Source organism: Mus musculus, chromosome 3 (assembly GCF_000001635.26).
Source record: "Mus musculus strain C57BL/6J chromosome 3, GRCm38.p6 C57BL/6J".
Classification (NCBI taxonomy): domain Eukaryota; kingdom Metazoa; phylum Chordata; class Mammalia; order Rodentia; family Muridae; genus Mus; species Mus musculus.
In genome coordinates, this window is record NC_000069.6 from 32,334,521 (window position 1) to 32,387,064 (window position 52,544).

Genomic DNA, 52,544 nt, shown 5'->3' on the forward strand with positions numbered 1-52,544 from the left:
TCAGAATTTGAAGAGAACATAAATATCAGAAGGTATCACAAAACAGAATACACCCCGGTCCCAGGTTAGCTGGGAAGGAAGAGTCGGAGGTGGATGGGTAGCTAGGCCAACTCCACAGCAAGTCCTCAAATTCAGTATTCTAAGCCTTGGAAAGCACACAGTAGACCACATACCGCTGTGAACTGGGAGCGCACATCCCACCTGAAGTATGGGGATGACAGCTGGGTGCTAATCACTGATGCTAACTTCCTCCCGACTCAGAACCGAACGCTTTTGAGACAAGACTCAGAAACTGTTTTATTGAACTGAACACAAAAAGCCCGTTACAATGTCATCAAGCCTTTATCAGAAATCAGTACATACATGAGAATACACAGCCAAGATGAGCCAACGTAAGTGGTCTAAGCTTAAATAACATTCAGACTTCTGTATTTATTAGGCTGAAGGAAATAAAAACCAAAAGAGCAATTTCAATTTCACAATTCACAGTTGATTGGTTTGAATCCTGTGACGTCAGTCAGCTCTGTAGCCCCAGAACATAGACTGGCCCACTGCCCGGTGGCCTGCTCAGACACTCAACGGCCAAGTGACAAGTGGGGAGCGTGATATGACACAGCCCCACTTTCCGGTTTGGACTGGCATTTCTTAGCTGCGTTCTTTCTAGTGAAACAGCAAAAGCACATTTTCGGTTTGCCACACTGATCACGTGAAAGGTTCACATTCTCTCGGCTTCCTGCTTCACTTCTAACTTAAGACAATAACTGAATTAAAACGCACCCTTGACACTGAAAGCAAGATCAGCTTTGCTTCTGGATCAAGAGCACATACCCCAGAGAGGACATGTATGTCTCAGCAGACAGCTGGGATGCTTGACAGAGTAGCCTGGCATACCCAATAAGGCATTTCGAAGGCAACACACAAAACCCATGCCAGGTCACTACAGTTGACTGGGGGTGGGGGGTGGGGGGCCACAGGTGAGCAGAGTCAACGTGAGACTTACAAAGTGACACACTGGCTTACAGAACCTTTGGTGGGTGATCAGATACTGAAAGAAGGCAGAACAACGACCAGCCACGTCCAGGAGGGTTTGCTCCCGAGAGGGCTTTGCCCTGCCTAAGACAGTATCGCTCACCCTGACTTATGGAGTCATTTCTTAAAACCAACAAAAAAAGCATCAGGTAGAGAGTGCATGAGAGGGGTCAGTGATGGAGAACACCATTTTCACGAAGGGGTGGGGGGAGGGGGGGTCACGTGACCACTTACGTAGCCAGAGTGGTCATAAAAGCCATTTAAAGACAAAAACAATCAGACAGACCCTGCATGAGTTGGTGCTCAACAGTGCAGTGAGATTTTAGCAATTGCTTTGGACTCAATTAGAACTACAATTTATATAGCTTGGCATGGTGGTACATGCCTGTAATCCCAGCACCAGGAGGTGGAGGCAGGAGGATCGGGGGAGTTCAAGGTCAGCCTTGGCTACATAGTAGAAGTGACTCACCTGAGCTACATGGAACATCACAAAAACAACAAATACCCACAGGAATATCTCTGTGTTAAGAGAACTGTGAAATGTCTAAAACTAAAATTCTAGTTGGTAAAAAATAAACACAGTCCTTCTAAGGGCACAAAAGGAAGTGTTCGGTTACACTGGAAGCCTAAGATTACAACTTAAATGCACTCAGGTTGGATTGTGATTTGGTTCTCCCCATCCAACCTATCCAACCTGAGCAAACCCCTTCAGCTCTGCAGCGCTGGCCACAGGAGGCGGGCAGAGGATGGAGGCAGACCGCAGTTCTCTCCGACATGACTGGAGGGAGGCTGTAGACTGCCTAAGGCTTGCCCAGCCCTCAGTAGACAGTACTGTTGTCTCAGAGTTTAATCCTGCTATGTACAGGCATAGGAGGCGAGTGGTTACAGCGCCTGGGAGTTCACAGCAAGTCCTGTCGGGAACGTAACGTTTGTGGGCCACGTAACCTGGTACGGACTTGTTGGAAACCCTAAGCACACTCAAGAACAGAAACAAGGAAGACTGCTATCCACAGGAGAGTACAGAGACTGCTTACTGCCTCAGGTTATGACCTACACATGCTGTCTTCCTAAGACATTAACATGTGAATATTAAATCCTAGTGTATGACACCCATGGTAGGGACGCTGTCTGAAATGTATAGAGCCATCTGTCCTGATGGGCAGACAGAAGAACACAGCGATGGGCTCATGGGAGTCGTGAGGAAACCCGAGTAGGGAAATGTCAACAGTAGGAGATAGAGTTAGGTGTGCTCCAAAATGTTTTCCACTTTGACAAATGTCCAAAATTCTTCATAATGAAATTCTGAGGCAAATGTTACTATTTCTACATGAAAATTGGTTTAATCGTATGTTCAGAAGGTTGTAGAGACCGCAGGAAATTTAATATTTTCAGCTAATCGAAGGAAGGAAACTGTCATTTTCAAAGGCCTCCAACTTGCTTAAAAAGGTCCCTCTATCCACGCAGAGACGAAGTACAACACCACCCAGAGCTACAGTCTGTTTGTATACATAATTCTCTCCACTCTACAGAAGAACCAAGCCGGAGCGCGGTCACTGTAGGACGTTTGCTTCCACATCAGCATCTCAAGCTCTGAGTCCTCAGTGGCATCAAACACAGGCACAGAGATGACTACTGCCAGCCTCAGCAGCCAGGCTCCCACCCAGAGTGCACACTTCACCCAAAAGCAAATTGAGATTGCACTAGGAAATGGAGAGAGGGAGGCAGACACAGAGCAGAATTCACAAGGACCGTTGATATTTCAAGCTATTTAATGAACAGTGGTTAATGGCAGTAAATCCTGTCTTCTCTACCCTCTGTGAAATGCTAACACTTGCTAAAGGCACTCATATTCTGGGTTTAACGGACACAAGGTCACATGGGACCATAAGCCAGGACTTTTTTTTTTTGGTAGCTACAGAGAAAGGGCGTTCACAAAGAGTCCCTATTGATAATGGAAGGAAACACCACACAGCTATCCATATAAATGTCTCATGAGAAGCTATTTACACAGCTAGTGTTCACTCAGCTACACTGACACGGCAGCTCACAGGAGACTCGCCCAAACAGAACCCAAAAGCAACAAAGCATTTTTTTCCCTAATCAAATATAAAACTCCTAACAAAGGTTTAAGGGGTAGGGAGCAAGGTAGAATTTTTTTTCAAACACCTGTTCAAATATCTACATTAAACTTCTGCATCCAACAAAAATGTTTCCCCATTTCTAAAGACACTCCACCACTTGGGTACACAGTCCACCAATTTCTCTGGTAAATTCCTTCGGCCCAAGTTCTGCCATTTACACAACATTCCAAACCTGCTATTCTTGAGCCTCTCTGCAAAGAAAGCACTACGAGGAAGTCACTTGTCTGCCCTTGGGCTGCCATTGCTCACACTCCCTGGAAACACAGGCTGGGACAGTTCCAAGTCCCGCTGTTAACTCTTAGATCCTGTCTACACAGGAAGACGTAATCAGGTACATGTATGTACGTTTAATGGTTTTCTCCTATTGGGATTGCAAGGTTGTAGACCGAGGGCTACACAAAGCTCTGTAGGCAGCTCTGTGGGGTAAGGTGGGAGAGTCACCTCAGCAGATCACAGGCTCTCAGCCACCACGGTCCTTCATCCATTTCCAGGGCTTCAAACCTCCTCACTAATTCTTTAAGCCCATGGCAAACTAAAAAGGAATATGAGGGGGAGCTTTTTATCAAGGCAAATAGTGTGGAAAAACTGTGGAAAATGCAGAATTCAGTTGGTAAGAGGCAAGCAGACAGGCGTAAGACAATAGGCATGCATTTACAAGCGGCAGGACACAGATCAACTCAGACCAGCAAAGTCTCGTCTCAATGTAAAGTCTAAAAGGTCAAAGCACACAGGGATTTAGCTGAACTTCAAAAGCTAATGCCCTCTGAAGGCATGTGGGATGCAGACCATCTGACTGAAACCAGACTCTTCCTGAAGCCTGGGCTCTGGGTGTTCTGACTGGCTTCATCATGAAGCAGAGAGCCACCGGGCGGTGGTGGCACACGCCTTTAATCCCAGCACTTGGGAAGCAGAGGCAGGCGGATTTCTGAGTTGGAGGCCAGCCTGGTCTACAAAGTGAGTTCCAGGACAGCCAAAGCTATACAGAGAAACCCTGTCTCAAACAAACAAAAAAACAAAACAAACAAACAAAAAAAAACCCAAAAAACAAACAAAAAAAGAAGCAGCAGCAGAGAGCCACAAGAACAGACTTCAATGCTACAAATAATTGATGACACTGAAATCTCCTTAATTTTGGACTAAGGTCTCCATTTGTCTACACTCTGTCCATCCATGACTGTAACACACCATAATATACAGGCTTCCTGGGGGACGGGGGTCCAATCCTACAGCAAAATGAAGCCAACAGGTAGCTCGCCTGACTGACTCTGATGCCGCCATAGCTTGATCGGACAAGGAAGGGACACTGTCCAGACAGCATTCGCTTAGTGAGAAACTGCACCGTGCAGTTCTGATGGCCTCTGCCCTACCCACCGAATACAAGTAAAGACAACAGAGCCTCAGCCAGGGAACTTCCAAGTGCTTCGGAAACCCACAGCACCTCTATCAATGACCATAGCAGCTACTTAAAGACTTGCAGAGTTCAGAAACAAACCGAGTTCTCACAGGTAGCCTGGCACTGGAGTGTCATAAAACCAACGCATCACTCTCTCTAGTGCAAAGAAATACAGAAGTGACACTATAAATCTAACGTTTCACTCTAAAAGAAACCACGCCTACACGTCCCTAACATCCATTAAGGGCACTGGGAGACTAGAAACCTGAATTCACAAGGCTTGAGAACACACCAAGCCCTTAAGTCCACTGTTTTCTGTATATACAGGAGGGGGGTATTTGGGGGCCGGGGAGAAACATCCTTTGACTTGATTCCCAGAGGGAAAAAACTCAAAGCACATGAATATCACTTTTATAAAATGTAACTCCATACCCAGAATCTTTCAATGGTATCTGAGATAAAAATGAGGTGAAATTCTCTCTGGGCTATCATGTAAAAGGGGGGGGGTTTGGGGGGGGAGGGTATGTATCTTCAGACACATACAGAGAGACACACAGACGCATACCCTGCAGAGAACAGATGAGACAGTTAAACAATCACAGAACCAAGTGGCCAGCAGTATATTTAAGTCTAACGAAGAATTATATTTTGCAGCAAAATGAGCAACCAAATGGCTAACAAGATACACCCTAAGTCGCCTTAAACTGACCAGCTCTGTAGATGGCCGCAGGAGGGGTTCCTGGTGTGAGGAGTTGCGAATGGAGATCAAGTCTGAGGCTAACACTGCTCTGTCTTCTGTTTCTGAAGGGGAAATACTTAGCCACATAGCTCTACCGTTCCAGAAGCCAGCAATCACAAAATTAACCTTTAATTATGGGTCTCGACTACTCTAAAGCAGCAATGGAGAGAGAAGAGGCAGCTGAGCATTTCCTCCCTCTCCATCTGCCCGGAGAATTCTCAGGTGACTGAGTAATGAAATATGTATTTGTTATAGTGCAAAATCCTGCTTGCCCTAAGCCTTCTGCAGACGCACGCTTGCTTCCCTAAGGAGCACGGGCATGCTGGTCTTACACATGTGAAGGAAAAAGGACAAAGGACACACAGTGAACACAAGTTCACATATAACACTCCATCAGTCTGTCTAGACATACACTATGGCTTTTTATTTAAAAAATAAGAATCCCATTATAATCATTAGACACCAAAGTCATCTGTGTTTTCAAAGTCTCTTCAAGGAGGCCAAGGAGAAGATGCAATGGTGGCGTTTTGCTATTAGAAATGACACTGAGACTTGATCAGCTTTTAAAAGAAGGAAGGGAGGGAGGGAGGGAGGGAGGGGCAGAGAGAGAGAGAGAGAGAGAGAGAGAGAGAGAGAGAGAGAAAGAAAGAAAGAAAGAAAGAAAGAAAGAAAGAAAGAAAGAAAGAAAGAGAGAGAGAGAGAGAAAGAAAGAAAGAAAGAAAGAAAAAGGCAGGGGTATTTTCCAGGCATGCCCATTACCTGTCAGGGCATTGTCAGGATACAATCGTCAAAAGCCACAAAATGACTATCCCATGAGGTCACATAATCATCAGTGAAAATAGAATTCCAAATTGAAATCTCAAACACATCCTCGAATCATCTGAAAATATATTTTCTAAAAGAATATCCATCTTCAACTCATTAGACAGTCAAATCTGGGTCTCCAAAACTGCCAGCAAGCGAGGCCATGAGGATGGGGTGAGCGAGTGGAGAAGCTGATCCAAGCAGGGAAAGAGACGGACGAGAATTACATGTGTATGGTTCACAACTGGAGATGAAGTCACATGTTCAGAAGAACACAGTATTCTGGACGTATATGAATTCAAGGAAACCTATGTGTTAATTACGGAGGGGGGGGCGGGAGGAGGGATATGCCACAGGGAACCAGGAGCTGCTGGGAGACCCAGGCACACACCCTAACAGCACATCTTGTAGACACCACACTGTGGTGGTAATGGTTCCCAGGAGCATCAGAAAACGGGAATCTCTGTTTACCTGTTTTCTCTATAATTGGAAGTAAGAACTCAAGTCAATTCCTCTAATGTGCGTAAACCTAAAACCGCAAAAGTAGATGCCATTTTTAAATAATCGTAGCTCTAGTCAGGCTACTGCTGCTTAACCAGAACTTGGCCAAGATAAGAAGTTACACCCGATGGGGCAGAAAGCTCACTGTGAGTTGTTTGACACAGTTGGCCCAAAAGAGCATCCTGGTGACCAAAGAAACGCACCTCCCTCCCCGACCCCGACCTGACGGCTCTGGCACCGCTGCAGGTTACTCGCACTAAGCAGAGAAATGAGGAATGTACGCATGGAGGACCACAAAGCAAGGCAGGTCGACAGAAGGCAAACAGGCAGGACAGGCTTCTCTGTGAGGACGGCCATCACTGAACGTAGCCCAGGTTCTCCATCTCGCTCCTGTACCGCTGCTCGGACACCTTGCTTTTGTGCTGCTTGCTCTCTAGATGCTGCCGGAACTCCACCTCTTCGCCAGCCCCAACGTTACACATGGAGCAGTAAAACTGGCCACTTGGAGTCACGCACATGGCGAGATCTCGCGGGATCCTCTGCCGGGAGCGGGCATTGAAGTAAGGGCCTGCTGACGCAAGAGACAGAAGTGAGGTAGTCAAGGTAGAAGGCGGCTTCTCCGGCACCCACAAAAAAGCGTTGTGGCTTGGCATTGAAACCACAGTGCAGAAGGCAGAGACAGGAGGGTCCTGGGGACAGAGTAGCCAGCTAGCCTAGTCAATGCGTGAGCTGTAGGTTCAGTGAGAGACACTGTCTTGAAATATAAGGTGAGGAGCAAGAGAAAGCTACCCCAAAATTAAACCTCTAGTCTTTACACGCTCAACACACACACACACACACACATACACACGCAGATCCTTAGAATGTCCATTTAGAAAAAAACACTCCACCAGTCCTCACGTAATTGATAATTCTAAATTCTAAATCAGACTCTAACTGAAGAGTTTAAATGAAGGAGAGGTGAATGGATTTTCTTTTAAATTACATGTACATAGAAGTTCAACCTACACACATAAAATGATTTCCCAACAAGTGCCAGGGCAGACTACAGAGCTAAGCCTGTACTCAAGTTCTAAATGCTCGTGACTCTTAAAAATAAATGTTTAAAGACTGTAGCCAAGCATGGTGGCTTGTGCCTATAATTCAGCACTTGGGAGCCTAAGGCAAAGGATTGTGACAAATTTGAAGCCGGTGTGAGGGACAGAATAAAGCCCATGGCTCCAGCCCAGTCTCTGTATTTGGATTACTCAGAGAGCCTAATCTGTGCCATCCCCATCCTAAATGTATTTATTTTCCTTGACATTAACACAGCTAGGGGGACGTTCCTTCATCTCAGCTGGCTTTTTAAATCCAGCCTGACCATCTTTGTCCTTTGGTTAACTTTGGTCATAACTAATAATACACTGAGATAATATTCATCAGACAAAAGGTTTCTCTGACTTTCTGTATTTTGTTATTTAGCTGTCTCTTGTTATTCGGCGAACTCTGTTTTTGCTTTCCTGCTCATATAAACAGCCTCTGCGGGCACACATAGCATTGGAGGCTGTGGTAGCCAGGACTAGAGTAAGCAGAGAACACTTCCATAAACACACGGCTCTCTGCTGAATGCACACATCACAAGAATTCCCTAGATAACTCTCACTCATTACCTGTATAAAGACCACACTGAACATGGTGTGACTTAAAATCAGGAAGCATGAGTGGGCATGCGTGCTTGAACGTGTCCAGTTTCTTCCTTAAAAACTCTCTACTTTATATTTTGAGACTCTCAAGAGCCTGAGGCTTGATGATTCAGCTAGGCTGTTAGGCCAGTGAGCTCCAAGGACCTCCCATCTCCACCTGAGATAAGCGGTGTGAATTGCTGTGCCTGGCTTTTTCCACTTGACATTGGAATCAAACTCAGGTCTTCAGGCTTGTATACCTGCACCATCTTCCCAGCCCCTGAGAGGCCCATTTTCTAATGGGCTTTACATATTTCATCTGATAACTATTTTTTTAAAAAGGACTTATAAGAGACTCTAAAACACTAAAACCAAAATAGTATACTGAATAGGATATAAAGAATACCAGAAATAAACAGCAGCCTGAACAGCTAGAAGAGCAACTCAGGAAAGCACCCACTACCTAATTCCCGGGGCCACCTACTGCTATCTTTTACAGACGCCAGACTCGTGTATGCTTTGTACACCCAGGAAACACAGGCTACCTGAATTGCTCTGGACTGGATACATATTCCTCCTGGTGGCCACCATCTTAAATTCACTCCCTTCTTTCCGAGTCCGCCGTTGCCCTGCCTCTGCGGAGTCCCTGGTGAAAGGAATTTGAAATGAGTGAGCCAGTCGAACAAGGCTCCCTTTCAGCTTCTCCTCTGCCACAGTCTCTCTCACATAACAGTCTGTCCTCAGAGGCAATGGCAATACCTACGAGAATGAGTGACTCTGAGCTTCGGCCAGACGGAGTCTCTTGGCATGGTTCTTCCCCTGGTAGTGCGCCTGTGCCACGGCAGGGGAGCTGAAGGAGGCATCGCACAGCTTACAGTAGTCATTCTCTGTAGCCAGGATCACCCTGCCCCCTGGCTTGCAGGAGCCCACCTGCCAGCAAAGACACAGAAGAACAGTTACACCTCCCCTCTCCTCCACGATCCTTCAGAGCCTTGAGACCTAACCATAGCCTAGGGCATGGCCACAGACACTGAATTTTATTAGAAAGTAAATCCCCGCAAAGAGAGACTGGGAGACCCTTTGTCCCACTTTGGATTACAATTTCCTATGAACCAAAGCACTAACTAGTATCCGTTGAGAAAATGGGTTTAAAGTGTGGACATTTAGGGTAGGAAACAAGTGAATAGGTAAAGCTAAAATCTTCTTGCCAAGGAAGGCTACTCAAAATCCACCAATAAGCAATGAGCACCTACTGTGTATTGAGCAACCTACCTTACTGAGCACCACTGTGTACTGAGCAGCCCACCTAGCCTCAAAGCCACTAAGTTTTGAAAGTTCCAGTCCCACAACCTCTCCAAACCACCTGTGCATACATAACCAGGGACTACACCTCACTAAACCAGGAAAACAATCACAAGATACTAAACTGCACTGGACTAGCAAAAGCTACAAAGTAAACTCTGGATAGAAGAAAGGTTAAGATTTGTGGAAACCATACCTTATCTAGAACAAATGGGGGGGGGTGGGGGACTAGCATTTCCTGACCTAGAAGAGAAGATTCTCCAGAGACAGCATGGTATCTTCATATTTCAGAGTTTGTGCTAAACAAAATAGTCTGTGCTATTGTCCCAAGAGGAAAGGGATGGCCACCCGACTCTCTACAGCATCCCTAAGAAACTCGTAATGTAAAAACCACTCGGCTGGAAGACTTCTGCTGCCACTTCTAATATATCTCTTTCTCCCATAAATCTGTGGAGACTCAGCAGGGGTACCTATTTGAAGGAGGAAAACACTCCAGAAGGTAACGTTATACCTTGGTGGTTGGGAACATCAGGCAGGCATGAAACAAAATTTTGCTTTGCAACATTTTTAAAGATGCAACCCAGAGAAAGTTACTTAGCTTTCCCAGGCTTCTAATAAAGACCCCACAAGGCTCATGCTGCCAGTCCGTGGACAAAGCTTTGAATAATAAGGCCAACACTTCCAAGTAATAGCAAATACTAAATGAGGCCAGGGTCCAAGACTAGGATGAGGCCAATTATAAAATCTATTAAATCTAGTGTGTGGGGTTTAAGACAGTATCAAAGCAATCAAGATAAATAATATTTTAATGGAATTTTTTCGATTTATTTTACTTTATACATGTCTACATGTACGTATGTATGCACGACATGTGGACCTGGGACCCTCAGGAATCAGAACTAAGTCCCCTAGAACTGGAGGTACAGATGATTGTGAGCCACCTTGTGGCTGCTGGGAAAAAAGCCCAGGTCTCACGAGAGCAGTAATTGAGCTTAACCACTGAGCCATTTCTCCAGTCCTTAAATGTTTTGTTGTTGCTGTTATTGCTGTTGTTGTTATTGCTGTTGTTGTTGTTGTTGTCGTTGTTGTTTTTCAGAGCAAAATGTAGACATTACATAGCCATTTAACCTAAATCTGGAGGCACAGAACAATGGACCTAACAATACTGTTCCATCATCCCACACATCACTGCCAAGTCCAATGGGAGATCCCAAGGCTCAAAACTTTTGGCAGACACAGCTACAGTCGTTAGGAAGACCAAGAAGCTTTCAGGGTGTGGCCCAGCCTGACCCTGACAGACGTGGGCACAGGCCACTGTACTCATGACCACGTGTATATGACAGCCTCTTGGTACTGCACTGCCTCACCTGCGGAGGGACAGGAACGAGGGGTGTGGCTACAGGCTCTGCCACCACGCTGCTCACCCTGGCTGGAGGAGGACAGCTGTTAGCTGCGTAATAATTTCGTAGTTTCTTGCCATGGTTTTTACCCTAGAGGTAAACACAAAGCAGACAATCACAAAGAGGACACTTTGTCAGATGGTGATCGTCGACGCACCCACCCAGCAGCACACAGGACAACAGACCACTGGCCAGTTCTGGCGCCATCTGAAAGAACAGGAGTCCGTGCTTGCTCTGTGTCTTGTTGCTGTGGTCAACGGCATGACCAAAAGCAACTTGGTAGGGGGAAAGGTTTAGTTTAGCTTACACTTCCAGGTCACTAAGTCGGAGCACAAACTTATGCAGGGCCAGACAGAACTCAAGCAGGGGCAGTGGATGAGCACTGCGTCCCAGCTCACCCACTGGCTCACACTCAGCTGGCTTTCTTCAACAGCCCAGACCCACCCTAGGTAAAGATGGTGATGCCCGCTGTGGCCCAGACCCTCTGACATCAACTATTAATCAAGACAACCTCTCACACACATGGCCAAGACCAACTCGATTGAAGAGATCATTCAAATGAGGTTCCCTCTTCTTGAGGGGTTGTGTCAAACTGACAGTAAGAAATTTACCATTTGGTTCTAAGAGAACCATTGCATTTATCTGGAGAAGGTCACAGAATGCAGCCAAAAGATATTAATTTCCTCTAAGTTTCTAGAGAAGGTTCGCACCTCCCAGTGCTGTGTCCTGCCTAAAGCTTAGCGCCATTCACACAACTGCTTCAGTAGGAATCTTGAGATGCTCTGATCTAACTGGCTTCTGAATCGAGCAATGAGACAGCTAATCCAACCACTTTTACAAAAGCAGCCCTCACACAGGGACACTTCATACCGAGGTCAATGTGCACGAGCCTCGGTTCACTCACTGCTCACAAATCCTGTAACAAGCTGCTGATATCGCCCACGCCTCACAGCGGAGGAACTGCTGTGGGAGTGGGCACACACCTTCAGAAGGGAACATTAGCAGAGCCATGACTTTAAACCTTCAGCGCAGCCCTTACCACACTATGAACTTCTTCCAAGTCGGAGTGGCCTTTCTCACCAAGTTTTAAGTTATAAATCACAGAAGTATATTCCCTAAGCTAATAAATAAATGCAAACTGGTGGGAAGAATCAGAGGCATTCTGACGGGACTGCAGAGATGACCCAGAAATTAAAAGAGCTTCCCACTGCTATAGAGGACCTGGGTTCAGTTCCCAGCACCCACATTAGGCAGCTCATAGGCACCTGTAATTGCAATCCTAGATCGATGCCTTCTTTCAGCCTCCGTACACTCCAAAATAAAATTACTCTGAATGTGGGTAAAACAGTTCATTGCTTTTAAACCATGTTGTAAAAGTTAAGCCTTCATACCAACACTACCAGCTAACTCCTAGGAATGAACTAAGGACCAACAGACGGCCGAAAGACAGCTAAGTTCCATCCCCTGCCATCCAAATGTTCCAGCCACACCATTTCCATGGGGTTACCAGAGAGTCAAGCTTCTGGTTCCCTCTATGATCTTACGCGAACTCTAAGCAATACAACACCATGGACCCTCCCTCAGTCCTTCTCAGCATGTTCTGCCTTCCATGGCTCCCTCTTATCTCCTCCCACCTCTCTTCTTCTGTCAGACCTTAAGCTCTACGGTGCCCACGGTCCACCCTTGGACTTCTCTATCTGTGCCACAACTCTAGTTCACTTTACTTGGCTTCTTATAGACAATGAATAAATGTGTGGCAGATGGTTGTGATTGTATATACCTTTTATCCCACCCAGCACTGAAGAGGTAAGAGTCAGGTGGATCTCTATGAGTTCAAGGCCAGCCTAGTCTCCAGAGTGAGTTCCAAGCCAGCAAGGCTATATAGTGAGGGTCTATACCAAATAAACAAACAAAGACATGGTAGTACACACCTATAGTTCCAGCTAGTTGAGAGGCTGGGGAAGGAGGGTCACACAAGTTCAAGACCTGCCTGGGTGACAAAGTCTCAGAACATAGTACAAGAATACAGTATATGAATGGAGTGCTGTGAGAATTCTGAATGCTTGTGAGAAAACTCAAAAAAAAAAAAAAAAAAGCCACAGTCTTGTCACCTCGGTGTCTTTGAAACACACAACTATTCTTACAATGTGCTTCCACACTCCTCCCAGGTGCATGTACCAGACAGGAGTGGGTTTACTTCAGCTGCTGTTATTCGTATGCCTCAGCCAAAAAACACGCTTCACCACGCTGGGCTTGTCCCTGTGCTTGTACACTTTGCTCCGGTGACTCTTAACCCTCAGAGCATAAAGTGTCTGATACTCTGAATAAAGTTGGCTATTGCATGGGACTGCAGTCCACCTCATCCTCACGTCCCACTGTCCCAGGTTCACGACACCACCAAGAGCAGTAATAAACACAGGACTATCTCAAAATTAAGAACTGAGAAGGGGTGAGGGGCACAGCTCAGGGACTGAACACATGCCTTGCATGAGCGAAGCCCTGGTCCCGTGCCCAGAACCACCCCTTCCCACGCTCTTTGGCAAGCCCCACTGTAATTAATAGTCACTGCGGATGAGAAACATCACTAACTAAGCAAAAGTGCGATGAGAAATAAAAACACAATGTGGTCTCAAAATATCTGTCCATATGATCCTTACTCAACAGGGAAACAGTATCTTTTCCAAGGAGATCCTTGTAGACACCACCTTAACTGAGAGATAATTACGCCATGGAAGCACCCTGACTCATTCAGCACAAAGGACACAGCATCATGTCTGTGGTACTCTTGCCAAAACCCATATAGCCTAAACTCAATTAAGCCAGGCAAAATCTGCAACACTCAACAAAACCATTCTTCAAAAACCAGTAAGACCATTAAAGAAGACAAAAATGAAGATGAGGAGGAAGAGAAGGTGGTGGAGGAATGGCTTGCCTAAGTTAAAGAAAACATTAAAATTGTGTGTAGATTTTAGTTTTGGACTAGTCACCAGAGGCAAAAGGGGTAGACAGTGGTGAAATGACAACAGTTTCCAAAGGATAGAAAGTGCACAGCTTCCATCCGGTGCTTTGGTGTGCTTGGGGTGGGTTTATTGTTACATCTGTTTTTTTAAGCAGAGTCTAGGCAGCTCAGGCTGGCTTAGAACTCATGATAAAGGCAAGTGGAACACCTGACCATCCTACCATCCTCCCGCCACCTCCCAAGTCTTGTCTACGTGCCAAACACTCAGCACAGGATCTGGGTCTGAGGGCTGATAATTGTACTTCTACGTAGACCATCCATACTTGGGAAACTGGATGAAGCTCAAGTCTGTAAGTCTAAGACAAGAAGCAGTAATCAAGTTTTCCAAACCCTTAAGAAAGTGCCATAGGTTTGGAGAGATGGCTCAGTGGTTAAGAGCATCGACAGCTCTTCCGAAGGTCCTGAGTTCAAATCCCAGCAACCACATGGTGGCTCACAACCATTCGTAATGAGATCTGACACCCTCTTCTGGTGCATCTGAAGACAGCTACAGTGTACATAGATATAATAATAAATAAAAATAAGAAAGAAAGTGCCATAACAGGAAACAGTCATCCACTTGCAGAATTTGTTACACCTTGCCACCCCACTTTACCCAGGGGCCATTCTCAGTGGCCAAAGCAACATCAGGCACAAGGAACTGTTTGGACTACCTGATACGTGTTGACATGAAGGTTCTGTGTCAAAAATCACTGTTCTCAAAGGCAAAAACAGGTTGTATTTCTAATATTGCACATCAGGCAAGCATAAGACTACCAAGTAAATACTCAGGTTCATGACTTCATATTCTTAATTGACTTCCCATTTTAAATGGATGCTCTGAAAGGAGTAAGAAATCAAGAACCCTGCTGCTTAAAGAACAGCTATGGAATTAAAACAGAAAGAAAAAATAGCAGCCCGGTGTGGTGATACACAGTTTTAATCTCAGCACTCAGGAGGCAGAGGCAGACTGATCTCTAAGACAGAAGGCCAGGATGGTCTATAGAGTGAGTTCTAGGACAACTAAGGCTATTTAATGACTGAGACTGTGTCTCAAAAAACAAAAACAAATAAATAGTTAAATGAAATCCCATAGTATTTCAAATCAAAGCTACTTCTAAAATTAAAACTGAGTGAACTAATAATTAGAAGGGAGGAGACAGAAGCCCACCCTCCCCTCGCCCCTTGGAATGAGCAATGTGGAGGCCACTCTCGCCCCTCGGGACAGGCAGTGCAGAAGCCACTCTCGCCCCTTTGGGACAGGTAGGGCAGAAGCCACTCTAACCCCTTGGTTTCACTTCTGGAGCCACACTGTATAACACAGAAAACTCCAGAAATAAAGATTCACACATTTTGGCCAGGCATGTGGTGAATGCCTTTAATCCAGGCACTCAGGAGGCAGAGGCAGAAGCAGGTAGATCTCTGAGAGCTCAAGGCCAGCCAGGACTATAAATCAAGTTCCAGGACAGATAGGGTTGTTACAGGGAAACCCTGCCTTAAAAACAAACAAACAAACAAACAAGGCAAGAAAAGAAAAAAAGAATCATGATTCACACATTTTAAAAACACTTGTAATTCATCTGCCTGGATATGACCCATCCTTTCTTCTGGTATACCCATGCTCAACCTGCTCTCACCTCAGTCCTTAGTCACCACCAGGAGATGGATGCTGTTGTATGACAACACCTGTGTGCTAGGAACCACCATTTTCTGTAAAGATGGTGCCATGGTGTAAGTGCTACAATGCTGGCATTCATACATGACACAGAGAAAATGGTAAGCACTCCCTTGCAGTAAAAAGGTAAAAGTTCCCAGCTTAATAAAGAAAGGGAAAATAATACAGAGGTGACTCGTGTCTATGCTGAAGACAGATTTATCCATGAACTGTGAAGGATAGAAAGTCCATGCTGGGCCGTGGCCACCCTCAGAACACACACATTACAGCCATGTGCACACGTGCTTGGTTCAACTTGTGAATGCATTGGGTGGGAAAGCACAACACCTACAGGAGTGGTACCCTCCAGAGTGTCAGGCAACCTCCGGAGGAAGGTCACAAAATGGCAGGCAGTCCCGGGGATAAGACGAAATTACTATGTAAAAGTACCAGTCAAAGATCCAAAATCGTGTCTATCATTACATCACTCTATTTCAATAGATTGCGCAGGAGCAAAAAGAAAATTAGTCAAGGGTCAAGGGATAGGGATTGTAAGGTTTCCAGATATGGGAGTGGGGGAGGCACAGAGGATATTATTTAAAAAAAAAAAATTTTAACCGTCTCCAGAACTTAGATAATAGATGAAAACAGACAAAGTTTTCTACTATGTGCTGACCAGAACAAATTTTAAAGACCCAGAGCCAGACACATCCATCAGTATGAAATTTCAGACTCAAAGAATAAACGAGGAGCCTAAAACCTTACAGGGAAGGAAACAGAGGGAGAGACAATTAAAGCAGGTTGCCTACAAAGAAGAAAAAAAAAAAAAAAAAACCCAGAGGAAGGTTTCTCTTCCACATTAGGTGAGTCTAGACAATGGAGAACAGTAAATACTACCTAGAGCTACGCTTCTAGTACAGCACAATGCAGACACATTCTTGAAGTGTAAGAGACAAATGTTTACTTCCTGTTACTTCTTCATATTATTTAAAAGTGAGGTTTGCTGGTGTCTTAGTTAGGGTTCCTACTACTGTGATAAAACACCAAGAGCAAAACCAACTAAAGACGGGAGCATTTACTTCAACTCACAGCTTATAGTCCATGACTACAAAAGCCAGCAGAAGTGCAGCCAAGCTGTGGAGGGATGTAGTGTGTGTAGCTGAGCTGTGGAGGGATGCTGTGTGCTGGCTCAGCCCGCTTTCTTATACCATCCAAGACCAGCTGCCTAGTGGTGGCACTGTACACAGTGGGCTGAGTCCCTGCACATCAATCAATCAAGAAAATGCCCTCCTTCCATGAGTTCTCTGTTCCACAGACTTGCTCACAGGTATTTTCTCAATTGAGCCCCCTTTACCAAGTGAGTCTGGTTTGTGTTGAGACAAACACAAAGTAACCAACAGTTAGAATACACAATTACATTTGTTCTCTCTTCCTTGGAGTCCTGTGTCCAAGCTGCATTCTGAGGAAACATAAAAGGGGGTTAGAGGGAGGACAAGGAAAAAGATAACAATGTTTAGAAAATGGTCACCCAAGGAATAGTGAACAGAAGTACAAAGTTGCACATGTAAAACGAGCCAGAGGGCAAACAGGGGGAAATGGGGTAAGAAAGAGAGACCTAAGGTACAAAGGGGCATTTCATGTGATGATGTGGGTAGAAGTCTGTGGAGGAGGGTGGTGCTATAATAAAAATGATATAAGAGAAGATAAAGTACCCAAGGAGCTGAAGGGGTCTGAAACCCTATAGGTAGAACAACAATATGAACTAACCAGTACCCCTAGAGCTGGTATCTCCAGCTGCATATATAGCAGAAGATGGCCTAGTCAGCCATCATTGGGAAGAGAGGCCCCTTAGTATTGTAAACTTTATATGCCCCAATACAGGGGAATGCCAGGGCCAAGAAGTGGGAGTGCATAGGTAGGGGAGCAGGGCAGAGGGAGGGTATAGGGAACTTTCAGGATAGCATTTGAAATGTATATAAAGAAAATATCTAATAAAAAATGATTTTTTAAAAAAAAGAGAGAGAAAGGACAAGAAAAGCAACTGAAATTCCAGGAAGAAAAGGCTACACAAGGAGTCCTGGTCCAACATGAAAAACTAACACAGGAGTCAGTGGGCTTCATGCATGCAATGCATTATGAATGCATTATTCATAATGATTATGAATAACAAAGAGACAGACTGAAGAGGTAATGTGGGGAGGAAAGACGGTAATGGGTTTCTTTAGGGCATGTGAGTCTTCCTCCTGTTCTCAGAAACCCAGTAGAAAGTCAAGAAAAAGCAGCACAATTTCAAGTTTACAATCCACGTATGGATCACAATAAAGAAGACTTGATTCTGAGCAACTGTAATGTTCTCCGTGTAAACACCCATGTACCTGGGATCACAACCCCGGTGTACACAGAAGGAAACAACTGTTGCGCTGGACACTGTTTCTCTTCTCCTGAGGACCCGAAGGCCCAATGGCAGTCTTCAACAACTGGAAGCAACAGAGTGTGGAACTGTAAAACCATAGCAAATCCTAGCTGAGAGCCAGAAAGAAGACTGGAGAAGAAAAGACACAGCGCATGGGAATGCCAGCAAGCATCCGCTGTATCACCATGAGTTCTCTGTTCCACAGACATTACTTGGAGTGACAAGATACTTTCTTAAGTTGTTTAAGAGGGAAAATGTTACCAGTATCAAATGTCACCAAGATGGCAAGAGAGACACAGCTAGATTTGGCCTACCAGGTCAATGGTGACCCCAAGAGGACCAGAGAACATGGTGGAAAGGGGGACAGAAAGGACTTGACAGCACAGAATGGGAGGTGCTGGGCCTCGGAGGTCCCACCTCTAGCTGAGGAACTATTGGCAGCTGATAACTTCTGGGGGAGGGGAACTCACTTTTCCTCAAAGGTGTCAAGTGCCAGTGGATGCAATGGATGGCCCCATACTCATACATAGAATCAGACCCATTTTTAATGAGAGTAGTGACTCATAGAAAAAAAAAAGGGGGGGGGAGGAAGGAGGAGCTGGAAGAGAAAATGAGAGGTAAATATTTTCAAAATACACTGTATACAGTTGAGAAATTCTCAAAGAATAAAAGAAATAGTATGTCTTAAAAATAATGAGCAGGTCGTGGTGGTGTACACCTTCAATGTCATCACTTGAGAGGCAGAGGAAGGAGAACCTCTGTGAGTTTGAAGCCAGCCTGGTCTACATAGTGAGTTCCAAGAGAGCCAGAACTACAAAGTGGGACCCTGCCTCAAAATAAATAAACAAACAAACACAATGGTGAGAAAGAAAAAGAAAAAAGAAGACATGAAGGTGGGTGAGGAACATGTTGAGAAGGGGCCATGTGGGAGCTGAAGGAGAAATTTGGGGTCAATGCGATCAAGGTACATGGTAGATGTATGACATTTTTGAAGAATAATTTTTCTTTAAAGAAAAAAGTAAAGGGAAGATTACTGTTGGTATTTTAATATATTCAGAAGACACCTGAGCCTGAGATTTTCTTTGTTTGTGTTTGCTTTGGGGTTTTTTGGTTTTGTTTTTATTTTTCTATAATCTGAATATTAAACAACGGAGGCAATTGGTAAAACCCAGAGTAGAGGATGGGTAGTCCAACTGGTCCAGAGCAAGGATATCTGTCTGAAGGGGGCGATGAGAAGCAGGTGGACTCAGCTGGAGAGGCAGAAGGCTGCCAAGACCCAGCTAATGACTGGATAAGGTGAGGTGCTGTCCCATGCCGGGGTCAAAGCAAGGCTTGGATGTGCTTTCAGTCAACAGAATGAGAGAACCAGCAAGGGTTCCTCCTCAGGTAAATGGACCAAGCTCACAGACTTGTGGTTTAATAAAAATTACATTTATACCTGAGAATCATGCTCGAGGACCTCCATTGGTTGAATCAGGAAGTAGGACCTGTGGTACTCTTATCATTCAGCTGCTAGGGAGGCTGAGGCAGAACACCTGTGAGGTCAAGACCATGTGGGCAACTTGGTGAACCTTGTCTCAAAAATCAAAGGTTTAAAAGGCTGGGGATGTAGCTCAGTAGTAAAATACTTGTCCAGCATAGGGCACTAGGTCTAATCCCAGACTGCTCTAGAAAACAGATAAGCTGGTGTCTAGATGTTGGGTAGCACCTTTGGAGATGAAACGTCCTCACACAAGGTCCTAGGCACTATCACAGCAGCTATCACAGTGAGATGGCTGCATTCCTTCACTTAGTATAGCTTTCTAAAGCAACAAGATGATGTGGTTTTGTGTATTTGTACAGGTTGGGTTTTGTCAACTTGACACATCCTAGACATATCTGAGAAGAGAGAATCTTACTATAACAAAGCCTCTTTAAAATGGACCTTTAGGGCTAGTGAGATGACTCAGCAAGTAAGAACACTGACTGCTCTTCCGAAGGTCCTGAATTCAAATCCCAGCAACCACATGGTGGCTCACAACCACCAGTAATGAGATCTGACGCCCTCGTCTGGTTTGTCTGAAGCCAGCTATAGTGTACCAGAGCACAAATACACATACCATAATAAAATTACATTTTAATAAAAAAATAAGGTGAGATTAGAAATACTGACATCCATGCAAACCTGGACGGGTGATATTAAACTGTGTCTAAATCAGTGGAACACTGTAATGGATAACAAAGTTCAGCAGGCTGAGAAAGAATGGGAAATGAAGATCTTTTATGGTCCAGGCACAACTCTGAAAATAGCAGAGGGAAGAGAAAACGCTAAGTGAAGGGACTAAGCATAAAAGGAAAGTCACTGCTGTTTAATTTATATGGGAAGATGCAATCACAGTGTGTGTGCATTCCTGAGCATGCAGAAGCCAGCCGACACAGAGAATCTTCCTCCACTGTTCTCTACTGTATTTTTTGAGATACTGTCTCTTGAGTCTGAGTCTTATTTTTGGGAGCATGGGGCTGGGAGGAAGAAGCAGGCCAAACATCAACCTCTTAGAGAACCTGGAAGTTGCCCTTTTTGCTGGACTGGCAGGCCTTGGCATCCTCCTATCTCTGATTCCTCCACACCCCCTCTTTTGACCCCCAAGGGCTAGCTGGGATTATATCTGAGAATGACACCCAACTTTTCTGTGGGATAGGAGCTGTGAGCTAGCACAGTACTTTACCCGATGTACCACCTCCCCAGCCCACACTCTGTTCAGCATGTTAGTACATTTAGTAGGACTGGAGACCACTGCATTTAGCATCATAGAACAGCTTGGTTTCTCTCATCAACATGGCTAACGTGACACACATCTGGATACCAAGCACAATCTATGTCTACGATGAACTTTAGAAAAGTGCTTTGTGTAACTAGTTCTTTTTCACATGAATACTCAAATTAGCAGATAAATTTCTAATTTTCAAGGTGGACACCTAGTAAACTTTATTCATATAGTTTGCTTTGAAAAAAAAATGTGGCCTGCAAGAGAGCTCAGCAGATACAAGCACTTGCCAACAAGTCTGATAACCTGAGTTTGACCACATAGACATACATAAAGGTAAACAAATTTCCTGTTACTTTCCTTTCAAAGCCACTCTTCCTCTGGTTGTTTATGCTGATGAGATCCTATTATACTTCTTTATGCCAGGCTCGCACTACATAATCTAAGGATGGAGATAAATTTTAATAAAATGAAGACTCATTTCTCCTCCAAGATTTTGAATTTAAGTTATAAACAAAGCCATAGTTTTAAACCTGAAAAATTAGGTAGACTCATTAAAAACTAAATGACTCGGCTGAGGCTGCTTCACAGCTAAATGACTGGGCTAAAAAGCATGGGGCACAAACCATCTGCGATGGCCACCAATGGCTGAGGAAGACAGACCCCAGCGAGGAACATCAAGAAGTCAGAAGAAACGGAGGTGAGTGAGGCCGAGGGGAGTGGTTAAGGAGCAGACTCTACTGTATCCTGAGTACTGGAACGTGATATAGTCAGACTCCAGTTAACAATGGCTGCTTACGACACTGAGCAATATGAAACTCCGCAGTCAACAACAGGAGCTCACTAAAGAGGGTCAGGTAATACAGAGGGTGAACTGTGATCCACACAGGGCCTGTCCACTTCCAAGCACGTGACTGAGATAAGGGATGTTTGTCCGTGATCTCACCCTGCAATAACAATTGCAAAGCAGGTTTTGCATCTTGCAACAAAGCTTTACATGTAGCCCCCTTTCCTCACAAACCATTGGCTTTACCACTCTGCACTCACTGCCTTGGCATGTCCCTAGTGCTAGCGAGTCCTGGCTCCCTGTGTCACCCTGGCCCTAACAGCTTTCTTTTATTAGCACTCAGTTAGGCCTACTCACTCAGGCATCTTTCAGTCTGTCATTTTTCTGATTGATGTGAACAGGATCTCAAATACCCCAGGATGTTCAGGAGTTCCTAGATACAATGTAGTGAGGATGCCTTGAATCGTACACTCTACTGCCTCCACCTCCCAAGTACTAAAATCGCAGGGGTCACCATTCCTGGCTCTGGGCTAACATTGCTACAGTTTTCTTCCATGATGGGTCACCTGTTCTTCTTGGCTCCACATGATCATGCCCTGATTATTCTTCCATACACTCTCATGCTGACGATGTCTTATAGAGATCCAAATCTCAGACACTGGAGAGATGGTTCCCTCAGTAAAGCATCTGGCACATGAGCAGGGGGACCTGAGTGCAGAGCCCTAGGGTACACAGTTTCTCTCTCCTGGCTTTTGAGATGAGATCTCACAAAGTAGCACTTGCTGGTCTAGAACTCCCTGTATAGACCAGGTTAACACTGAGGAGGCAGAGATAGACAGACCCCTGGAGCTCTCACTGGCCCACCAGCCTAGCTAAATCAGTGGGCTCTGAGTGTGGCACAAGACCCTATAGCTGTCTCCTGCAAGGCTCGGCCAGAACATGACAAATACAGAGGTAGATGGTTCCACTGGAGTGAGCACAGGGTCCCCAGTGGAGGAGTTAGAGAGAGGACTGAAGGAGCTGAAGGGGTTTCCAATCCCATAGGAAGAACAACAAAATCAACCAACCAGACCCCCCAAAGCTCCCAGAGACTAAGCCACCAACCAAAAAGTACACATGGGGGGAACCCATGGCTCCAGCCGAATATGTACAGAGGACGGCATTGTCTGGCATCAATAGGAGGCCCTTGGTCCTGTGAAGGCTCAATTCCCCAGTATAGGCGAATGCCAGGGCAGGGAGGTAGGAGTGAGTGAGTAGGAGAGGGAACACCTCTTCTAAGAAGCAGGGGAAGGGAGAATGAGAGAAGGGGGTTCCAGAAGGGAAACCAGGAAAGGGGATAACATTTGAAATGTAAATACATAAAATATCCAATTAAAAAAAAAAAAAGGAAGAAAGTATGGTAAAGAATGGTTGAAGAAGACATCCAACACCGACCTCTATCCTCCAAATATAGTCACACACACACGTGCACCCGTACACAGGAATGTGTACAAATACATACACCATGCACACACAATCCAAAGTTCACTTCTTAGATCTGTTCTCTTCCACACTACTCCAACAAAGACACACAAACTCCTCTGCCTTGCTTTAAAGGCAGAAAGAAGGGGGGCGGGGAGAAATGGACCTCAGTGATTACCAGTACCACTGGCCTTATTCAAACCTTTGCTTCTAAGCTAAGTTAGAAGTGTGCACTGTCACATCCGATCCTACATTGGTTTTTAATTGGGCTCTGCTTTCTTTTGGGGGGCGGGGTGTATACAGGATCTCATGTAGTCCACGCTGACCTCAACCTCCATCAGCAGCAGGAGTTTTCCACGGCCTCCCACTCCCCTGCTCTCCAACCCCCAAGTGCCGGGCAGGGTCTGCATCCTTCATACCCAGCTGACTCTCATCGCCTCCATTTTTTATACTTATGCTTAGCTATTTGACTTCTGTTCTGCAACCAAAAGTCCTTCTCCCCTCAATTTTCCCATTTAAAATTTTTGTTACTGGGGAATTTTTCTCATTTTTTATTTCTGTTTTCTGTTTTATTTACCCACTGCATCATGAAGGAAACAGGAATAATTTACAGATTTACAAATCTTGTTAACTAAAAAGTTTAGAGCAAACACATAAAAATATACAATTTTTTAAAAGGTTGACTTCATTAGTAGTTTAAGCCTAAATCCAATGATTTTCCCATCAAACTAATTGTCTGTGCAGAGCCCAAAGTTTCTATCAATATGTAGACACAATATCAATATGAGTCACAAAACTGTATTGGGGGAAAGCAACCCAAGGTACAATATAACCCACACAAACACATTAAAATCAGGCATTGCTCCTGCGAGGTGATGGAAACAGAGGCAGGAGGATCTCTGTTAACACAAGGCCAGCCTGGTCTACGGAGAAAGTTTCAGAACAGCCAGGGCTACACAAAGAAACCCTGTCTCAAAAAAGAAAAAAAAAAGGAAAAATTTTCAAAAAATAAATAAAATAAAAACACACATTACCTGATTTTCCCTAAAAGTAGTAACTATGCAAAAGGCAAAAAGCAGGCTTTTGCCCAAGAATGATCGAAGAGGACTTCAAAGAGCTAAAGATCTGAGCTATCCAACTCATCCTTGATTTTTGCAAAGTGAGTCTTGCGCAAAGAATAATAAATACAAAAGCAAGCTACATTCATGTCTAAGATGGGTCATCCTAACAGATGCCACCGGAACAGGAAGAAGGGAGCCAGTGTCTGGCCTATGTCATGGGGGGGGGGGGGGGAGCACTCAGGGGAGAAATCCACGGAAACCTTATATGAACCCAGGCTGTGCTTAGAGCTGCTGCAATGAACTCCACTCTGCTGACGGGTACAAACAAACCTGAGCAAGGCAGAGCCACAGACCTTCCTTCCCAAGGAAATACTTCTAATGCAGGACAAACCATTCAATCATCCATCTTTAGGATCAAAGACAAAACTAAGTAAACAAAAACTTTAAAAAGGAGAAAAGTATGAGGAGCTGGCAAAGTCCTGAGTGAATGTGCATTTCTGACATGAGCATGGGGCTGCGTCAGGGACCCAGAGCCCAGGGACTCATGGGAATGGCATGGCCTTCCTAGTCCCCTGAACTTGAGCACTACTCTTAACAGGGTGTACAGAAAGAACCAAGAAATGATGCCTGCAGCCTAAAACTGCTCCCCTGTGGAGTCCCCCTCCAAAAGTAGCTAACCTGCCTCCTCTTGCTCCTCTACAGTGCAGAGTTCCCTAGCCACTGCATTCTAATGCATTTCCAGCGGAGATCCCTGCCTACCAGGTCCCCACTTTCCTAAATGCTGTCTGTCTTTTCTTCCTTTTCTGTCACCTCAGTCAGATCAATCTGAAACTAGTAAAGGTTATAACAGAAAAGTATAGTTCCAGGCAAGAAGAAATGCTTTATAACTAACAGCTTACTCAAATTGCCACAGTCTACTCCCTGGCCCCCATAGGCTTATTCAAACATGTGAGTCTATGGGGGCCATACCTAGCTATAATACAAAATATAATTAGTCCAACTTCAAAAGTCCCAGAGTCCTTCACAGTCTCAGCAATGTCATAAGTCCCAAGTTCAAATCTCTTCTGAGATTCATGCAAATTTTTAATTGTAATACCTTTTATAAAATCAAAATCAAAAAACAGATCACATACTTCCATCATGGTTTGAATATGCTTGGCCCATGGGAAGTGGCACTATTAGGAGCGATGGCCTTGTTATAGGAAGTGTGCCACTGTGGAGGCGGGGCTTTGAGGCCTCCTATATGCTCAAGTCTGGCCACTATGACACAGTCTCCCCCTGGCTGCCTTTAGACCAAGAATTTGGAATAGAATTCTCATCTCCTCCAGCATTATGTTTTTCTGGATGCTGCCATGCTTCCCGCAATTACAATAATGGTCTAAACCTCTGAAACTGTAAGTCAATTACATGTTGTTTCCTCAGTCATGGTGTCTCTCCACAGCAATGGAAACCCTAACTAAGACAGGATCCAGCATTCTCTTCTGGCTTCTGTGTCTGCCCACGTGCACATGTGCATACACACGTGTGTACACACAAAAACCCATAACTAAAAATAAGATAAAAATTTTAAAACAGACCCTTTCCTAGTTCCCCATTTATTCTTAGGCAATAATATCCTTTCCAATGATCTTTACCATGATCTATTCTATATAGAGATAAAAGGCTTTAAATCTTAGTATTCAGTAACAGTTCACTCCGAATACTAAAAGAAACTAAGGTATGTTTATGATGAAGGTAGGACTCAGTAATTCAATACCATATTATTCTCTTTATAAAACGTCACCTGTATTTGCCTCAGCTGTAAGAGGGCACTTAGGAAAAGTCTTAAGTAAAATAAAGTGTAAGACTCATGTGGTAGGTAGCATTGAACTGACGCAAGCTGTACAAACTTTAGAACAATTTTACACTGAATTAATGTAGCACATTACACATTCTCCTCAGAAGTACAAGCAGAACCCACTGTGTGAAACACGGTGCTCATTCTCTAGCTCGTCTGAGTTTCCAGCCACAGCTGGCCATAACTTGTGACCAGATGGTACCCAAAGTGCTCACCCCGCTGACACCATCTAACCAACCAGCACCCAAATGCTCACCCCGCTGACACCATCCAACCAACCAGCACCCAAATGCTCACCCTGCTGACACCATCCAACCAACCAGCACCCAAATGCTCACCCAGCTGACACCATCCAACCAACCGGCACCCAAAATGCTTAACCTGCTGACACCGGCACCCAAAATGCTCACCCCGCTGACACCTGCTGTCCTTTCCATCTCTTACCTGATAGTGTGCCTGGGCTTGCTGAGCGGAGTTCAAGGTGACATTGCAGAGTTTGCAGAAGAGGGGCTTACACAGCTCCTCCAGGGCAGAGTCTGGCTCCCCTCTCTTAGCTAAATCCTCTTCCCCTGCCAGAGGCAAGGATGCTTCCTGCCCAAAAGCCTTCTGTGGCGGGAGCTGCAAGGTCCTTGTGGACCTGGCAGCCACTGACATAGGAGGAGAGGTTGAAGGCCGATTAGGTAAAGGAAGCCAGACCTGCTGCAAAAGAATCATCAGGCAGGAAAGCCACAAGCATAATCCCGTGGGTGACAAGGGATGGAGTCTTCAAACCTAAAGCAGCCAGGGAAGAAAATTAAAATGAGAGCTCAGCAACACGGAAATGACACCAAAGCCACTTTTCTCTCCAAACCCTCCTTTGGGGCGTCTCTCCTTACTCATAGCCCAGCAGACGTCCCCTGCCTGGTTATCCCCACTAACATAAGGCTTTGCCCTGAGAACAGCTTCGAGATTTGCCTTTATTTTGCTTGGCTCAGTTCCAAACGTCATCCCTCTGGCCATGGGCATTAATTAGCAGCACTGCATCCATGAGCAATTAAGTTGAAAAGTCACATGGCTGGAACTGGACATTTAAGGTCATCCAGACCCCTTCCTCTGGAGTGCTGAAACACTCTTAACGGCAATATTCATAACCCAAACAACAAACAAGCAAGCAAACAAGGGGAAAGCCACCAGGTAAGAAACTCTTCCACCCAAAGGATGTCAACGAGTAGAAGATTATCACCTCTAAGAATTTCCTTTCCTCTTTTCTTTATTTTTTTTCCTTTTAGGTATTTTGTTTATTTTTATTGTGTTTGTGTGTGTGTGTATGTGTGTGTGTGTGTGTGTGTGTGTGTGTGTGTGTGTGTGAATGCACATGCTCGCACGCCACAGCTCTTCCCACCTTTACACACATGTGTGTACCTAAGAGGCAAAGCAGTATTTTACCCACCAGCAACCTTTTCTCTCGGTTTTTGTTTGTTTGTTTGTTTGTTTCGTTTTGGTTTGGTTCGGCTTTTGGTTTTTCAAGCCAGGGTTTCTCTGTGTAGCCCTGGCTATCCTGGAACTCACTCTGTAAACCAGGCTGGCCTCAGACTCCGAAATCTGCCTGCCTCTGCCTCCCAAGTGCTGAGATTAAAGGCATGCGCCACCACTGCCCGGCAGGTGTGTGTTTGTTTGTTTGTTTGTTTGTTTGCTTGTTTTTAAAGACAGGGTCTCACATAGCCAGGATGGCCTCAAATCTGCTATGTTGCTGAAAAAGGCTTTAACTTTTTTTTTTAAATGTACCAAAATACAAACTATTTTCTTATACCTTAAATTCTGTAAAATTGCTAAATAAATAATAAGCATAGGACCTGTGAGACTTATAACATGAAAAATATGTTTGACAACACATGAATTACCCACTTTTCCTCTTTATCTTCCTGCCTCAACCTACTAGCTGCTACAATCACAGTGCTGCACAGCCACACCCAGCCACTAGTCAGGTATTTAAGCATTTCTACCACTTGTTGAAAGGTGGGTGAAATCTAGAAACAGGGCATTAAAATGTAGCAGATGTAAATCAATTGATACTTCCAAGCAAGCAACAGTAGCTAAGTAACTGAGCCAGTGGTTCTGGAAGGCAGAGAAGACAGCAACAGCCTGTGGGCCTCAGATGGCATAAATGTGCTGTTTGGAAGACATAGTTTTGTTTTACTTTTGTTTTTAAGTTGAGTTAGTTATCAATATTTAGAAATCAAAAGTTTCACAGAATCTAGTAATGAAAGGACAATCTGACAACACCATACCCACCTCCTCCACCACACACAACCAGCTATTTGGTGTCAAGCATACTCCATACCCAGGCCAGCCTCCTCTTGGCCCCCTCAACCCTACTCAGGGCATTGACTTAGTGTGATGTCTCTATGTCATCCAGTCTTAGACTACAGCCCTTGCAAAATCAAAATGTAATCTCTATTAGGAGGTAAACTACCTATTCAATAAAGCATCCAGATTGAAAAATGTCCAACCAAGTAATGGACCACACTATCCTAAGCCCTACCTTCAGTGTCATTTCAGTTGTCAACTTGACAGGAGCTAGAAGTACCTAGAAAAGGAGTCTCAATGAGGAGTGATGCAGGTTAGGTTGGGTGTCGGCATGCCTATGAGGGATTTTCTTAAGTAGGTTGAGGTGGAAAGACCCACCCTAAATGTGGCTAGCACCCCTGTGTGGGTTCTGGACTGCATCAAAAGGAGACAGAACTGAACACCAGCACTGTTCTCTTCTGATTGTGGACCTGATATGACCAGTTGCTTCAGGCTCATGTTGCCTAGGCTGCCCCACCATGACAGGGGTACCTTGAACTCTAAGACAAACCCTTTCTCCCTTAAGTTGCTTTTGCCAGGATATTTTATCATACTAACAAAAAAGAAGCCAAGACTCTCTCTATTCTGTTTTCCTCAGAATAGATCCACTATGTTCCACTCCCTCTATATCTTTATCCCTGATTCCTTCTGCTCCCCAAACAGCATCTTTTAGTTCTCACTACTTAAAAAACACCCCACAGTAAATACCATTCAAGTTTCTCAGATTCTAATTATCCAAATTAAAATCCTATTTCAAAGTCTATACTTCCAGTCAGATGGTAGTGGCACACACCTTTAATCCCAGCACTTGGGAGACAGAGGCAGGCTGAACTCTGGCTTCAAGGCTAGCCTGGTCTACACAGTGAGTTCTAGGACAGCCAGGGCTATGTAGAGAGAATATGCCTCGAAAAAAAAAAAAAAAAAACAAAAACAACAACAACAACAACGAAGTCTAACGTCCATCCTATTAGGAGTATCGTTTAAGCTCTTTTTTTTTTTTGGTCAACAGAATTCGGTGTCTTCGGCTACTGAGCTTCCCTGTCTGTGATGAAGATGTGTAGGCTAGGACACTAACAGTCTTACTAAAATGACTCAAGGACGCTTTAAGAGGGAAAAAAACATTTGTAGACACACAGTGGAGAGGAGCCACTGACTGGGAAGTCATTCAGTTAAGAGTGGTTAGTCTTAATATTTAGCAACACTTTTCATTAATCATAATGGCTAGAAAAGGATAATAATCAACTACCCGTATCTCTGGAAACACAAAGGAAAGTGATACAGATCTGATACATTTAAACAGTAAGTTTCTCTGAAACAATATTATGTCTCCCAACTAAGACATTCAAAGAGCAAAGATGATTAGGGATATTGGAGGCAGGGTAATGAAATCATCTTTTTAAATAGATTAACTACTTAGATAGAACGGACCATGTCATTCTGACCCTAACTTGTCATCCAGATTCTCTGTTAGATCATAGAGAAAGGACAGGGCAGGATATCAAAACATCTGGATATAGAAAATCAGCAATATACATAGAGAACCGAATCAGCATGCTCCCAAGACATGCCTGGGCTTGTTTCTCACATGCTTACTCCCACCTGATGAAACCCCAGCATGCGTGGCCCCAGAATCATGCAGCAGTCCTGCAGAAACAAGGCCCTCCTCCCAGCAGAGGCACAAAAAGGCCTTATTTCAAAGCAAAACACTGGCCGGCCGGGTGGGGTGGGGGTGTTTACAGTGCAGGTTTACCTATTATTACATTTTATGTTCATAATGTTCAAAGAAAGAATAGAGACCTCAAAAATACTGTTAGATTTAATAATCAACATAAGGTTAAAAAAAAAAGCCCTCCCCCAAAAGTCTATAGGTGACAATCACAACAGGTATTACATTTGGGTAAAAATAAATAAATAAATAACTCTAAAAATAAATAAAACCAAAGCTAAGCTTCAGTGAATACACAAGCTGAAATACAGACTCAAAAACATGCTCGGATCCGTTCAAACTGCTGCATTAATTTAAGAGACTAATTTAGAAGCTGTTATAAAAATACTTCTCAGATCTCAAAATCCATCCGATTGGACGTGTGCGATGGCAGACACGAAGGATGCACAGCGCTTGATGTCCTAATTTGGAAGGGAGCTCAGAGACACTAAAGAAAATCACAGCTCCACCATGTACCGGTCTGAGGGAAATGAATGACCACAGCACACGTTTCCACGGTTGGGCTGGGGCCTACTCCTCACCGGCTGTACTGCAAACAACAGCCTCCCCTGAGCAGAAACAGACCCAGGGCAAAGAAGAGAATCCAGGAACAGGTTCCTGGCGTCCGGGTAAAGTAAGGAAGGCTACCCCTGGGTATTCCGGAGAAGAGAAGACAAGAGAAAACCTTACTCAGAGGTCACCAAAACGTGGCAGGCAGAAAAACAGCCCTGGCAGGCTGTTTTACATCACAGAAGAAAGCTTAGAAGGGGAGGAGGCCTTGGCGACCCAGGCTCAGCATCTAGGACTCAAAACTGCGCCCCTGCAGCATCGCCCCCGCGTGTGCCATTCCCGGGCTGGGCAAGCTCACACGCATTCGGGTCCTGCGAGGATGCCGGCCGGGAGCACCGAGTCGCCGAGGCGGCTGTGCGAATGGCTGCGGGATCGGGATCGGTGGCCCGCTGGACGCCGCGGGCGAGGCTGACACGCGCACACGGACGCAACCGAGCGGACTCGAGGACCGCACTCACCGGAACCGGCAGGCCGCAGCCGCCCCGCCACCCCGCGCGCCGCTGCCCGCTCCAAGACCACTTTCTGCGCTCGCCGCCGCCGACCGGCCGCTCCGCTGCTGGAGGCTGATTGTCAAAAGTCGGTCGGAGCGGAGCCACCGGGAAACAGCTGCAGGAAGTGACTGCGGAACCGGGAGGCGGCGGCGGCGGCGGCGGCGGAGGAGGAGGAGGAGGAGGAGGAGGAGGCAGGGCTCCCGGCAGCGCTACTGCGCATGTGCACGGACAAGCGGCTGCTCCCGCAGACCCGGGACGCCGAGCAGGTGCGGAACAGCGACTCGAAAGGGTACCCTACCCTGGCCCTGATGGCTCCTCGGAGCTGCCCCAGCCTACCCTGAAAGCGATGAGGGCAGAAGCTTGGCAGAGCCTGGTAGGAGGGCGGAGGTTCTCCTCTGAGACCTGGAAACTGCACTCCTTGCGCCTCCGCCCAAAGACATTGGAAAGGAGCCCGCTCACCGGCAGGACCCGAAGGACTGCAGAAGTCCCCGGGATACCTTCAAGAGAGGCGCTGGGATGGATTGCAGCCCTAGCTTGTTCTGCCGGCTTGTACCTTCTGCATGTGAATACTTGTATAGTGGCTAGGGGTTTCTCCTTGGATAACATGACACGAATTTTCCATATTACCGGCAGAGTATGGTTTCGCAGCATCAAGTACTTTCACATTGTGTGTGGTTATTGTGTAAACCATAAACTAAAATGCCAAGATCTAAATATGGTGAGCCTCAACTCAGCCTAATAGACTGCCTATTTACACGGGAATGCAAGGCTATGACTGGAGCATGCGCCAACAACCAGGTACGGGCGGGCTTCGCGAATTCGAGGACTGTTCAGCAGACTAGACCAGTGTGCACCCGCCATCGGGAAGAGTAATCCACCGCACAGATGAGTTCAGTGCACGTGCTGTATATGTGAAAATACCAAATGGCTTCATTGTTTTAAAAGCAGCGGGGTAGAAACGCATTTCTCAGCCCTTTGTCAGAACTTTGCCATTCACTCTTGTTAGCTGGGACCATGCTGGGCCCTGGCTGGCCTTTCCCATCTGACAACCCTCATCCTCGTTTTCACCCACATGTCCCGTCTTATAAAATGGCTGGCAAAGGCAACGGAAGAAAATTAATTTTGGCTCGCAGTTTGAGGGTACAGTCCATCACAGCAGGGAAGCCATGAGAGCAAAAGTGGGGCAGCTGGTCACAAATGTCCATAGTCAGGAAACCGGGAGGAGCTGCTCGATTGCTTTCCATCCACGAAGCCGCCCACACTCAGGGTGAGTCTTCCCTCCTCGGTTTCTAATCCAGAAACACTCCTATTGACAGTCTGTACTATCCATCACAGGCCCATAGTCTAGCGTTACCTCTGTGATCTTACACAGCCTGTCCTTGGTGTTAAATGCCTTTCTCCCTGTCCATCCTTGCCCCCTGCAGCCTCTCCTACAAGCAACTTCCATGGCCTCTCGGGCCACTGCATGATAACAATCTCCATTCCTCACATGGGACTTTATTACATATACTACTACCTTAAACTCCCTGAGTGCAGAAAGAGACAGGTCTTGGAGTCTTCCGTTTATATTTTATAGTTTTATGTGTATTTGCATGTTGGAATAAAATCTAAAAGCTGAAAGTAGGGGCCTTACCCGCTAGCTCATACACATACATACACTCGATGTTCCAAATTTGCTGCCCCTGATCCTACAACTTACTTCAAACAGCTCAGGCATTTCCTTCTCTGGCCCAGGAAAAAGCAAGTAATCCCAAGATACTTGTTTCATAGAAATGTAAATCTCATGACAGAGAAAATGGCCCCACAAATTAGAGCTTTTTTTGTGAATCACTGGGTCTTATGAGATTCAGTAGCCCCCCTCAAATAAATAAATAAATAAATTTTTAAAATAAAATAAATGAAAGAAAAAGAAACCGGTCATATTCACCACCTTTACTAAAGGACAAAAACAAATCTCACTGACTTGTGGCTGAAACCTACTTTTGTGATTGTGTGTTGCTGGTCTGTTGACAGAAGGCATACCTCTATGGGACTTGAAGCACATGAGAGGATCAAAATCGATAGTGGAATGTAACATTGTGGCACTGATGTGCTATGGCCCATTCACACAGATTCCAATGGCCAAAGCCACTTTTGTCACTAAACCTTAAGCCAGTGCAGCCATCTCTGCTTTAATAGGCATCTGGCACAATGAGTCATTCCAAAAAAGAATGCAATCTGGGGCCAGCAAGATGGCTGTAGATAAAGTACTTAGCCACTGAGCCTGGTAGCCCCAGTCCCTGCATAATATAATATAAACCAGGTGCAGTGACTTGCTTCAGTAATCCTAGCATCCCTGTGGTGAGATGCAGAGCAGAAACAGGAGAACCCCCCACAAATTCTCAGACCAGCTGGGCTGGGGTATGCACCACAGTAGGAGAAACAAGGGATGCTGCAAGGTGGAAGGTGAGAAGCGACTCCCCAAAACTGTCCTCTGACCTCCACAGCAGGCCTGCATCCTGCATAGAGGACTAGTAACCTTAATAAAATTTTAAGAGTATAACCTGACACAAATATGGGCAGTTAGTCTTGTCGCTTAGAGGTATTGTTATAAACCTCAAGAAAGACCTCATGTCTGCCCCCTCCCCCAAAAGAAGTTTCTGAGGTTACCTGGGAAGGAACGGTGGACACAGAAGCAGTGGAACTCCTGCACAGACCTTGAGATCTACATCTCAGACACCTGAGCCTACACAACAGGAAGATGCAAATGGCACCTAACCCCAGTGCTTGGGAGGCAGAGGCAGGCAGATTTCTGAGTTCAAGGCCAGCCTGGTCCACATAGTGAGTTCCAGGACAGCCAGGGCTACACAGAGAAACCCTGTCTCAGAGAAGGAGAAGGGACAGGGGAAGGAGGAGGAGGAGGAGGAGGAAGAGGAAGTCAAATTTATTTTTTTAGCACCTGCAGCCTTAAAACCCACTCATAGTAATTGCAAGAGGCAATAGATAGCCAATGACCTTACAGCTCAAAGCTGAAGGTACAGATCAGTCACCCCAAAGCAGTGGGCAAGATGTAAACTGTTGGGGCCAGAGCCAATGGGGTGCAAGATTGTACCTAAGAACCCATTACAATTCCTCTCCTTGCTGCCTGTTTTCCACCCTGCTCCTGCCCATCTCAAATGATTCCCAAGCCCCCCTCATGGGGCAAAGGAAGTAGATCATTTGGAAGGGATTACTGTTACCAAGGCCGTCTTGAGGGCAAAAGAGATTTTTAAGGAAGAGAAGCACACGGGGAGTGGCTACAGTGAGGTTTTCCCAGGGGAAGAAGAGACTCTCAGCATAAGACCCATTACTTTTTTTTTTTTTTTTTTGTCTTTGAGCCAAGGTTTTACTAATATTCTGAGTGGTGAGATCACAGACATGCACCACCATGTCCAATTCCGTTATGAAGGAGAAGAGGAAAAATCATTTCACAAATCCTCGAATTCGTTAGCGGATTCAGCCCAAGTAGTATATTTGCATGGCCACAGTTAATTGAATGATGACTACCAGTCAACAAATGCCTGGATGAACAGGAATGCCTGTCCTTCTATTCATTAATAGGATTACAGTGTCTGACAGCTTTACGTTCTCTCATAATGTAACTACTATATAGGAAACATTGAATCTATTAGGAGAAAACTCCAATCTTAAAACAAAGTTAAAGGATATGAAGAGAAGGCTCAGCAGTTGAGAGCATCTGCTGCTTTTGCAGAGGACCAGGGTTCACTTCCCAGACCCAGGTGTTGGCGCCCACCCATCTGTAATTCCAGTTCTAGAGAATCCAGTGCCCTATTCTGGCTCCTCAGGAACCAAGCATGCATGTGATGCACCTACTTTTGTGCAGGTGAAGCATGTAGCCGGGCATGGTGGCGCACGCCTTTAATCCCAGCACTTGGGAGGCAGAGGCAGGCAGATTTCTGAGTTTGAGACCAGCCTGGTCTACAGAGTGAGTTCCAGGACAGCCAGGGCTACACAGAGAAACCCTGTCTCAGAAAACAAACAAACAAACAAACAAAAAGCAAAAAACAAACAAAAAAAAAGCATGTATACTCACGTGAGGTGACATCAAGGCCATTATCATCTACATGGCCAATTCAAAGCTAGCCTTGGCTACATGAGAACCTGTCTCAAAATATAACAGACAGAAATATTTTCATTATATTAAATTATATACAACAAAAATCTACTGTGTTGGTTCATTTACCAAGAATATAATTGTAACGTACCTTGGGTGGCTTCCCTTGGCTTGAGCATTTGTGGTGTCTATGCCCGGAATCTTAATGTGAACAGACACATGATAAGAAGAGAAGAGACAAGTATGATCTCCAAAGGCTGGTACATATATCAGGTCAATTTCCCCTCTTGTAAGGAAATTTGCATGGAGTCTTGAGACACTATGCGCCTTCACTTTCAAGATCAGGACATGATGCCTTCCAGGGTTACTTTTTCACTGAGGATGGAGACAAACCAACCATAGCTAAAGCCCTGTGTGGCATGGTCAGCATGGGATGGCAGCAAATGGACTCACAGACCACATTTACACAGACTGATACAAGGGGGACACAGGAAGTTGATGAGTGTGCCCTGTTCATAAACTAACAAGCCCAGACTTGCTCTCCAATCTGTAGAGAAAATGCTGGCACTGGAATCCAAATGTATAATAGGGAAGAGGAGGAGGAGGGAGAAGGGGAGGAAGAAGAAGTGGGGGAGGAGGACCCAGAGCAGAAAGGAAGCCAGGAGTCCTCTGACAGTGAAGTCCCTGCCACTGTGGACACCACAGAAGAACCAAAGAGGGGAAAGCAAATAGACTCTTACCAACCGACCCTGCTATATCAACCCTGAAAATTCAACTCATGAGTACAAGAAATGACAGCACACACCTTTAGTCCCAGAACTTGGGAGGCAGAAACAGGAGGATCTCTGTTAGTTTAAGGTTGACCTGGTCAACATTGTGAGTCCCAAAACAGCCAGGGGTATAAAGAGAGCTCCTGTCTCAGAGAGAGAGAGAAAGGGAGAGAGGGGAGAGAGAGAGAAAGAGAAAGAGAGAGAGAGAGAGAGAGAGAGAGAGAGAGAGAGAGAGAAATGAATGTGGAAGTGTAAAAGTCAGGACTAGGGAGTTGGCTCAGGTGGTAAAATTTCTACTGTACGAGCATGGGGTAGTGAGTTCAAACCTTACCACCTAGAAAAAAAAAATCAAGCCTTGTGGAACATTTTTGTGGATAGCCCTGGTGCTGTTTGTATTTTGATGCTAATTCTGCTTTCCCAGGAAGAGTTGCGGACAAGGAGCGAATCACGTACACAGGTGACTTCTTATGAACCTTCTGTCCACCTTAACTTGTAAACAAAAGGCTAGAGCCAGTGATTGAGCAGTGGAAGGCAAAGTGGAGCTGAAAAGTTTGGGGAGAGGGAGGAGAGGGGAAAAGAGAGGACGACATGACAGAAGAGGAGGAGGTGGAAGAAAAATGGAGCAGAAGCACGTGGCCTGGAGAAACCACAAGTTATAAGGGGTCTCATAGATGGGGAATACAGTAGTGTAGTGGTAGATCTGCCCAAACTAGGCGTGCAGCTTGTATTCATATTAATTGAGTTTTGTTTTCTTTGCATAGGCCTATTTGGGTTGGAGATTTACTGCAACCAAGCATGCTTGCTATCCCTGCTCTAGAGAGGTAGAGACAGGCAGATCTCCGGAGCTTGGTAGCCATTCCGTGTAGCTGAGGCAGTGAAGCCCAGGTCCCAGTGAGAGACCCCCATTTCAAAACACAAGATGAACAATGACTGAGGAACAACAACCAGGGTTGACTTCTGGCCTCCACATTCATTTGAATACACACACAAGAAATGCAGAGGGCATAGAAAAATGCTGTTTATGGTGGCTAGAGAGATGGCTGCTCTTCCAGAGAACCTGGGTTCAATTGCTAACACCCATGAGGCATCCCAGAACTATCTATCATTCCCTTTCCAGGGAATTTAATACCTTCTGCCCTCGGTGGGCACCGCACAGACATATATGTGGGCAAAACACTGAAACACGCAAAATAATTTTTAATTGTTTTTAAAGAAAGGCTATGTATAGGCTATACGCAGCAAAATCCAGACTGCAGGACAATGACCTAGTTTTCTCACTAAGTAACCCAGAAAAGGAGGAACAAACACTGAGGAAAATGAGATTTTTTTTTTAAAGTCTTAAATTGATTTTCAAAGACTGACAAAACTGAATTATAAAGTTCAAACACACATACATATTTGACATATCATAATAAAAAGCAAAGATGAATTATTACAGACCAGGGCAGCAGGTGCTTCCAGGTGTACATAAGGGGTGGGTATGACTGGGACAGGGAACAAGGGAGACTTCTGGGCTCACCAGCAGAGCTTTGGTTCCTGACATAGGTTGTAATCAGAAATCTGACTTACATTCATTTTCATTAAGCTACCCATCACTTTTATTCTCTTTTCTGTATCTGTGCACTGTCGTTAGTTTGTCTCCCAAACTGACACTGAAACTGTGTTGCTGTTGTGCCAGTGTTGGGAGGCGGGACTCTAAACGGCTTAGTTCATGAAGAGGGACAAATGCGGTTCTCACAGGGCTGGGTCGGTTACCAGTGGAGCAGGTTGTCACCGAACAAGCCCCACCCTGAGGTGTTTTCTATCAGTCATGTCCACACTCCCTTTCACTGCCCCAAATGGTGATGCAGCACACGTCTCTCAGAAAGAACCCCCCTGATCTTGAATGGCCAAGCTCCAGAACCAGGAGCTAAAGAAACTTCTTCTCTTTATAAATTATCAGCTACTCTGCTCTAGGTACAGACAAGAGATTAAGACACTGTTGTCATATAGTACACATAAAAAAAATCTGATAAGAGCAGTCTAGTTTCAATGCAGAAAACACAAAAGTATATAAAGCAGTTTAATAGTCAAAAAGCACAGGTTTCATTTTTTTATAACACACACGTGTACGTACACACACGTACACACACACACACACACACACACACACACACACACACACACGAACAGAGGTGGGGAAGAATCGGCCAACTATAAATCTTCCCAAACACGCCTACAGCCTGAAAGCCTTGTGCTTTAGCTTCACCCTAAAGCCTCACCTTACTAAAACAGCTCATGAACCAAGCCCTCTGCAGGTGGAGGCAGGAGGATCAGGAGTCTAGGTCATCCTCACCTACGCAGTGAGTCGCAGGCCAACCTGCACTTCATGAGAGTCTCAAAAACAAAAAGAAAAATTTTAAAGTCTGGTCCAAAGGGATGGCTGAGGCTGACACCAATGTAATTTCTATCTTAATTACTAATTAAGATTAATTAGTGTAAACAGTGGTATTCTGTTGGATATGATAGTGCACTCTAATCCTAGCACACTGGAGGCAAGGGTGGGCAGGTCTCTGAGCATTTGAGGACAGCCTGGTTTATATTGGGAATTCCAGACCGGTTAAGACTATTGTGAGACCCTGTCTTAAAACACAAGCAACAGCAAAAGCAGCAGCTTTGGGGCTATACCTGACCCTGAGAGATCCTGTTTTACAAGCGGCCTTTGACTCTGTTTTCAGAGCAATTAATTATTACTTAATTACTAATATTAACTCTCAGGCCATTTATTACATGTCACATAGTAAATATGTCTTTGTGAATATATATGTGTGTGTGTGTGTGTGTGTGTGTGTGTGTTTGCAGTACAGAATGACTGTGAAGCGTAAAGGTTGTAGTGGAATTCAGAAATCTCAGGAGGCCTAACCCATGGGCAGAGAGGGCTGATATGGAGTGGAACAGATCTCTGGTGTTCTGCTATAGAGTCAGGCTCCATCGGCCAGTCAAGCAGTGAAAGTGAGGTGTGGAGCCACGGAGGCCGTAGTGATGAAGGGCAGGCTGAACAAGGTCCACACAATGAACAGGTAGGGTGACAACTGGAGGCAGCCAAGTCAGCTGAGGTAGCCAAGCAGAGCCTCTGGTACAGCAGCAGTCCTGCCTATCAGTCCATTACGGGCAGCAGTTAGGTGCCCTTCTCTTAGTGAGCTTCAGTTGAGGAAATTGCACCCTGTCTTCTACCTGGTGTCCTCTGGGGGTCGTCAGGCCTGCGGTGATTTCCATGCCCGTGTGCACATGAGATCCTGGTCAAGCCTGGTGAGTTTGTAAGGTACTTTTAGGTACTTAGTACTTTTAGGCAGAAGTTATCTATCCAGTCTGTACTTCGTGGATGGTTCCAGACAGACAGACGGTGCTGTTTATGTGCATGATGAAGCACAGAGTCATCCTGCTCTGAAAACAGAGGCAAAAGCCGCTTGTAAAACAGGATCTCTCAGGGTCAGGTACAGCCCCAAAGCTGCTGCTTTTGCTGTTGCTTGTGTTTTAAGACAGGGTCTCACAATAGTCTTAACCGGTCTGGAATTCCCAATATAAGCCAGGCTGCCCACCCTTGCCTCCAGTGTGCTGGGATTAGAGTGCACTATCATATCCAACAAAACGCCACTGTTTCCACAGTATGTAGTGACACCAGGCTAGACTCAGCCTGAATTTAAAACGTGACAAGGACATTCCTTTCAGTATGAAATCTCTTTCTTCCCATGTCATTTTCAAGCATGTCCCAGATGAGTTAGTCTATAATTGGACCTTAGTTCCTGGCCTGGCCAGGAAAGGAACAACAGACAGAACCTAGGAGGTCTTCTGGTGTCCACCTGGAAGTGACCTCTTCAGGACCTTTTCTTGTAGGAACAGCTATTGCCTGCAGATGAATCCTAGATCCTAGCTACAAATCTCCTCATTCATACGTCAGGGTCCCTCTTTCCCACCCAGAGCCCAGTGCTGCCAGGGCATTCCTACCTGAGATGAGTACACAGTTGTCTTTGAAATTTGATGACTCTTGAGTTCTGAGTGTGACTTTCAATTATTTCTGCTCTCCCACTGTGGCAATGAAGCCTTTCATAACTACCAAAGAGCTTATGGGCATCACAGTCGGTCTTTACACATCTGGCTACAGAGCTTGCTTGCTAGCCTTCTGGAGGACACCAAAGCACTGAGCAACTGAAGTCAGTGTCACATGCCTGGGAAGGTGGGGGACTGTCTTCCTGCTACCACATGGGCAATTTTCAAAGCCTGAGTTACTGTGCCACCCAGAGGCTCTCCTCCACCAGAGCATTCTCCTAAATCACCATTGTCCCGTCCTCTCCTTTTCCTGTTGACGTGACACCAGCCATTCAAAGGAGAATGGTTTGCTTTGGTTCACGGTTCAAGAGAGTCTGTGAGGCTCAAAGTCAAGGCAGTAAGAATTTGAAGAAGCTTGTCAATGATCACAAGATATCCACAAATGAATACCTGTTGCTGCTTAGGCCCTTTCCCCCTACTTCAGTGAAGGGATGATTCCACTCACAGTTAAGAAGCATCTTACTGTGCTGGCTGGTTTCATGTCAAGTTGATACAAGCTAAAATCGCCTGAGAGGAGGGAGCCTCTACTGAATAAATGCCTCCATAAGATCAGCCAGTATTAGTCCTGTAAAGCATTTACACTTAATTAGTGATTAATAGAGGAGGGCTCAGTACACTCTGGGTGATGCCACACCTGGGCTTGTAGTCCTGAGCTCTATAAGAAAGCAGATAGAGTAAGCCAGTAAGCAGGACCCCTCCATGGCCCCTTCATTAGCTCCTGCCTCCAGGTTCCTGCCCTGTTTGTGTTGTTGTCCTGGCTTCCTTCAATGATGGACCACGATGTAGAAGCCAAATAAATCCTTTTCTCCCCAACTTGCTTTTGGTCAGTGTTTCATCATAGCAACAGCAATCCTAATTAGGACACTTTTCAAGCTGGACATTTGAAAGGCAGAGGCAAGCATATATATCTGTGGAAGCCACATGTGCCATTGCAGAGTGGCACTGACTACTGCTGGCCACCACGAATAAGTTTGGACAAACAACCAATGTGTACATATGCAGTAAGGTTTTTTGCAAAGACACTGTCTGGCCCGGGCATGATAATGAGGCTTTGAGAGTATAACCAATCAGATGTGAGACATGCAAATGTGGTATGATAATGAGGCTCTGTGAGGTACAGAGAGAGAGAGAGTAGACAATCAGATGAGGAACATGCAAATGAGGCTTAATGCATAACCAATCCGGGTGTGAGACACGCCTCTCCTAGGCCTATATAAGCAGCACCAGTTCTGGGCTCGGGGTCTCTTCGCCTCTACAATCAAGCTCTCCCAATAAACGTTGTGCAGAAGGATCCTGTTGCAGCGTCATTCTTGGTGGTCGAGTCAGGCACGCGCAAGATATATCTATGAGTTTGGAGCCAGCCTGATCAATACAATAAATTCCAGGACAGCTGAGGTTAAATAGTGAGATCCCAAGTCTTACTTTATGTTTTATTGCTGTGGAAAGACACCATGACCATGGGGGCTGGCTTACAGTTCAAAGGTTTAGTACTATCATTATCATGGTGGGAAACATGGTGGCATGTAGGCAGACATAGTGCTGGAGAAGAGCTGAGAGTTCTACATCTTGCTCTGCAGGCAGCAAAAGGAGACTGTTTCACAGTGGGCATAGCTTGAGTATATATGACCTCAAAGCCTACCCCCACAGTGACACATTTCCTCCAACAAGGCCTCACTTATTCCAACATGGCCATGCCTCCTAATAGCGCCACTTCCTACAGGCCAAGCATTCAAACCCGTGAATCTATGGGGCCATACCTATTCAAACCACCACATCCTGTCTTTAAAAAAAAAAAAGGGAAAGAGAGAGAGAGATGAATGTTCCCACTCCAATTTTAATTAGTTCAATCTAGATAACACCCACAGGTTAGCCCAGAGGTTCATCTCCCACTAATTCTAGATTCTGTCAAATTGACAATACACATTTATCCTCACACCACTGTTATAAATTTCAGCAGTTTGATTGTCAACTTGTTTCAGAAACTCTTTGTGTATCACATACCATCTGGGGTTGTCTGTCTGTCTGTGTGTCTTTCTGTGTTTGGGGATTGCTGGAGATCAAACCCACAGCCCTGCACGTGTTACACCGTGAAAACGTTCTGTTTAAATTACATTCTCTCTCTCTCTCTCTCTCTCTCTCTCTCTCTCTCTCTCTCTCTCTCTCTTTCTCTGTGTGTGTGTGTGTGTGTGTGTGTGTGTGTGTTTATACACACATTCATGGTTGGAGGTCAGAGAAAACTTGCCCGGAGATGGCTTTCCCTCTAGCATACAGGTCTTGGGGATCAAACTCAAACTCAGGTTGTCAGGATTGGTGGCAAGGGCCTTTACCTGCTGAGCCACCCTGCTGGTCTAGCCATTCAGTCTTTACTGCAATTTTGGCTTCAGATCCTGCAGTAAGCAGATTCTGAAGGTGACATTAGAGTTTCAAAAGCCCCTAAGGAGCTGTATGTGAAAATGAAGAACTAAGCAGGCATGGACAGAGAAGCCTCCAGATATCAGGAGAAATGCCCCAGTCTAGCAATGCCCACTGAGAACTCCAGAACAGGAACACCATTCTATTCCATATGGTGGCTCCAACATGGAAACAGTGTTTTAAGTCCTTTACCACCAAGGAAAAAGGTGAGTCTGGTGGTAAATGAACCAGCTGCCATTGCAACAAAGTATCAATGTTGCAAAGCGTGCAAACTGCTATGCTCCAAATCCATTTCAATTATATTAATTTTCTCTTCTTGACTAGCAGTCCTTCAGAAATCTCAGATTCCCCTAAACATGTAGATCAAGCTGATGGAAAACAAACAAATAAACAACAACAACAACAAAAACCAAGTCAGGTAGTGGTGGCCTATGCCTTGAATCCCAGCACTTGGGAGGCAGAGGCAACCTGGTCTACATAGTGAGTTCCAGGACAGCCAGGGCTATACAGAAAAACCCTGTCTCAAAAAACCAAACCAAACCAAACAAAGACAAACAAACAAACAAACAAAAAACATTGAATCTGAAATGTCCCTCAAGCTCATGTTTTGATTGTTTCATACATTAGTTACAATGATATCTTTTGAGTTTCACAAACTTCAGGATGCAGATCTTGCAGAAGCAGAAGTAGTTCATGAGGTTGAGTCTTTGGTTCCTACCTTACTCTCTGTTTCTTGGTCTTCACTGATGTGAATGGTCTGGCACACAGAGGGAGCAGTACTGTGACTCCATGGTTCCTGCATCGTAAGTAGCTGACCACTAAAGATGAACTCCAAAACAAAGCTCTCCTCCTCCCTTCAGTCAACTCTAGCATACTAAACTATGTGTCACCCTTACACAAAAGTATGCAATGAGTTTAGTTGTCTGTTTTTACTACGCGCTATAAGTTATAGGTTAAACCACCAAGAGAAAGCCTTCAGATAACTAAGCTACAAGGATAAGGTAGTTTGAATATGCTTGGCCCAGGGAGTGGCACTATTTGGAGGTGTGACCTTATTGAAGTAAGTGTGTCACTGTGGGTGTAGGCCTTAAAATCTCATCTTAGGTGCCTGGAATCCAGTATTCTGCTAGCAGCCTTCAGATGAAGATGTAGAACTCCCAGCTCCTCCTGCACCATGCCTGCCTAGATGCTGCTATGCTCCCACCTTGATGATAATGGACTGAACCTCCGAACCTGTAAGCCAGCCCCAATTAAATGTTGTCCTTATACGAGTTGCCCTGGTCATGTCGTCTGCTCACAGCAGTAAAACTCTAAGATAGATGGCAAGCACAAATTTCAGACACCCACCATATACTATGAAATCAAGTCACCAAGATGGAGGAGACTGCTGGCTCCCAAAATCAGTGTGTATGGTTTGAATGATCTTATTTCATGGGGTATTATTCGTATGTGTGTGTGTGCAGCACGGGTGTGCCACGGTGCCCATGTGGAGGTCATCAGGCTTGTATGGCAAGCACGTGAGTTCACTTTTCCTCCACAGAACCATCTTGCCAGGCCTAGATCAGTATATTTTATAATCTAATGGTTACCTATTAAAAATATTTTAATAAAATGAGTACCATTTTACCTTTTTAAAAATCATATGTAAGTTGAAAAGTCTAGAATCATCCATTATTCTTGGGATTTTTTTTTTAATTTGTGTTGTGTTTTATTTTGTTTGAGACAGGGTCTTATATATCCCAGGCTTGAGTAGCAGGAGATAACCTTGGACCTCTGATCCTGCTGCCTCTGCCTACTAAGCACTTCCCAGGGATGTTCTACCACACCCAGTTTATACAGTGCTGGGGGTGGAGCCCAGAGCCTCTTGCACTCCAGGTGAGCTAGCAACTGAGCTGCATCCCCAAGCTGGGCTCAGTTTTCTTTACCTATCTCTGCAACTTCATCTTTTACTGAAGTAATATTAATATTTTCAGTTAAAGAGCAACTGTTAAACAAACTAAGTAAAATGACAAGAAATTAAATAAAGGGTTCTCAGTAAATAATGCAGTCAAACATAGTAAGCTCAGGAGACAAGCACCGCAGTTTTACACACTCTGGACTTGTGTGGGTTTATTTTTTTTTCAATTACAACACTGTTCACTACAAGCTCACATATCTTGAAGATATTTGAAGATCAACATGACTGCACACATATTCATATAATCAAAAGTATTAAGCATGAAAAACGACATCAATAATATTTGTCTTCAACATATTTTAGGTAGGTAGGTAGATAGAGATATAGAGACAGACAGATGAACAGATGATATACTGGGGGGGGGGTGTTTTTGGAGGCAGAATCCCAGAATCTCATTTGATCTGGGATATTCTCAAGTTTCCTATGTAGGCCAGGCTGGCCCTGAACTTCTAATTCTCCTGCTTCTACCTCCCAAGTGCTGGGGTTACAGGTGCGTGTCACCATAACAGCTTCAACTTTATATTTGCGTGCACGTTTTCAGTATGTGAAAATGTTCTTCAGCACAATAATTTAAAAAGATTCACTGTCTGCTTGGCTGTGAAACTAATTTTACAAGTTGCTTTAGTTTTTTATCTAGTTTTCTGTGTACGTCCTTCCTTCCTTTCCCTTCTCTCCCTCATTTCCTTTCACCCCATCCCCTTTCCCTCTTCTTGAAAAATCTGTGCTGACTGTTTCGTGTGAGTCAGGGTGTTCTGTACAAGGCTCCATGTTTGCAGCCTTACATCACAGCACAATTGAAAGCCAGGCCCATCCACAATGTGGCTGATGCTGACAGAGACGCCAGTGGCCAAGGCACAAGCCACTCTTCAAATGTCATGTACTCCCCGACATTTCCATACATGAATCAGGCTAGGTAGACCCACATAAAGTCTGTACTGAACTGAGAGAACTACCCACACTATTTTTTAAATTTAATTTTATGTGTATGGGTTGGTGTATATCATGTGTGCATCATGTGTGTACCTAGAGTCCAAGGAGGCCAGAAGAGGAGCTGGAGTTACATACAATTTTGAAGAAAATTCTAAAATCAACACTAGATTTATACATATATACATATACATACATACACACACACACACACACACACATAAATATATGAGTGTGTGTTCACTTAGAGCTAGTTGTTTTACCTGCAAGTGTTTCTGTGCACCACTTGAGTGCAGTGCTTCTGGAGGCCAGAAGAGGGCATTGGATCGCCTCAAACTGGAGTGACATGCTGCGGTGAGCTCCAACATGGATGCTAGAATTAAACCCATGTTCTCTGGAAGAGCTTCCAGGCTCTGAACCACTGAGCCAGCTCTCCATCCCCCCATTACTTACTTTTAAGAGCATAATGAAAGTATTTTGTGTGTCAGCCTTTTTTCTCTTTCTTTTTTCACCCAATTTCCCACCATTTGTGTCCTTAAAACCCCTAAATCTTCTATATTAGACACCCTACAGGCAGGCAGTAGGAGACCTAGGTTCCAATGTGTAAACCTTGGTTGCCTATTGTAAGCAAACACAAACAGGCTACTCTAAATGCCGCATTTCCAGAGCCGGGCTTAAGTGTGCTGGGTCTTGCTTTTTCTTTTACATCTAAGAGTTCCATCTTTTCTTCCTTAATTTCTTCTTCTATCCCTCCCTTCATTTCTTTTGTGCTCCATCCACCCTCCTAGGCAAGGTTTCATGTAGCCTAGGCTAGTCTCAAAGTTGCTATGTAGTTAAGACTGTCCTTGAAATCTTGCTTCTTTTTCTTCTAGCTCCCAAGGACTGGAATTATAGCCACTGACCACACTCCTGTCAGTGTGTGTGTGTGTGTGTGTGTGTGTGTGTGTGTACGCATGCTCATGTGTTCATATGTGAGTGGCCCCATATATGTATATGGTTCACATGTCTGGCTGCATATGGAGGTACAGGACAACCTCAGGTGCCACATGCTTTAGTTTCTGAGGCAGGCCTGGAGCTCACCAAATACACTAAGTTGTGGTGGCTGGCCAGTGAGCCCGAGGAACCTGCCTGCCTCCATCTTCCACACCCATATTTTTTTTTTTTTTTGACATGGATTCTGGGGTTGATCTTAGGCCCTCACACCTAACTGGCAAGCACTTTCCATACTGAGCCATTATAAGCTCCCTACTATATATTGCTTTCCTCTTGCTTGGCTTTATCTAGCTTCCAGACCAAGGAGAAAGCAACCTGTGATTACAAAGCAACCCTCGAGGCAGCAGGAAGAGTAACGCTGTTGCAGTTTTGCTGGAGACTGTGTCAGCTTAGCTTGTGGCCATTCTTCTCAGAGGTCCATCTGCTCAGAGCTGTGATCTTTGTCATCCCCAAAGAGCTGTGATAACTCGGATTCCAGGAGGTTTGTGTTCATAGTGACTCATCTTCCCAGGGCAAAGAGATGCTCAAGTGAGATAAGCAAGGTGGAAAGCACAGGAAAGCACCTGTGCACAATTACACACTCAACACGTGCAGTAAAGAAAGAACATACTGACCCAACGGGAAGCCATAGCTGGAATCTCTGCCTGGTGTGAGAGGTGGGCCTCTGCAGTGAAGTCTTTCTGATTCTTAGAGTGTCTTGTGAGCATCAGGTTTGTTATCTCATAAACACCACCTTAAATTCGATGACCACATTGTTAGGCTAAATTGAGAAAAGAAGAATCTTAGCTTTAGAGGTGAAGCAATTTCACTTCATTTGGCAATGGCAGCAAGACACTACTTAATTCTATAAAAGAAAATTTAGACTCTGCCCAGCCAGTCCCACCTTGACTAATATTTGCACTTGTGGGCTTTGTTGGTAAGTCCCTGTATTCCCTACCCCAACCCCCAGTTTTCCTGGATCCAGCTCCAGCAGCAAGCCACACCCAAAGTCACTGGTCCCTGGTGATAAGTCCCCTTTGCCTAATGCTACCCGTCCTAGTACTTTGCCCAAGCCACTATTCACATGGCTCTCAGTGTTTAGATAGCCCCCACCCTTCAGCTTGTTTCAAGACCTCATCCAAGCACCCACAAAGCCGCCTCAACCCTAGCAGTACTCGGAAGCCACTGAAATGGAATTGCCCTGGTCTCCCCACTCACCAATCAACACTAAGGACCTGAGGATCTGAGTTCAGATACTTTCCCACTTGATCTGAAAGCAGCCATGACACTATAACAGTGAAACAGAACGAAATTGTCCATGTAATGCGGGGGCTCTAGAAACTCATAACAAACACACAACCAACAGCCTAACACCAGGTGCCCAGGTCCCAGCACAAAACTACAATCAATATGAAAGCAAGACAGTATGCCCCACCCCCACCCCTCACAAATATCACCATCCCCCCAGCAATGTTCACCAATAGGAATAACCCAGATGACTCTCAAAACACTTATGAACTTGTTCAATAAATTCAGGGAATTTAAAGAAGAAACAAACACTCAAATGAACCTCAGGAGGACAGAAATAGACTGATTACATTCAAGGAAACACATAAAACAAGGACGACAATTCAGGATAGGAAAAGTGAATTCACAGAGAAATGTAAATACTGAAGAGAACACATGCTGACATGAACACAGAAATGAAACATGAAACAACCCAGTTTTAAAAAGTAAATTAAAAAATAAAGTTTAAAATAAAAAAATAAACTCAGTGGGAAGACTTAGCAACAGTGTGGATCACATAGAAGACAGGATATCAGGATTGGTGACAAAAGCGCAAATGGTCACTCAGTGAGAGTCAACGTGGAGATTCTCAAGTCACGGGCACAGGAGAAGGAGTTCAGGTTGAAGGCATAGAACAGATCTTCTAGTAGACTCATAGCAGAAATGTTCTCAAATCTAAGGCCGCTGCTGATGCTCATCCAGATACAAGAGGCATATGGAATACCAAATGGACAAAACCACCATAGGAACTCCTACATCTTTATAGATAAATATTTGACTATACAGAACGAAGAAACCATACTGCCCGATTCAAGCGAGACCACAAGTCACATCCAGAGGTAAGCCAATTAGAACTAGAGCTGCCTTCCCAATAGAAACTTAACATCCAGAAGAGCCTAGATGCATGTACGTCAAGGCCTAAAGACCACAGCTGCTAACCCAGACTCCTTTACTGAGCAAAACTGTCTTTCATAGTTGAAGAGAAAAAAAAAAAAACTGTCTATGCTGTGAACTGACTAAAGGACTTCATATCCACCAGCTCAGCCCTACAGGAAATACTAGAAGCAGCACTCAGAATGGAAGAGAGGGATAGATACAGCCAAGAGGCTATAGGAAGAAAATAAATGACTCTATGATAACTGGTTCACAAAGGACTAAGGATGCTGACCGCACAGAGGCCAAAGCAGCAACAAGCAACACGCACCGCTTTGAATCCTTAGGTTTCTGTGTGTGACTCGGAGCCCCTGCAGAAACCAAGAAAGCAGAAGAGACCATTAGTAGGCTGGGTGTGGTGGAGCTTAATGGAGATAGATGGTTGAACACAGGTGGTGTGAGGAGAGAAAGAGAAGTAACAGGCAGTTAAGTGGGTCAGGGAAAAAGAGAGTGAACCGTGGGGTGGGGGTAGAAGGAGGGATACATTGAGGATGTGTGGAAAAAGCCACATGGAAATCTACTCTTTTATTAAAAATTAGTTTCATCACAATTACTCCACATGGGGAATGATGCTCCTCCCAGAAACCATACACTATTAACCCAGAGGCCCAACATCAGGTATAGGGTGCTTCCTTTTGAGTTCTTCAGCAGTAGAGTCTCCCCTACCCCACAAACAATGCAGGCTAGTCGATTACCCACCAGAGCCTGTGGGTACCCTATTGCAGAAGATACCAAATACTTTGGTCATGGGAGTTGAGAGAAATCAAGCCGGTATTGTACCAGAACCTTCCTCCATGATGACTGACCACCTTTCATAAAATAGGTAAGTGCTTATCTAGCTGGGACAGAAAAAAAGTACTAACAACCTGGCAGTGCTGGAAATAATAATGACTCACCTGGCAAGATGTGCTCAGTGGTACAATGATGGCACGGATGTCTGGGGGGCAGGAACTAACAGTTGCCTGATGGGATTTAAGCCCTGATTAACAGGAGAGAACTCATGCCTAGCACTATAAACACAGCTACATGGCTAAGAACTTAAGGCTAGAGGAGTCATGGGCCCTAGAAGAGAGCTTATTATTGTTTTGTTAAATTGTTATAGTATCCAATGGCATTCTAAATTTCAAATTTTTATTTTCTCCCTCCATACATGAATTCATTCTATTTTCTCAAATCCATGCTTCTGCACCCCCTTCGGCTCCTCCCGGTTCCCTCTTTGTACGTCCTTTTCCCAACTTCATATCCTTATACTTGTACCCGAAGGTTAGTACCGCCCTCACTCCCCATCAATCAGAGAAACTTCTGAGGTGGACAGACATTGACTCGGGGAACCTCAAATGACCCAAGTGCAGAGAGTACGTGACTGTGGAATGCTCACCCTTAAGTGGAAAATCTATACTGTAGCTCTCTTCCCAGGGCCCAGTGAATGTCACAGAAGAGGAGGCGGAGAGATCATAAGAGCCCGAGCTCCAGGTGGACTACTGCAAAACAGGCTCTCAGGAACATGATGTGCATTTGCACTCGGGGATTCTCAGCAGTGTGGTTGACTGTACCAGACCAGCACAGCTCAACCTAGTCAATATTCTGGTATGGCAGAGAGAGGTGAGCTTACAAATCTCACTTCTAGTTGAGACGTTACACACAGCTGATGGCCTGTTGTGGGAGAGAAAGCTATATTTTTTGATACTGGTTTTTTGTTTTGTTTTGTTTTGTTTTGTTTTGTTTTGTTTTTTGAGACAGTGTAGTTTCCCCTTTTCCAGCCTGAAACCTGTTTGCTCAGGGGTGGATCTTTTCGCTCAATTGTTTCTCTGTGTAGCCCTGGCTGTCCTGGAACTCACTCTATAGACCAGGCTGGCCTTGAACTCAGAAATCTGCCTGCCTCTGCCTCCCAAGTGCTGGGATTAAAGGCGTGCGCCACCATCGCCCGGCTACTGTTTTGTTTTTTAAGGGTAGAGCTCCAGCAGGTCCGTCCAGTGGATAGCTCTACCTTCATGTGTATTTAGGAAGCACTGAGTACACAGTACGATGAATACATATGTATTTTAAGAAGACATGAAGTTAGAAGAAGGGTGTGTAGAGAGGAAGCCAGAAGGAGCTGAAGGGGGTGGGAAACGACGGATCTAATAAGTTAGAATGCATTCAGGCATGAAGAGAGAAAGTAAGATTTTGAAACGTTATGTGTCCGATTAAAGGTGCATTTCCAGGGGGTTGTCATATGAAAAGGAAGACTGGAGTTCTTTCTTAGGCTTTCTTTTTTCCTTTTCTACTTTCAGGCCCCTGTAAACCCCTCAAAAGCATTTAGAATCAGTGGTTCCAGACCACTTTATTCATCCCTGCCCGTTCTTTTTGAATCAGCGTCTCAGGCAGCCGAAGCTGGCCTCAAGCTAGGTAGCTAAGGATGAGCCTCCTGCCGCTGCCTTTCAAGCACCGAGACTACAGGCGCACTCTACCACACACCCCAACCTTCAAAGCACTCTTTTATTTTTCTCTCCCCACATAATACCTGTATTGCTTCTCTGGGAGTTTCCCATCATCCATCTCTATCACAACTCCTTCCTAGTCACTGTGTGTCTGGCCTCCCTTGTGAGCTTCCCCCCAAACAAGAAAAACAATCACTTTGTGTTATCTATCTACTCGATGGAGTATATCTATATACTCCATCAATATGGTCAAACTCAGCAGTGCCCTGCCCCCTATTGAAACAGAGCTGGGTCCTTCCCCTCTCATACCTCTGCCAGAAGCCATTAGTTGTGGAGAGTTACACTTCAGCATCTCTGTCACACTTAAGAGCTCTCTTTGGTGGCTTCTTGTTTAGGCTGTTACTTTGGGACTTGGGAAGTTAGAGGATAGAGGTTGTCACAGAAGCCTTCCATGCCCCACCCTCTCCACTGTGCATTTGCAGTCATCGACATCACAGCAAAAGTGGCTTCCTTGTTCTTGACAGTCAGCTGGAGCACAGATCATGGCTCTCTACACAGTTCTGGGGAATGCCACACATCATGAACACAGTCTCCTGTTGCAGTAGGACCATAGACTCAGGTACAGGCTTTGGCAGCAGCAAGGACCTGGATATCACCATGGCCTCAAGTGGCAGCAGAGGCCACCTCCATCAATACGATCCCCTGAGGCAGGATGGCCTATGGACACTGCTGTGGCTTCAGGCTGCAGCACAGACCACAGACACCTGAATGACCCTTAGTGTTGACTTGTGCCACTGATATCATCCTGGTCCCCAGCAGGGCTCAGCCCAACAGGGCATCAAGGCAGGGTTCCTTTGTGTGGCCCTAGCTGTCCTGGAACTTTCTTTGTAAACCAGGATGGCCTCGAGCTCACAAAGATCCAATTACCTGTGCTGGAATGACAGGTGTGCATCACCATGCCCAGCTTCAAAGGGCTCTTTTTTAAAAAGCTTTTAAAAATGTCCATTCCAGGGGAATTACTTTGAAGATAACAATTGGAAAAAGATAAAACCACTATGGGTTTACATGTGTTTAGTGGGATTTGACCAGTTACACCTGGCAGATGTGCACATTTAAAATATATGTGTATAATCTGAAAACATTTTATTGTTTTTAAAATATCATTAAAAATGAAAGGGAAATGAAACCATTTTGCTCCCTCCTCCTTCTCCCTCCTATATCCTTCCCTTGATTTCTCTCAAACCTATGGATGCTCTTCAATTGTTATTGTTTCAAACACATACACATACACTCACATGCTAGAGAGGTGGCTAAGAAGCTAAGAGCACTTGTTGCTCTTGCAGAAGACACAGGTTTGATTCCCAGCACCCATATGGTAGAGCGGAAACATCTGTACCTTCAGTTCCAGGGGGTCTACTACCTCTCCTTACTTCCTTGAGCACCAGACCCACATATGGTATATCTACATGCAGACAGCCAAAAACACTCACTCACATAAATAAAATCTAAATAGCCTAAAAGTTTAAAGTAAATAATCACATAAATGTACAGATACAACATGATGAGTCTGTTTAACGTTAATTGTATTATATAATTACAAGGGTGGCTACTTGGTATTCAATAACCACTTAGGGGCCCCATCCATTAGGGGGAATCAAGATTATATATTTA

At 45.0% G+C, this 52,544-nt stretch overlaps 1 protein-coding gene and 1 long non-coding RNA gene across 3 annotated transcripts; one reads left to right on the forward strand and one right to left on the reverse strand.

The window, feature by feature from the left end:
• Nucleotides 1–271: 271 nt before the first annotated feature.
• Zmat3 (zinc finger matrin type 3) lies at nt 272–31,145 on the reverse strand. Of its 2 annotated transcripts, none has more exons than NM_009517.2 (6): nt 30,984–31,145; nt 26,370–26,696; nt 10,938–11,060; nt 9,032–9,198; nt 8,814–8,914; nt 272–7,175 (listed from the first exon to the last, which is right to left on the reverse strand). In NM_009517.2, exons 2-6 carry the CDS (start codon nt 26,637–26,639, stop codon nt 6,964–6,966), a joined length of 873 nt encoding a protein of 290 aa, NP_033543.2. In that variant the 5' UTR covers nt 26,640–26,696; nt 30,984–31,145; the 3' UTR covers nt 272–6,963. The 2 variants fall into 2 exon arrangements, with proteins under 2 accessions (NP_033543.2, XP_006535504.1); XM_006535441.4 differs by having other exon boundaries at nt 30,646–31,095.
• 4930429B21Rik (RIKEN cDNA 4930429B21 gene) lies at nt 30,969–32,918 on the forward strand. Its single transcript, NR_027966.1, has one exon. It is a non-coding gene; the product is annotated as an RIKEN cDNA 4930429B21 gene (long non-coding RNA).
• Nucleotides 32,919–52,544: the final 19,626 nt, after the last annotated feature.

Bases quoted from the DNA above. Each gene is read 5' to 3' on its own strand.
- Zmat3 (NM_009517.2), bottom strand. From the start codon at position 26,639: ATGATTCTTTTGCAGCAGGTCTGGCTTCCTTTACCTAATCGGCCTTCA. The intron at 8,915-9,031 runs GTAGGTATTGCC...TCCTTTCACCAG, and splicing joins GCTCAGAGTCACTCATTCTC to GGACTCCGCAGAGGCAGGGC. The intron at 7,176-8,813 runs GTAGCCTGTGTT...TTGCGTCAGCAG, and splicing joins TCCAGTCCAGAGCAATTCAG to GCCCTTACTTCAATGCCCGC.